General features: G+C 44.0%; 2 protein-coding genes across 3 annotated transcripts; both read left to right on the top strand.

The window, feature by feature from the left end:
* The first annotated feature begins 5746 nt into the window (after positions 1-5746).
* Positions 5747-45842, top strand: prr12a (proline rich 12a). 2 transcript variants are annotated; one of them, XM_063221548.1, is made up of 16 exons: positions 5747-6679; positions 8852-9009; positions 10300-10461; positions 11421-12064; positions 13107-18365; positions 19316-19525; positions 19890-20793; positions 21210-22312; positions 29013-29129; positions 31595-31728; positions 32023-33371; positions 40025-40144; positions 40417-40514; positions 41885-42016; positions 42981-43076; positions 43852-45842. In XM_063221548.1, the coding sequence occupies exons 1-16, from the start codon at positions 6597-6599 to the stop codon at positions 43984-43986; spliced, it is 10704 nt and encodes a 3567-aa protein (XP_063077618.1). In that variant the 5' UTR covers positions 5747-6596; the 3' UTR covers positions 43987-45842. The 2 variants fall into 2 exon arrangements, with proteins under 2 accessions (XP_063077618.1, XP_063077617.1); XM_063221547.1 differs by having other exon boundaries at positions 29013-29135.
* A 4064-nt stretch (positions 45843-49906) lies between these two features.
* On the top strand, positions 49907-58902 carry irf3 (interferon regulatory factor 3). Its single transcript, XM_063221546.1, has 11 exons — positions 49907-50084; positions 51559-51726; positions 52668-52860; positions 53512-53564; positions 54071-54122; positions 54579-54644; positions 55573-55764; positions 56588-56678; positions 57253-57524; positions 58188-58315; positions 58634-58902. Exons 2-11 carry the CDS (start codon positions 51562-51564, stop codon positions 58751-58753), a joined length of 1332 nt encoding a protein of 443 aa, XP_063077616.1. The 5' UTR covers positions 49907-50084; positions 51559-51561; the 3' UTR covers positions 58754-58902.
* Positions 58903-63802: the final 4900 nt, after the last annotated feature.

Genomic DNA, 63802 nt, shown 5'->3' with positions numbered 1-63802 from the left:
ATTTTTTTTTTCAATTTTTTTATCTTCTGACTTTATTTATGATAAGACTGTGAGGGTGGTGACAGGAAGCAAGTGGGGAGAGAGAGACGGAGAAGGGCCCTCAAAGGACCCAGGAATCGAACCCGGGTCAGCCGCATGGTAGACGAGTGACTATTACTATTTGTGTGTGTGTGTGTGTGTGTGTGTGTGTGTGTGTGTGTGTGTGTGTGTGTGTGTGTGTGTGTGTGTGTGTGTGTGTGTATGCGTGTGCGCGCACTCTCACGTGAACCAACACTTGGTGCCTTCTTGGCAGCCTCCAGAGCTGGTGTGGGAATTTGGGAATGTTGAACGCACTTTGAGTCATCTTAGTTGTGATAATGTGCTATATAAATACATTTTGATTGATTGATTGATTGATCGATTGATAGATAATGATCTTCACCATCTCCTACCACTCACTCACCCACCCACTCACTCTCTGTCCTTTTGTAAACTTCACCTGAATTGTGTTGTTAATTACCTGCTCATTATATCATGCTGTGGTGAACAGTGGGGTTGAGCTCACCCATACTGCAAGGAATTTAGTGTTACATTTTGTCTGACTCTGCCCAATCTGTCTGTTCTCATGTATAATTCCTGGTCCTGACGTATCCTTAACCTTATCCTTAATAGCTGATTGGCCACGAGCCCAGGTGTACACAGAGGCTTTTTAAAGGTGACCAGAGAAGATATTGCAACTATGCTACTCATTGAAACTGCCTATAGCCAAATGTAATCCTTTCTTGAATATTTACTGAATAATAAACTAATATTTACTAGTATGACCAAAGTATAGTAAGTTTTGCAGCTAAAAATGTATATTTCTGGTCCAGCTGTGGCTCTACTGGCTGGGCACTGGACTGCTACATGGGCAAACCGGGTCCGATTCCCTGCCCGGGTCATTTCCCGATTCTTCCCCTCTCTCCCATCTCACCTGTCTCCCCTCCAGTGCCCTATCTGAGAATATATATAAATATATTTTTTTGTGTATAAATATATGAAGAGTTCAGATGCAAAACCCCCTAACTCCATTTCTGAAGACCTGCACTTCTATATTTTTAGAGAACCTCCGTTGTCGGTTTGGTTTTCATTGATGTAATTGATAATACATATAAATAGTTATATTACATAAGTAAAATAAAAAAATATGCAATTTTGATAGCTTTGCATTAAATAAAAATGAATTAAGATTATTTTCTGAAAAGGCACTTAGGGGGTTTTGCATCTGAACTCTTCATATAACAAAGCATATTTCTTGAAATTCAAAATGGCAGACCCGAGAAGATCCCCCTTTTCATGTATGAAAAGTGTAATTTTCCAGTCGTAATGAATACTTAGAATTTAATAGTGGTGGTAACCAAGAAAAGGTAACATTTCTGAATGGGCAGCATGAATTCTGGAAATAAGCTGCAAAAATATTACACAGTGCCTGCTTCTGGAAGATTCCTGTAACAGTTGAAGGTTCCTCGAAGAGCCTTCATCTGGATCATGCTGTAAAAGTTCTCTGAAGAACCTAAACTGCCCTACAAAGCAAGAAACAGTAACTGCATAGCTCCGAACTGATCAAAATTATACTTTAAAATCATTCCAGACCAGGGGTTCCAAACTATATCATGACAATGCCCCCAAATACTTATAAGTACTTAGGAGTGCACCTTGACAATAAGCTGGACTGGTCCACAAATTCTGATGCACTTTACAGGAAAGGCCAAAGCAGGCTCTATTTCCTCAGAAGGCTGAGGTCCTTCAATGTCTGCAGCCAACTTCTGCTTATGTTTTACCAGTCTGTCATGGCCAGTGTGCTCTTCTACGCTGTGACTTGCTGGGGTGGAAGCATTAGGAAGAGAGATGCTGGACGCCTTGACAGACTGGTGAGGAAGGCGGGGTCAGTGGTGGGCATGGAGCTGCAGTCACTCACCTCAACAGCTGAGAGCAGAACACTGAGCAGACTGGACTCTATTATGGATAATCATCATCACCCCCTTAATGCCACCTTCACTAACCAACTGAGTCTGTTCAGTCACAGACTCCGTGCTTTCACCTGCAGGACAGACAGGCTAAGGAGGTCCTTTGTCCCTTGGGCCATTCAACTGTTTAACAGTATACAGAAGGACACTAAGAAAGACATCATTATTGGGGATTGGACTGCCTGAGATGCCAGAGCTGGCCCAGATCTGGAACCTCTTGGCATGTGTGTGTGTCTGTGTCTGTGTCTGTGTCTGTGTGTGTCTGTGTCTGTGTCTGTGTTTGTTTTTATGTAGCTACTTGACACCTGAATTTCCCCCTGGGGATCAATAAAGTTTCTCTACTCTACTCTACTCTAAATACCAGCGCAGTAGATTCCAGGCAAGGGCTTCCTTGGTGCCATCTATTGTTTTCCTACGCACACACTTTCACAATCAACCACAGTCTAGGTCTGTCAGTTAGTGCACCACTGGCATATAAAATAACAGGCCTATAATAGGCCTACGCTATTTGGTAATGTTCAGATTATTGACATGAAGCTATTACTTTACTTTATATTCCCACATCCTTTGCAGATCAATAATTTGATTTAACTTCATATTTTTGATATATACGTAGGTAGGCTATGTAATTCAAATAAAAAAACTCATTTTTTTAAACAACAATGCAGTTACTACCATTTTGCTTTGTAAGGCAGTGAAGTTGTGGGGAAAACAACATGGTTCCTCTGAGGACCTCTAGGTCTAGGACCTCCAATCAAAGGTTCCTTAAAGAAGTAACTCCCTATCTTTCTTACATCATAATAGGCTACATAATAAGATGAGATTTTATCAGATTGTAAGCCTATGCTCAATTTTTTTTTGCATGCGCAAAATATATTTATGCTCAAAAACAGTAAACTCTTGCCTTGGATCATAAAGTAGAACATATATAACCTATCTATAACCTATAAAGTGACATTGATAGACCAACTCCTGGACACGTTTTGCACATTTTTCACTTTTTTAAAAACTTTATGACTATTTGTGTATCTCTCTCTCTCTCTCTCTCTCTCTCTCTCTCTCTCTCTCTCTCTCTCTCTCTCTCTCTCTCTCGGATCTGCATTTGGGTAAATGTATGTCAGGCTATTATAACATATGTGAGATTATATGTGTAAGGTCCAGTGTACTCTGTATGTACTGTATCCATGCTAACTGAGCTCAGAGGGATTAGAAAATGATACTTTACTCTACAATTACACTCAGTTATAAGTGAAAGCGTAAGTAAGACTAACCACGAAAAAAACACAGGTATGAGAAGGTTGAGTGGTTAAGGCGATGGACTGCTTATCCATTATGCTTTGTATGTGTGGGTTCGAAGGCCATCCTCATGGGCGAAATAGACCCTTATAAAAGAAATCCACATAAAAGTCAGACGCTTCATTGTGCTGTTCCAAGCACTGAATGCATCAACATAGATGGTAAATCTAGCCTTATCACACACACACACACACACACACACACACACACACACACACACACACACACACACACACACACACACACACACACACACACACACACACACACTTACTTACTTAGGCCTTTAAATTCCCATAGGAACATAGGCCATTGACGAAAGTCTTCCATCCTCTCCTGTCTTGGTCCCTCCGCTCTAGTTGTTGCCACGATAGTCCTTCTTCCTTCATTTCCTGCTCGACAGTTCTTCTCCAGGAGGTTCTTGGTCTGCCTCTTTTTCTTTTACCCTGTGGGTTCCAGGTGAGAGCTTGTTTGGCTATTGCTTCTTTTCGTCTTAGTGTATGTCCTATCCACTTCCATTTTCGCCTACGTATTTGTATTTCTATTGGGTCTTGTTTGGTGAGTTCCCACAGGTTGGCATTAGTGATGGTATTGGGCCAGAAGATTCCCAGGAGGCGTCTGAGGCATGTGTTGATGAATGTTTGCAGTTTATTGATTATGGTGGTGGTGATTCTCCAGGTTTCTGAGCCATAGAGTAAAGTGGTCTTCACATTTGAGTTAAAGATCTGCAGTTTGGTTTTGAGTGACAGTTTTTTTTTTGCCTTCCAGATATTTCTTAGCATGTTGTAGGTTGCCCTTGCCTTTCCAATTCTGGCCTGGACATCCTCCTCTGTGCCGCCTTCCACTGAAATTATGCTGCCAAGGTATGTGAAGGTGTTTACATCCTCTAGTGTCTGGTGGTTCATGGTTATGGGCATTGTGTTTTTGCTGTTGATGTGCATGATTTTGGTCTTTAATGAGTTTATTTTCAGTCCAAGCAGTGCAGCAGTTGTCTCTAGTTTTTTCTGATTTTTCTTGCATTTGTTTGTGGGTGTGTGACAGTAGGGCCAGGTCATCTGCAAAGTCCAGATCTTCGAGTTGTGTAGTCAGACCCCACTGTATGCCGGTTTGACTATTGTGGGTGGTTTCCTTCATCATCCAGTCTATGCAGAGCAGGAAAAGGAAAAGGAACACACACAACCTCTGCACCCTACCTGAACTACCTCAGTCCTCCACTAAGAAGAACTGCCTGGATTCTGCAACATACAAAGCACCAGCGCTGCTTGTTTATCCTTTGCATACAATGTTCAATGTTCAATGTTCATTGTATTTATCATTAATCATTTATTGTTGTCCATCACTGTTACCTGCCCTGTCTTGCACTTTGTCAGTCTGTAAAATGTCAGTCCAGTGTATATCTATGTCTTGGCATGGTATAGCGAGAGAAACATAATTTCATTTTTCTTGTATGACTTGTGCATATGAAGAAAGTGACAATAAAAGCTGACCTGACCTGATCATTAGTTGAGCCCTACTGCTGCATCCCATAGGCTACCCTACATGTTGTAAATTGCAACTAAAAAACAAACAAACAAACAAAAAACTCAATGCATTGGCTGAACAATATATTGTCATAATATTCTGTCATAAGTGTCGGGGCTAATTTAATTTCCTTCGGGATTAATAAAAGTAGGCCTACTCTATCATCACCATCCGTGGGCCAACTATCGCTTTCCCAGCCATTGTCAGCAAATTACCCTTTAAATTATGGGAACATTTGGCAGAGTTTTGGGGCAGGAATATTAGAGATGAATTAATCTTTTTTTCTGCTCTATTTTTAATTGCCTAAAGTTACCCATGCTGAATGGAGTCCTCATAGCAACAGCAGAATTTGTTATTTCATAACCAATTCCCTTTAGTGGCCGCCAGAGGGCAGCAAAGAGACGCACATTTGTCATTTTGTCATGGACATACTGTACCAGATTGTGCAAGGCATCACACACATCATTTCTGCGATCAAATGAACATCGTTCGCACATACAACGCCTCTTTATGCAATAAAATCATGCGTCTCAGCTGCTTCCGACATAAAAAAGTAGCTTGAAAACAAGCTGACAGATAACCAAACTATAGCTCAAGTGAAATTGCTTTCCATGAAACCTTTTATTACATAAGAAAAAACACTTTCCTTGCTTTGATCTATTTTTAGCATGGAAAATGAAAGAATATGCATTTGAGCAATTGCAACCATTCTAGTAGTGAATTCATCGGCAGAGCCCCTAGCTTGCTGTTTAAACTCAAATCAAACGTGCGCCCTGTCGTTTTATCTTTCACATTGTTCCCCCTTCGCCTTTCCTTGTCAATCGTCAGTTTGGACATTTATGTTGAATACAAGGGTGAGATGTATTCTGGGAATTTCTGTCGGCAGAGCTTAGTGAGTGAGTGAGGGGAGAGTGGAGAGAGGTGGAGGGGGCCGACTACGCGTGAGTTCGTGTACAAGAGAGGGGAGGGAGGAGAGAGAAACAGTCGCCTTCAAAAATGGCGTCTTCAAGGGAAAATGACTAATAATATGAAAAAACCGAGGCCGCGATCTCAAATGCTAGTAGTATTAAATCGGATGCATGAAGTTGGTCGTTTGTAGAGTAGCGGATCATCGTCTCTTTCTCAAAACGCGAAAACAAAGGGAGGACGAAAATATGAAAATAGAGCAACACCATCTTAGTCGGATGCGTCGACAGGGCTAGCTCGATGCTAGCTAGCTCACAACAATTTTTTGGGGTGGGATAGAAATGTTGCATGCCATAGCGAAATGCATTATGTTTACACTTACTCCTTAATTCGCGAAAGTGTTTGCTTCAGATTTTAGACTATAATGTATTAACCGTTAATTCAGCCTGTGTGCGTAGCCATTTAGCTTACCTTTCGACTCAAGTAAAGTAAGCGGAGAGACACAGGAGAGGCGGAGGAAAGGACGTGTACGGTCATATGTGTACATCAGTAATTTATTGGCCTCCGAATTGCATTTCAGTATCTTTTTTGCGCCACATCTATGGATTTTTGTAGATAATGGTTTTTCCGTAAAGGTAAGAGAGGGAGAGGCAGACAGGAGGAAGTGTTTATTATTATTATTTGCAGAGGACGGTGAACAGCCCCTCTACTACCCTCTCCTCCATTTCTCTCCCTCTCAATATGCCGTGTTTCCTCTCGCATGGATTTGCTTTTTTAGAGGAGGATAATGTACAGAACCTGACAGTCACGAAGACCTAGTCGTGCAGTCGGGATTATTGGAACCCGCGTTCCGCTGCTTCCATCAGCTCTCTCGCACATATTTCACTAATGGATAGAAATTACCCGGGAGCGGGCTTTGGTGATCTTGGCGCTGGGGCAGGATGGAGCTATGAGCGATCTGCAAAGGCAAGGTAAGAAATTGACCATATGCATTGCATTGTTGTTATGCAAGTCATAAACTGTGTAATAATGTAGAACTTAACATTGCACGATTTCCCCGTCGTCATTTGGACCTTGTCGGGTTTTTTTGTTGTGACCTAACAGTTCACGGGTTAGTGGCGCTGCAAAGGTGTCTACCCTCCATCTGAGCGGTATCAATGGAAGAGAGAGAGCTGCATGTCGGAGGGGGTTGGGGTCTTGCAAAGCCTAGGAATGTGATTGACAAACCTAATGTGGCTTGGAAGGTAGACACAAGGATTTTGGGTGGAGAGGAATGGGAGGGCGGGCTTGTGCTCTTGCCATGCATTTATTTATTTATTTACTTTAAATTACTGAATCGTTTTGCAATAATTCACGCTTCCCATTAAGATGACACTTCGTCTGGGATGCTGTTTTTCATAGTGACGAGAGGACACATGAGATTGATAAATATAATGACGCCTTTTGTTTCAAATGACAAAACATGGCACGATTTCAAATTAGAATCATTATCCGACTGTCTGCTATTATGCACTATTTCAATATGCATTGCCGCGAAAAATATGGCCGAAATAGACAGCAGTTTACATTTTCTTAAATTAAATGTGAGCGAAATTATTATATTTACCAGTGTTGTAAAACCAAGACGTTTACCCGTATTTCATTCTATGTAGGCCACCACATTTCCACAAGTAATTAGCTCTCCTACTGACGCGCGTGACGCCAATATTTAACATGTTTCTTCTTCCATGCCCAAAGTTAATTGCTTAGCACGAGCCACAATTAGCCTCCACCATAAATCCGCGCTTCCCTGTCTGTTGACTCAAATTCTCTCCAGTACACCTGCTAACGCCAAGACCGTGTCGTAAGTGACAACGGGTGTAATGACTACAATACAGACATTTAACAAGAGGCATTTAGTGAAGTAATAGAGCTAGAAAGTGACGTCACTTCCCCCGATTTCATGGGACCTCAACGGCGTTTTTAGCCGAAAATCGTAGCATGTAATCCAATGGCGGTATTAAAATGGCATTTCGATCCCCTTCGAGTTGTGCCACGAGCTCCATATATGTTGTTTCTGATATTTTTGCCTAATTTTTCGTATGAACCCCTAAACTTTTTAGAAAGCTGTGTTTCTTCACATTTTTCATGCCGACGGCCTCGGAACAAAACATTGATACTTCTGCTTGAATAATCTTTATCTATCCTCTTAAACAGCATATTTGGAGCCCAGCGCATATCATGACTGAGATCAGAAGATATTTACTCGCTACCATGTTGTTAGATGGTCAACTGAGGTCCCGTGAAACGCGGAACTAAGGGGCGGGACTTTCGAGCTCTATATGCAAGTTATGACCACTGACCAACAACGCGCTAGCCAGGTCAGCTAGCAAGGCCTTCGGCAGGCCTCTGTGACTGATGGAAACCAAGCTGCAGCCGAGCCGATGCTAACTTGTATAGCGAAAAACGGTGCCTGCAGCGCACATGGAAACTAGCAGTCCATGTGAAAGGTAGACTACCCAAATACATAGCGCCATATCAATAATTTCTAGTATCCAACCAATTGTCCATTAATTTCTAACATGGAGTGAGATGTGTCTAAGAGCTCTGTTTTGTTGAGCAGGTTAGCTAGCCAGGCGGAGTGCACACACAAAACATCTCGAAAGCTGTAGGAAATTGGTTTCGCGTTTGTAAGTCTTTTGCCGTGCAGATTGTCTACTATGCCTGCTGCATGAAATTTGTACTAAACTGCCTCTGCTGCCAACCATCATTGGTGGTACTTGAGCGCTGCAGGATTCTCAAAATTGCTCATGGGGTGAAATTAGTCTGGCTTTAGACACTAGACTAGAAGCTTGTGCAGCTGCGCTTCTGCAAACACTCCGACCTATTTTGTCTCAGGATAGCCCATCCATTTTCCACTTCTGTATTGCAAGTCAAAACGTAGCCTACATATGGTTCTCATCAAGCACCCATATTGCTGTTGTTTTTGTGCCAGACCTTGAATATTCAGTGGAGTAGAATAGAAAAACGTTTGTCAGCCCGTTTGCCAACGATACCTTTTGCATGTTCCTAAGACATGCAGCAGAGAGAGCAGACTATCATTGATTTTGTTTGGTTGTGATTTAATCCCTCTCTCTTTCCCCTCCTCCCTCCCCTCCATCCAGCCTGGTCTATGGCAGCTCCAGGTCGTCCCACCCTGAGTCGGACCTCCTGCATCGGCAGGCCTACGCCTCACCACACCCCTTGCAGGGCTATGCAACCAACCATCATCCAGGTAGCTCTGGTCAGGGCGCAGCGTGGGGCGCCTCTGCCCGGAGTTTGGGTAAGATTTTATGGCCAGTTGGCTGACGTTTGTGTCATGCATGGTGTCTGTAATCCAGCGTGAGACACAGCGTGGGATACTCAAATGTGCTTATACTGCAGTTATGACATGGAAATGTTTTCAGGATTTCAAGCATGGAGATGTTGTTCTTTTGGTTTTATTCCCTGCTGTCTTCTCTCTGTTCCACTCTTGTTCACTTGGTGCTTTTCTGTAGTATGTTGATTTGTATTTTATATTGTGAGTTTGGATGAAAGCATCTGCAGAGTGCAATCCAATGTAATTTATTGTATTGTACAGTCACATCCTCCAGATGGCTATTTACTTTCATGCCCTGCAGATCGCCTTAATGAGATAATGACTGCTGATGTGTGTTTGCAAGATGCTTTAAATGTACAGTTAAATGGTGCACTGTTTGTGCACAACAAAGATACCCAAGCAGCAAGAGCAAAAAATATTATTTTGTTGCGAAGTGTCTTAAAATATAACATGCATGTTATTAAGTGATAATAACTAGGTTACCCAGTTGGCAGTATGAGGGTAGTGAAAAGAGGTATCTTCAAGTGGACTTGGGATTTTGGAGTCGGAAAAACAAAGGGAATCCAGATTCTTATAGCGTAGTTGTTCCTGATACAGTGACCTGAATGACTGAGAATCTTCACTCACATTCAGTTCAGTGCTTTGTGATTCAGTTGCATGAGGCATGGTGCTGATTTTTGGTGTTTGTTTGTGTAACTAATATCAGCTAGCAGGACTTGCCATAGAACGCTACTAAAACACCCCTCTGAAGCCTCATGCAGATATGTTATTTAATTAAAAGCCTTTTTTGTAGCTCACTTGTAGCACGTCTGCCTCCTAAACTGGAGCAGAGCTAATAGAATTCAGGCTCAGTGCCTGACCGAGTTAACAAGAATGAAAACGTTGATAATATTTAGTCAGATTTTAGTTTAGATATTTCTTATTTTAAAAAGTGTCAAAGTTTCCGGTCCAGGGTTCTCTTCTGCTGTCAGGCCTGCTGTTGCTGTGAGGTCGCGGGTTCGAGTCTGGCTCAGGACTGTTACCATGGGGGTTTGCCTGATGAAGATGTCATAGATCAGAAGCGTGCTGCTTCAGATAGCTATTTTTCACTGACCTGAACTGTGTGGATTTTTTCCTTAAACCCCCACCTCATCTTGACTGTCTTTTCTGAGGCTCTGTTGGAATAGCCACACCTGCAAGCAAAAGGCGATCAAGGTGTACAAGCCTCCTTGAGCATTTCTAACCCTGTATCTCACCTTGCCTCTCTGCTCTCAGGCTTGTCGGGGCTGTTTGATGCTGGACTGCACCATGCCAGCCCCTCTGGTGCAGACGCCTCGGTGATGAACCTGATCTCGGCGCTGGAGTCGCGTGGCCCCCAGCCCGGTCCTTCCGCATCCTCCCTCCTCTCCCAGTTCCGCACACCCTCATGGCAGACCGGTAAGCCTGCTGATTCCACTTGTTAGAAGATGATGATGATGATGATGATGATGATGATGATAACAATATAATATAATATCCGAAGTTCGACGACTCCCAGCCTCCCTACTCCGCATCCTCCCTTCTCTCCCAGTTCTGCACTCCTTCCTGGCAGTTCAGTAGAGCTTGCTGATGCCACCACAACTGACCGTCAGATATTAATAACGAACATAATCATTATAATAATAATAATATCTGCAATTTGTATGCCAGAGTTCATACAACATGCAAAAGGCTGCTTATGCAACCATGTCAGCATCTCTGATAATAATATTCATAGTATTATAAATAATAATACTAATGTTGATGGTTTTTACAATAGACAGACAATTCATGGTAAGCATGCATGGCATGGTAAGAGTTTTGTAAGATGACTGTGAAAACCTCTAGTCACCTTAAACGACCGAGTGTATACTCAGTGTATTCACCAACCCTACATACAATGTGCTTTATCATATATTCTGCTACTTAATTCCCTTTGCCGATCCCAGTCTTGCTTTTGACATGAGATGAAGCACAGCGTAGGAGTTTATAGTTGTTTTCTTGGTTGTGCGATTTATCACCTGAGGAATTTATTGCTGTTGCTTTCAAGTCATAAAGTCTGAGCCATCTCATTGGCTGGCCCTTTAGTTGTTATTTATCTGTCGTCTGGATATATGACAAATACTTGTTAACGTAAGATGTTTTAAATGTTCCTTTCCAGTTCTGTGTTCTCCTTCTGTCCTTTGTCCTTTTCTGTGTCCTATCCTCTCTCACACTCGCCCTCTCTCCCTCTCTCTCTCTCTCTCTCTCTCTCTCTCTCTCTCTCTCCTTACCCCCTCCTCTCCCCATCCCTCCATTTCTTCTCTCTCCTTCCTGGTCTCTTACTACATCTCCTCATTTATCCGTCTTCTTCTCTTTTTTTATTCTCCTGTCCTCAGCGATGCACGCCCCGGCCCCTGCTGAGCTCTTCATCTCTGGCGCCATTCCCGGCTCGGGCTCCTTCCCGTCCTCCTCGGCGCTGTCTGCGTACCAGCACCCAGCCTCCTTCTCTGGCCGCTCCTTCCCCGGTGTGTCCCTCCAGGACACCCCCACCTTCAGCCCCACCTCCAACGGCCTGCTGTCCCCCCACGACCCGCTCCTGCACATCAAGACGCAATCGCAGTCCAGTCTGGGCTTCGACCGCCTGCTGTCGTCGCAAGGGGCCGCGGCTGCAGCGGCGGCGTATCGCGGGGGACACGACCCCACAGGGGGCGGCGTGACCTCGGCTCAGGCGTCGGCCTCGGCCCAGGCGCGCCACCTCCAGTCGCATCAGTTCAACCTGCTGTCGTCCCAGCTGCAGGACCAGTCCTCTCAGTTGTATGGCGCCTCTGTGTTCTCCTCCGCGCCTGCACCCCCTCCACCGCCGCAGCCCACGCCCCCACAGGAGCGCACAGTGCCGCGGCAGGACAGCGTCATCAAGCACTACCAGAGGCCCAGCTCTGCACAGGCGGTGGCTGCACCCCCGCCTCCCTCCTCCTCCACGCCGCACCCCCTCCAGCACTACCTGAGCAGCTGTGGGGTGGCAGGATACCCGCAGCAGCAGGTGGGTCAATGTTGTTGTCTTAATAGTAGTAGTTTTCTTAAAGGGGGGCAGCCATGGTTCAATGGCTAGACCGTTGGCCTTAAGATCAGAGGGCTGCAGGTTCACATCCCACCCTTACCAGCACCTTCATCCATGGCTGAAGTGCCCTTGAGCAAACCCTAACCCCATATTGCTCCAGGGACTGTAACCAATACCCTGTACCTAAAGAAAGTCGCTTTGAATAAAAGTGTCAGCGGAGTGTAATATAGTAGTGTAGTACAGTGTTTCTCAACCTTTTTTTAGGCGAGGCACCCTTTCAATTCATGAAAAATTTCAAGGCACCCCAAGCCAACAAGCCGTAACATGGCATCGCATCCGATACCACAAAAGCTTAGAAAAGTAACACATTTGGAGACGTCACACAACCTACGTTCAAAGTTGCAGCTGACTGGGGCGACCTATATTTACTTAATTGTGCTTAAATGGCAGATTAGCTTATCAATTTAGACAAATATGTCTCATATTACATAATTTATTTATCAGCCACGTTTCCGCGGCACCCCTGAGGGGGGCCCGCGGCACACCAGGGTGCCCCGGCACCCCTGTTGAGAAACACTGCTGTAGTAGCAAACGTCAGGTGGTATAACTAAAGCTAAAGCCCATAAATTTAATGAGTAATTGGTAATTAATGTAGACGCTATGAATATCTTTCCAAGATAATCTAGTAAAAACAATGAACCTTTAAGCCATACAATAGTGGCGTTAACTGTGGTTGCACCACTACTACAAAAACAGCATTGACCCAGGAACACACTAATGCACTACTCCTCAGCATACTGGTTTTTATTCATTCTTTTTTAATTGTGTATCTCTATGACAAAACTTCTTTCATTGTTTCTCTTATTTTTATCACTGCTATGTATTATAGTTAAGTGTGGTCTGCATTCATTGCTTACTCTAACTGGTCGTATTGTTTGATTTGCAGTGGCCTTGAGTATTGAAAGGTGCTTTAAAATAAATTGTATTTAGTTATTATTATTATTAATATTATTATTTTTAACAGGCGGCCCCGACGTCTCACTCCCGACACGGCGGAGGAGGAGGAGGAGGAGGCGGTGGGGGAGGGGGAGGGGGTGGAGGAGGTCTCTCCTCCTGCAGCCCCTTGCAGGAGCACAGCCCCTCGGGCTCGGACCATAAGCCCTCCCCCCGCATCGAGCAGTACCGGCCCATCATCCAGCCGTCAACGTACCCCTCCTCTTCCTCCACCGCTTCCTCTGCTGCAGGTGCTGGAGGAGGAGCAGCAGCAGCAGCAGCAGCAGGAGGAGGCAAGGCGACAAAGAGCAACTCCAGCAGTGGCTACTCCTCCTCTAGCTCGGCGGGATCATCCTCCCGCACCCCTCACACTCCTCCGTCGGCTTCCTCCGCATCCTCCTCTTCCTCATCCTCTTCCTCGGCTGCTCGTCCCTCCAACTCCATCCCCACGTCCAATTCCACGCCTGCGCCCTCCAGACAGCAGCCGCCTAGTGCCCAGTCCCAGCAACCCCCGCCGCAGACGCACACCCAGTCCAATGTGCCAACCTCCTCCAACTCCACACAGCAGCAGTCCCTCTCCAAGTCCTCCTGTCTGTCTGGCTATCGCTCCCCAGTGGCCTCGGTCAAGCCCTCTGCTGGCCCCGGCAGCCTGACAGGACAGACGCCCCCCCAGCCTCAATCCCAGCAGCAGTCTTACTCCCCCGGTCAGCCCCCGTCCTCCCACCTCTCCCAGTCCTACGGAGGTTTCAGCTCCCCGCAGGCCCACGACCTGCCCTCCGCCCGGTCCTCTGGCGTCAGCAAGGGCTACGGGACCATGGGGAGCCAGTCGTACTCGTCCGATTCTGTCTATGGGGCGGATTCGGGGTACGGGTCGCTCCCGCCCTCCCTTGGGGGTGCTGGGAGTCCCCAAATGGGATACGGGGCTGCGGGACACTCCCCTGCTCTCCTGCGCTCGGGTGCGGGTGGTGGATCTGGCAGTAACAGTGGAGGGAGTGGAGGGGCTGGGGACGGGAGAAGCGGAGCTGGCGGCGGCGGTGGTAGTGGTGGCAGTAGCTCTTACCACATCCCCGACTCCAGCCCTTCCCCCTCGGGGAATTCCGGAATCATCCGGCCTGGCCTTCACTCTCCGGCGCCGTCCAGGCCTGTCCAGTCGCCTGTTGGCGCCGGCTCCAACAAGTACCTATCCTCAGTCCTGTCCCCTTCCTTCCTACCCTCGCCACAGGGGTACCCTGATACACGGGCGCCCCGTTCCCAATCCTATCACCCCCAGTCCAAGTCCAAGTCAGACGCTGGTATGCTGGGAGTGACCGACAGGGCACCTCCCCCTCCTCCAGATGACGATGATGAGGAGGACTTCCTAATCCAGCACCTCCTGCAGTCCCAAAGCCCTGCGGCTCCACCACAGGCCTCCCATCACCACCAGTCCCAGTCGGCTCAGCAGCAGCAGACACGGCAACCACAGTCCCAGCAGACGGTCGCCTCGAGCCAGGACGCCAACAAAAGCCTCGCCTATGAGAGCGCCAATAAGAGGTCTCTATACGAGAGCGGTAACAAGAGCCTCTCCTACGAGGGTGCTAGTAAGGGGTCGTTATACGGCAGTGCTAGTAAGGAGTCGTTATACGGAAGCGCTAGTAAGGAGTCTCTATACGACAGTGCTAGTAAGGGGTCTTTATACGAGAGCGCTAATAAGGGTTCTCTATACGACAGCGCTAATAAGGGTTCTCTATACGACAGCGCTAATAAGGGATCTCTGTACGAGAGTGGTAATAAGGGTTCTCTATACGACAGTGCTGGTAAGGGGTCTCTATACGACAGCGCTAGTAAGGGGTCTTTATACGACAGCGCTAGTAAGGGGTCTCTATACGACAGCGCTAGTAAGGGGTCTTTATACGAGAGCGCTAGTAAGGGGTCTCTATACGACAGCGCTAGTAAGGGGTCTTTATACGACAGCGCTAGTAAGGGGTCTCTATACGACAGTGCTGGTAAGGGGTCTCTATACGACAGTGCTGGTAAGGGGTCTCTATACGACAGTGCTGATAAGAGTCTTGCTTATGAGATGAGCAAGAGTTCCGAGGAGCGCTACCACCTCCAGAGTGTCATCCGTACTCACAGTGCAACCTCCAACTCGCAAGGAGTCACGGGGGGTGCTGGGTCCGGCGCAGGTCTGGACAGTCAGCTAGAGATGTCGCTGAAGAAGCAACAGCATCATAAGCAGCATCAACAACAACAACAACAACATCATCAACAACAACATCAGCAGCAGCATCAGCAGCACCCTCAACAGAAGAGCAGCAGATCATTGAGTGACGGTCGGGGCGGTAGCACTGAGCAGAGCCACTCGCAGTCCTCACACCACTCACAACACGACGCTCTGGGCTCCGTGGTGCACTATGGCCGAGGAGACCCCTATTCACAGCACGCAGCCATGTCTCAACACACGCCCACGGCGCATCATCAACAACAACAACAACAACATGCGTCGCAGCATAGCTCTCATGGTTCCCAACACACCTCTTCGCACTCTTCCCACAGCTCGCAACACACAGCCTCGCACAACGCCCCGCATACCCCAACGACCCATCCGCACCTGCACGCCTCCCACCCGCATATGTCGGAGATGCAGAAGAAGGAAGCGGCAGACATGTCACCGTATGTCTGCAAGACACCCGAGGTACCTCCGCAGCACCATCACTCACACCAACACTCCCAGCAGCATGTACAGCAACAACAACAACAACAACAGCAGCAATCTCAACACCATCACCATCAACAGACTACATCACAGCATGCCCAACACCTATCCTCACAGCAGTCCCACTCTCACCAAACGCAGTCTCAACTCCATCAATCCCAGTCCCGGCAATCCCAGTCGCAATCCTCCATGTCCATGATGGACTCGCCCACCGACCAGTCCTCGAGACAGCCGCCACACCTGCTGCAGTCTGTCCTGTCTCACACTACGAGAAACAAGATGGAAGCTCAGCAACAGCAACAGCAGCAGCAGCACTCGATGAGTCAGCAGCAGGCCATGATGGAGGCGGCCAGCGGGGTGGTGTCCTCGGACAGTCAGGCCAGGCAGCAGACATCCCAGCTGCAGCTCCAACTCCAGTCCCAGGCTTTGGAGGCCGCAGCAGCAGCAGCTGCACACTATGGACATGGCCGTGCGTCTCAGCAGCCGACGGCGGCTCAGCAGAACCAAGAGTCGTTTGAAAAGAATCACAGGTCCAAGTCGTCCACGGTGTCTTCTCTGGACATGCTGGAGCGTTCCCTTTCGAGAACGTCAAGCACGGAAGGAGGAATGGGGGATGAGACGGTGGGTAGAGGTAGTGGTGCTCGAGGTGGGGGTGGTAGCACATCCAGCATGGACCGGCACAGTACCTCCAGTATGGATCGACACGGTACATCCAGTATGGACCGACACAGAGCCCAGGAGCAACAGCAGAGACTATCGTCCCACCATAGCCAGCAACAACAGCAGCAGCAGCAGCAGCACCATCACGCTTCCGAGCTCCACTCCTACCTGTCGGAGACTGACCTGGGCCTGTCTGCAGCCTCTGCCCATGGTGGGCATGGGCACGCTGGTCACCACATGTCGACCCATCATCAGGGGGCTCCACAGAGCCACCCCAACTCCCACCACCCTCACCCCCACGCCCAGCAGCATCCCGGAGCTCAGAGCCACTCTCACCACATGTCTGCCCAGTCAGCAGCTTCTCATCAGCAGCAATCTCAGCAAGAATCAAGCCACCCCTCCCATCCTTCGCACCCCTCCCATTCGTCACACGCCTCTCAACTCCAGCAGCAGCAGCAAGCGTCTTCTATGGATCAGCAGCAGAACCAATCTGATCACTTCGACACGAGAAGCCCGGCCGTCAAGTCCAGTGCCATGCAGCAGAACCAGACGCACAACCACAACCAGAACCAGAATCAGTCTGCTGCCCAACAGCAGCAGCAGCAGCAGCAGCAGAGTCAGAGGTACGTGCCTCTGCCCTCCATTTGTTTCCCAGACTCCCTGCTGCCCGACGAGGATCGGCCCTTCTTCCCGGGCATGGAGGACATGTTCTGCCCCGAGGAGTACAAGTCCAGCTGCCACGGCGGAGGAGAGGGGCAGGGGCAGGACGGTGTGGTGGGACACGGAGGCCACGGGGGCCAGGACGGCATGGTGGAGGGCATGAAGGTGGGCGGTGGAGCAGGAGCAGCGGGCGGTGGAGGTGGTCGAGGAGACGCTACTGCTGGCGGACAAGACTCAAGTGGGTACGACATGCTCGGTCACCATGCGGACCAGGGCTATGGCCAGTACTGTCCTGACCTATCCGCCGACTCCGACAGTGGAACCATGCACCTTGACCTCGACTCGCTCAAGACACATGAGTTGCCGTCGACGGTCAACACTGAGCAGCTAGGCCTGATCCAGTCCCAGCCACAGGGGCTTGGCATGGCCGGCGCCGGATCCATGAACGATGGAGCAGGTAACAAGATGAGCAACACCCCCGGGTCTGGATTGGGTCCCGGCGGGCTCACCTCACCCATCTTCTGCTCCTCAAGACCCAAGAAGCTCCTCAAGTCCAGCTCCTACCACCTACTGAAGGAGAGACCCGACCCCAACTCGCTGCCCAAGAAGAGCTACGCGCAGGAGTATGAGTTTGAGGACGACGAAGACAAGGCTGACGTTCCGGCCGATATCCGTCTGAACAGCCGGCGCCTTCCAGATCTGATTCCGGACCTCGTCTCCAGCTGTCGGAAGTCCGGTGGTGCTGGTGGTGGTGCAGGAGGAATAAGTGGAAGTGGGGGGATGAACCCTATGATGGATGACCTTGATTTTGGATACCTGGGCCCCCCACCACACCTGCTCCCCCACGACGCCCCCAAGAAACGCGGCCGCAAACCCACCAAACCCAAACGTGAAGGCCCACCTAGACCACGAGGTCGTCCGCGTATACGCCCACTGCCCGAACCACACCTGTCCCGAAGCATGATGGGAGAGATGGGTGCGACGTATGTGCCGCCCGAGCGGGGTAGAGGTCGCGGGCGGGGCAGAGGTCGTGGTGGCAGAAGGGAAGACGCCATGATGGAGATGGAGATGGGGGCACATAAGGAGCACAACCAGTTGTACCCCCCGCAACACATGCAACATCAGCAGAACCATCCCCTTCACCAACAGCAGCAGCAGCAGCAGCATCCACATCAACAACAGCATCCACATCAACATCAACAACACCAGCATCACCAACAGCAACAACAACAGACAATGCCCCCGCATCAGCACCAGGAGCCTATCAAGCCCATTAAGGTAAGACATTGATGTCTTGGGATGTCTCAACAGCATTGTTTGTTGCTAACTAAGTTAATTCAGTTGCTAGCTAAATTAGCAGCTTTTTTAGGTTAGTTCAGTTGCTAAATAAATCAGCAATTTACTTGGTTGCAGCGCAATTTTCCATCGGCAACCTAACCTATAAAGTTGCTAACTGCTTTGCAACCACGATTTCGAGAAACAAGGTCAAGTTAACCTGAAGGTAGTGATAAATCAGCTAATAAGGTAACCTAGAGTCCTCATTTCCTCAATAAAATGATTCCTCCAGGCTATCTATTAACAGGTTTACCACTATTTGTAGCTAAACGCAGCCAGGCTTAAGCTTATCATTCATCCATGCTCTTGGAATACTCCCCAGTTTTATTCTGGCTCTTTAGATTAGCCATCCTTTGGAACCTGTTGAGGTGTTATACACATTAGAAAAAATGTTTGTGACGCTTGGATCCACGATTAGGTACAGTATTGCAAGTAGACCATTTTCAAATTGAGATAGAGATCTTCAGCATGAGGGAGAAGTGCTGATGATATTCACAGTTCAGACCTCTTATCGAAGTCTCTGTTCACACCCTCTTCTGCACACTTGCATGAAGATTGAACTGGAGATTGCATGCTGATGATTTTTATAATACTGGCTTGTAAAACTAAACCTGTTTGAACTTGCCAGACCTTGTGCATAACTACAGTGATGCATTTAACACAAAGTGAATGGAACATGGCAGACTAAACCCACAAGTTTGTTTTTAGCATGTAATTGTGTAGTTCTTGTAACCAGCACTCAGTGCTCGATTGATCAGTGTCTTTTGCATGGCTGAAATAATGAATGAGTTTACGTGAGATTGTGCTAAACGCAGTGTCAATAAATGTGCAATAAATATTCTCTCTTTCTCTCTCTCTCTGTCTTTCTCCTCACCCCTTTCCTGTTTTCTCAGATCAAGTTGCCCATTGGCTCAATGTCGACGTCTGATGCCTTGCTCCGTACGGACTCGCTGTCCGGCACGGACCAGGCGCTGTCAGACGGTTCTGTCGGGTCGGCCCCATCCCTGGGCCTCAGTCCCGGCACCCCTGGGCCCCCTGAGCTGAACCGCACCCAGGAGAACAAGGGCCACAAGGCCAAGACCCAGGAGCTCAGGGAGGAAAATGTAAGCATTGACAACTACAATTACCATGCCTTCAATCATTTCAAAATTGGGGACACAGTTCAGTTCTATCATCAAGGTTGAATTATCGAGTAAGAATGCAGGAATGACAATAACTGCTTGTTCTATTTTCAAATGTTCCATTATACATTTTTGTTTTCAACACTTGCTCAATTTTATCTCTGAATCAAATTCTAATGTATATTATGTTAAAATAACAAGATTTTGTCAGTTTTCACTTCACCATATGGTGCATCAATGTGAAACAAGAGGGTTCACCATGACGGCTAAGTAGGGCTATGTATGTAATGTTAAGAAATGTGTCTATATTCATGTCTGGTGAATGTCTTTTCCCTTCCCTCACCAGGCCGACGACAAAGAGCCTGAGAAGGCCGGCTTCATGGCCTCCTTCCTGGACTTCCTGAAATCGGGCAAGAAGACGCCCGGAATGCCCATGCCCCCTCTCCCTGGCATCTCCCCCGGCAATGGCGACGCCTCCCCTGGCAAGACGGGTGGCGGTGGCATCCGCCCCCTCTCCCCCCAGCCTCCTCCTCCCCCTCCCCCGCCTCCTCCAGCCTCCTCCTCGGGCTTCGGCGAGTCGGAAACGGACGGCGGGCTCTCGCTGGGCAGCTGTCCGAGCCCGTGTAAGCGATTAGACGAAGAGCTGAAGCGCAACCTGGAGACGCTGCCGTCGTTCTCGTCGGATGAGGAGGACTCCGTGGGCAAGAACCAGGACCTGCAGAAGAGCATCTCCTCGGCCATCTCCGCCCTCTACGACACGCCCCAGCTCAGCACCTCCTCTGCCCTGTCTGTTCCCTCCCTCGCACCTCCTCCGCCTCCTCCTCAACCCCAAGCTTTACCTCCTCAGGCCCCGCTCACCCCCACCCAGCAGCCTCCAGCGCTGAGCCCCCAGGCCCCGACACATACGACACACGGGCAGACGACCGCGACGCACGGCCTGGGCCAACATGCAGAGCCAGCCATCTTGGAACGCGAGGAGGCCAGAGAGGAAGAGGAGGAGCAAGATGAGGAAGAGGAGATGGGACAGGAGGTGTCGGAACAGCATTTACAACAGCAACAGCAGGAGCAGCAGCGACGAGAGGAACATCGTCCACAGCAGCAGAAACATCAGGAGGAACGAGAGGAGGAACAGAAGCAGAAAGAAGATGAAGATGAAGGACAAAAACAGGAGGATGAGGATGATAATGAAGATGAGAAGGAGGAGCACAGGGTACCAGAGTTGGAGATGCTGGGAGTTCCCAAAGTCGGAGGTAAGAGTTTGAGGAAATGAGGCGTGTCTGTGTTCTTTTTTTTTTGGTACGAGTATCCGAGAGAGGCCGCATTGACCTACATTAAAGCACCTGATTTTTTAGTGCCGCTGTAGCTATTTTCATCCCCTTTGATTCATAACCGCACACTTTTGTCTGCCCTCCCTCTCTCTGTCTCTTGCACCCTCTCTTTCTCTCTCTGGCTCCCTCTCTCTCTACTCTCTGGCTTTCTCTCTTGCTCTCTATCTCTCGTCTGTTTTTTAAACTTTTTCTCTTGCTCTCTTTCGCTTGCTCTCTGTCTCACTCTATCGCTTGCCCTCTCTCTCTCTTGTTCTCTCTCTCTCTCTCTCTCTCTCTCTCTCTCTCTCTCTCTCTCTCGTACTTTTTTGTTCACTCAACCTCCTTTCCCTCTTCTGCAGACTCTCCTGAACAAACTCCACAGCAGCCAATGCTCCGCGATGGGCCCTCCTCCTCTTCACCTCCTTCCAGACTCTCTCCATCCTCCACTCCTTCGTCTTCTCCCTCTCCTCCGCCACTCCCTCCGCTGTCCCTCCCATCCCCCGTCCCTCACAAGGAGGAGGAGGAGGACGAGAAGGAGAAGGAGAAGGAGAAGCCGAAACGCCTGCAGAAGCCTAAGAGGGAGAAGTCCAAGTCCAAGTCCAACTCCATCGCCTCTTCTCCTCCTCCCCCGAGCCCTCTGGCTCCCTCACTCCCCGTCCTCTCTCCTACGCCAGCACCCCGCCCTTCATCTCCCCCTCCGCAGCCAGACGGCCCCGCAGGAGAAGGAGAGAGGGATGAAGAGGAGAATGAGGAAGAGGAGAAGCCGCAGGAGGACGAGGAACGGCAAGAGAAGAAGAAGGTGGAGAGGAAGAGGAATGCTCGTAGGGTTGCCACTAAGGCGTCCAAGGTTACGAAGGCTACAAAAGCCACCAAATCTCCCACGGCCACCAAAGCCACCAAACCTCCTCCCAAAGCCACCAAACCCCCTCCCACGGCCACCAAAGTCACCAAGCCTCCTCCCACGACCATCAAAGTCACCAAGCCTCCTCCCACGGCCACCAAAGTCACCAAGCCTCCTCCCACGACCATCAAAGTCACCAAGCCTCCTCCCTCGCCCCCACCTCCAGAGCCAGCAGCTCCCCCTAGTCCCGCCGCCTCCTCATCCTCCTCCTCCTCTTCATCATCCTCCTCTTCCTCCTCCTCATCCTCTCCTCCATCTCCCTCCTCACCCGCAACGCAATCCCAGCCCCCATCCCCGTCGCCCCCACCGTCCCCATCCTCGACCCGTGCAGCACCCCTGAAGAGCTACTCGAGGGGGTCGTCTGCGGCCCCCTTGGCACCGCCGGAGTCTCCCGAGGAGCCCCCCACGCCGCAGCTCCTCCCGCTGCACCTGGCCCAGAAACAGAGCGGCGCGGCTATCGCCGGGGAGAGCGAAGAGGACGAGGAGGAGAGCGGCGGAGAGGGCATCTTCCGGGAGAGGGACGAGTTTGTGGTGCGCTGTGAGGACATCAAGCAACTCAAGGTAAGCAGGCGGGGCGGGGCTGGGCTGGGCTGGGCTGGGTCAGGGTGTGTGAGCCACTGAACACCGTGTTGCAAGATATGCAATAGGATGCGGTGTGCGCATGCGTGGGCGGGGCATGAGGGGATGGGAAAGGTGAAATTAGTGGAGAAGTTTGAATGCAGTCAGGGCGGCACCGGAGCAGTTGTGTTACGTTGGGTTGGTGCAAATTAATCGGATAAAACGAAGTACCACTCTACTTTCTTGTAGACAATTCAGAATAGGGGCTAAATGTTAAACACAGTGCACTTATCCTTTATCTCGCATTACTTCCTTTAGCTTGAAGGATTGTATCCATGTGTTTCAGCAAAGACGTATAAATACATTTATTGTCACATTAAGTGATTTGGAATTTGCAAAGAAAGCAGTGTTGCATGTCTCCGTGTTCATCCAGATGTTTTGGTTTTGTCTTCCATGCTTCCTGTTTCATCCTTCTCTGGACATACTCAATGAAGTTTGTGTCTGGTGACTGGCCTGGCCCCTTGGCTTTAGTGTGTTGGGGTCTGTGACTGGGTGTCTGTGTTTGTGTTTGTGTGGGGTTTGCCTGCCAGGTAGGGCTCTAAATTAACACCAACCAACCAACTGGCCAAATGCTGGTGAAATTTCAAATTGGCTGGTAGAAACTACTAGCTTACTAGCCACTAGGGCTGGTAACATTCCCCAGAAATTAAATTCGAATGTGGGTCTTAGAATATGGTCCGAATATCGAATATGTTTGAATATTATTATTAATTAATTAATTAATATATTTTCTCTGGCGGAGAAAATCACGCAAAAAAAAAAAACGAGCACTGGTCGCGGAATAGACACTTAGGTGGGAAAGTACAGAAGACACACGGCACTAGCCAGGGTGTGCCCTCCAAGTGGCGCAACACTTTGAACATCGATGATAATCAGGCAAACACGGTGTGAAAGACTAGGCCTATAGTAGTCCGTAACTGGCGACTGTAGATGTTAGAAGCAATGTTGTTTGGGCGTAAGTAAATGTCACTCTTAATTTAGGGCGTATTCATTCAGACCAGGATTGATAGACTTTCGTTTTGACCAAGCACTGTGTTTCTATCACCTGGAGTCGCCAGTTGGTACAGGGGACCCAGATCGTCTTTCCCAACGGCACTCCCGCGGATGCGCGTGCCCTCTCTCTCACTCACCCACTCACACACGCACGTGCGAACAGACACACACACACACACACACACACACACACACACACACACACACACACACACACACACACACACACACACACACACACTAGCGTCACCCAACCTCTCCAACTAAAATCTGGGCTGTACCTCACTTGATTCCATTGCTGCTTGGACAAACTCCTTGATGCCGCCTGCTTTGGTCTCGTGCATCTTGTGCCCAATTCAAGCAATTCGTGACTGCCTCTTGTCGCCTTAAGCCAGCATTTGTGGCGGACCGGATGGTGCAAAAAATGTGAAGACCAGTTGGTTATCTGTAGCTACATAAAAAGCTATATTGCGACTTCATGGTGCTAACTCACACCTCGCCAGCTTCCATACCACTTTATCACTCGGCTCACTTTTATTCCGTGCGTAGTTTGGGGTGGGGGTGTAGAACTCCACGTTGTCATTCACGAGAGACAACTTCTTACAATGCAGTTCGAACAGCAATAAGAACTCAAACGTTAAAACAATCTGCACGAGGCTACTCTCCATCAACAAAGTAACTCGCAGTCCTTGCTTCCTTGTTGTGACATGTGACTGCAGCAGCTACACACAGGCCAGTAAGGGACGCACCATGGACACTTAACGGAGGAGAAGCAATGCACGCGCTGCCCTGCGCAATATTTTGTAAATTATTCGAATATTCATTTTTGCGTTCGAATATACATATTTGAAATAATATTAGAACTTCGAATATTATTTTACCAGCCCTATTAGCCACTTAGGCCCATTAGTGAGTGTGTGTTTAGCTAGTAAAGTTAACATCAAGCCAGCAACTTACTTGGTTGCGATGCAATTTCCTGTCGGCAACTCACTGAATTGCTTACTCATAAGCAACAATGCATTTGAGAAATGGGGTCTTGGTCTGTCCTGCAGAGAGGAGAACCAGCCTCCCTGTTGTATTTCTGTTTTTTATTTGAGGGGAGGGGTGTGTTTTTTTCCTGAGGGGAGGGGAGGGGAGGGGCTGTGGGCGTTGTTTTGGGACACTCTGAAAGTAACTTAGTTAATTTGACCCTTTAGAAAAGGAGATGGTACTTAAACAAAAGGACTCATTATCACCATAGTAAAAAAAAAAAGAAACACCCAGGCGGTCTCCAAAAGCCTCTCCTCTCGCACAACAAAAGCAAGGGCTGTGGTCACACTTCAAACGTGTGAAGTTTCACGCTTGGCCCTATGAGGTGTGAGTGCGCATGCCGTAAACCTGAGGACACCCGTTTGCTAGCTTGCTTGCTTGCTTGCTTGCTTGTTTGGTTGTTTGCTAGCCCAGTGGTTGTGAACCTTTTTTGAAGAAGCGTCCCCGTGACCTCAAAGCAGACCTTCCAATGACCTCATTGACTTCATCATGAGCCCGCCAATGCCACACTTACTATTAAAAACTAAAATGGACTAATTGCCCAACCCCTCTTCACTGTCTCCTCAGGCTGTAGAGCTCCCGTTGAGAAACATTATGCTAGACAAACCGCTTAAACCCACTCTGCAAAACGCTATTTGTTAGCCTTATGGCTTTGGCTTTAGGAAGTGTTTTCATTAGTCTTTTATTACATCACTGCTACAGGAATGAGATGCATCATTTTTAAAAAGTTAGTGCTGCCACGAAGACGTAAAAAACGGCTGAATAATGAAGCATGTCACTGGCAAGTGGATTGATGTCATGGTTGCTGCTAATATCTATTGGCTGCGTTGTTTTTGTGAGGTCAGCATTGGTAACACACACACACACACACACACACGCACACACACACAAATCCAGTCACATCCAGCGTGTGCCCTCGAAGTAACAGATGGGGCGGATAGCTGGGCACCTCAGTTGGCATCAAACTTGGCAGAGACTCTGCTTGTGATTTAGTCTGACTGGGGCTATGACCCAAAGCTGCCAAAAGGCACAAATTTAGCTGTATTGTTGTTGTGATGGTTGTGGCTCTATGTTGCCAGATAAGACCAGAAAAGCTCTTGCACGACAGAGAGGGCAAATGAGAGATGGATAGAGAGAGAGACTAAGAGAGATAGACCAAGAGCGAGAGAAGGAGAACTGTTATCCTTCTTATCTGATCTCATCTCATCTCTCTCATCACTGGATAGCCTCGTGACAGATGGACGTTTTGATCAGCAGCACCAACGGGATATTGTATTGTTCACGAAGTTGTGATTTGATCTGCGCCATAATGGCCTATAGTTTGAATCAAGGGGGTAAGGCGAGGTCATTGCACTCAGTAGCCCCTGAAAGATAATTGTGTGTCAGCAGTAAGACACTACTGTACATGGCTTTACGCTTCCCTGGTCTTTCAAATGGGTTTTCACGTAGGCATTGTTGTTGGATGGGCTTTGTGGCGTGGAAGTTACGTAACAGGGATTTACTTGTTGTGGATGTGAATATGTATGTATGTATCAGTGTTTCCCCCAGAAAATTGGTTAGTCAAGGTGGTGAGGCTTCGAGTCTGTCCCTGGGGGGCGGGCGGCGTGGCGGGGGGGGGGGGGGGGGGGGGGGGGACGGGGGGGGTGGTCGGCGTCACTCGCGATGTCACGCGGGGGGAGGTGTTGGCGGGGTTTGATGTCACGCACGGCACGGGGTTTGGGGGGGGGGGGGTTTGAATAATAACAAAGCTGTGTAGAACTGGAAAATATGTATTTATTGACCTGCCATATCCAGAGGTGGAACGGAACTAAGTATTTTTACTTCGTTACTGTACTTAAGTAGTTTTTTCTGGAATTTGTACTTACTTGAGTAAAAATAAAAATGCAGACTTTTACTTTTACTCAATTACATTTTTTGACAATTACTTGTACTTTCTACTCCTTACATTTCTAGGAGAAGACTTTGTTACTAGTTACATTTATCCTAGGTTTTCCTGTTGTGTTTCGTGGATATTTCAGTAGCCTCAGCTGCGGGCAGGGAGGCGGGACCAAGCCCCTCTTCCAAATTGACACCCAGACAGAAAATATACTTTTAAAAACATTAACAGGACTCCATAGTCATGTTCAAATAGAACCGAAAACCGTTGCAGACACTTTTTCCTATTGGATCAAGTAGGTAGACATGGAGAAAGACAGCCATTGCGTGAGTAGGCCTACTTGTACTTTTGTACTGAAAAGTACATTTAAAAGTTAGTACTTAGGACTTTTACTTAAGTACGTTTTTGGGAAACAACTTTTACTTTCACTTGAGTAATTTTTTCGCAGGGTACTTCTACTTTTACTTAAGTACACAACTTCAGTACTTCTTCCACCTCTGTCCATATCAAAACTATTTACAGAAGCTGAAAAGAAAAATGTAACAAAAAGTGCAGTGCAGGTTGTTTACATTAACGAAAAAGAGAAACCAAATGGAGTGCAAAATTGACTGGCTACCTATGACTACCTATGGCACATTTTGCAAGTCTTGTCCTTGCAGGCCATCCTTCTCGGTTTTTCAAAAAAGAGTTCCAGTGCCCTGTTGTAATTAAACTGCCCTACTGGTGGCCCATTTATGCTAATTCTTGGGTTGCTGCTGACGTCATAGTGCTGCCCCCTGGTGGTGATCTACCGCTGCTGGTGGACAACCTGGGCTTGAAACCCATTCAAAACTTCATTTTTTCGATCTGACACAGAATATTTTTAATTATACCTAAAGACACACCATTGGACTTGTTTAAAAGCTGAGAACCTCAGCTTTCCATAACTGAAAGCGGTATTTTCCTAGCATCTACCAATCCGAAGGTAGCCCACTTTAAGTGCGGAATTACTTTTCTAAAGATAGCGTTTTGTTTCCTTGGAAACGGACGCGGTATGTGTTACGCATACGCTATTTGACTCGGTTTTGCACTATTATGGATGAATTTCTAATCTTGACATGTTAATGGACAATCTATGCGAATTTCATAATGTGTTTTTATGTGATATGGGAGTAAATGTGTTTACATCCCGTCTGGGATTTGTTAAACTAGCTGGCCCGCTAGTTAGCTAGCAAGTGCTAGGTCTCTACACTACATCATGTCAAAAGTGGAAAGATTTGCCGACACTCAAGGCTGTGGATATAATGAACTGGTTCTGTGAATGTTCTCAGAATGTTTTGCTTTGACAAATTGCTGATATTATAGCATTACATCCAAATCCTGGTGTTTCTTTGTTTATGCTTGGGCCATTGAGACAGATCGATTCTAATATCTATTACCAGAGAGAGTTTATTTCTGCTACTTACTTGCTAGCTAACTAGCGAACTAGCTAACAAATCCCAGACGGGCGTACTGTTAACACATTTTACTCCCATGTTACATAAAAACGCATTTTGAAACTCGCACAGATTGTCCATTAGAATGTCAAGATTAGAAATTCATCCATAATAATGCAAACCCGAGTCAAATAGCGTATGCGTAACACATAAACCGCGTCCGTTTCCAAGGAAACAAAACGCTATCTTTAGAAAAGTAATTCTGCACTTAAAGTAGGCTACCTTCGGATTGGTAGATGCTAGGAAAATACCGTTTTCAGGTATGGAAAGCTGAGGTTCTCAGCTTTTAAACAAGACCCATGGTGTGTCTTAAGGTCTAATTAAAAATATTCTGTCGAACATCGAAAAAATATACTTTTGAATGGGTTTCAATGGCTCCAAGCCAGGGTTGTCCACCATTTCAAATTCGCGCGCTCCAGTGAAGGGGCATTCTGACGTAACTGCAACCCAAGAAAATTAAAATTGTTTCAAAATATGGCCTCGAGGATGGACACACATGGCGTAGTAATAAATCCGACCACTAGGTGTCACAATTTAGTCCAACCGATGTTGTCCTAGTGCCTGCGCTTGAACATGCATTACAACTTTTTTTTTTTACAAGTTTTTTTTTTTTTTTTTTTTTCCCTCGGACGTTTTTTTTTTTTTTTTTTTTTTTTTTTTTTTTTTAGGGAACGTAGCCAAGGCGGGGGTGGGGTTTAGTCAAGGCGGCCGCCTTGATAAGAAAGCGCTGGGGGAAAGCCTGATGTATGGATGGATGCGTATTTTGCTCCGCAATGTACTTGTTTTATTTAATGATAGTGTTGTGAAAGCAGCTTTTGAAGATGTTTTGTCAGTTGGCTTATCTCCCTACTCTGCAAAAGAAAATGCACACATGCCTTCAATCAGTCCATTTACCTTTTTTTTCTGATATCTTGAAGTAAAATATCTGTACACTTTGCAAATGTCACTCTGCACACATTCCAATTTCCCCTCTGACTGTTCCAAATGTTATCTTCACATCTATATTATGTATATTATATGTTCCTGTTTTTAATTTTCTTATGTAATCTAAGGTTTAGTCTATAATTATTATGGAAACAAAATGGAAAACAGGAGTGAGTTGTGCACACCACTAACTCTTAACCTTTTCATTCAAATCTATAATTATATATATATTCAATATCTATAATTATGACCTTCTTCTCTGCGTCTTCTTTGTGTGTGTTTGTGTGTGTGTGTGTGTTTGTCTTCTTTGTGTGTGTGAATGTTTCTTTGTTTCTTTGTTTACCAGGTTGCGCTGCAGACGGGTCGCGAGCCGCCCCCCATCTGGCGTGTGCAGAAGGCCCTGCTGCAGAAGTTTGCGCCCGAGATCAAGGATGGCCAGAGGCAATTCTGTGCCACCAGCAATGTAAGTGTATGTGCCAAACCCTTACTACTACAATACTCACCCACCCAATCAACCGCCACCTCATTCATTCATCCAGCCAGCCATCTTGGTGTTGATGTTATAAACTCACCAGCAGTGTTAAGTGTACGTGGGTCAATGACGGTTTAGTAGTAGCAGACTTCAGGGTTGTGCAACCACTGGTAATGCCACCAATGTGGATTATTATTATTTTCCTTTTATTGGAGTATCTAAGAAGCATATTCATTGCAGTACAATAATTACCAATTACTAATTCATTTAGGGGCATTAGCTGTGGTTGTACCACCTGGCGTCTGAGCGCAAAAAAAAAACAGTTATTGACTCACTTACCAATCACTACTCATCGTATATCCATCCATCCACCTTCACCTTATTCATGTATCCTTCTTGGTCTTTCTTGACCAGGGCAGTTGTGCTGTTAGTCTGTTGGCACTAGGCCTGCCCATGTATACAGATTCGAGAAGATAAAAGGAAGACTTACTGTAAAGAGGTGATTGGAGGCCATATTTCATGGCAGCCATGACTACCCCCTAATGTGCATAGCTAGACCAACCCCTCAGGCCAAAAATCATATTTCTTGCTGCTGTGGTGGGTCTTGTCTTAATAGGCTATCCTCCTCCACTACCAACCCTTCATGCCTTTTCACATCTTAGTGTGTGTTGGACGGGATAGGATCAGCTTTAATTGTATCTTCCAGAAAGAAATTTCTGTCTGAAACTTATAAACACAATGTACAACACAAAAAAACACTATAAACATGCAAGACTGGACCCAACACAAAGCATGTAAACATCTACTATAATAGCCTACCTCTCACCGGTCACACGGCCACACACACACAACAGCATTCATAATCATTTTACACATAGCCCACACACACACACACACAACACTACTTCCTATTGAGTAATTTAATAGATCAGTGTGCCAGCCCTTGCTAGGCTACTTACTACTCACTAACCTGCTCCTCCACCTCATTCAGTTCTGCTTCTCCTGATGTATATCTGTATGCATTTGCAAGTTCATGCAAAAAGACTATATTTCCAATCCATCTCACCTCATTTGTGCATCTTGATGTATGTGAATGTATTGCTGTACTTTTAACTTTGCTGTGCTTTAATATGCCTTATGGCGCATGGTTTTAAGACATGCATACTAAGTCCTCCACACTCACAGGTCTACTCAAGCATACTTGTAGATTTATAAATGATGATGGTAGATAGGCAATGACCATAGAAATAATATGCTAACCGTTCAGCCTTTCTACTAGCGACAGTTTTTTTGTGCCAGTGTTTTCTACTTTTTCAGAAAATGAAGCGATTAAAAGATGATCAGTGCTGTGTGTTAAGTGAAACTGCCTACACTACAATGTGTCAGGCAAACAGAATCTGAATGATCTTTATTGAACCTAAATATAACACCAGGGGCAAAAACGGTATATATGCTGCTGAGATTTGTCATTCCCAAGAATAAGTGACCTGGCAAAGTGGCTAGTGAGACTAAAATTATGATTAGCCACGGTGAGGTTTTACCCAGTTTTGGCCGATTGGCAGGTGCTAACGTCAGGCCCTGACGCTAACCCTTTGAGATAGTAACACACATACGGTTACTCCCAGGTAGTGTAAGTGTACAGTATGGGCTTGCCCTCATTTTACTTTACACATCTTGTTGTAGTTCTCTGCTTCGCTTCAGTGGCTCATACATTTATGCATTTTGGCGTAGAAGGTGATCCCATCTGATCCCGTCTCTTGATGAGCGGAGCAGGGCTGTCGCCTGCTGCTAAGGTGTCCTCAACGGCCCGAGGGATCTCCACCACTTTACATAACATTACTCCTCTTTTCTCTTCTCTGCTTCATGCCCTTATGGTGAGAGAAAAACACACACACACAGGTACAGACAGATGCAAGCACACAGGTGAACTCCCAAACACAGGCAGGGGATATCCACTTTTACATTACATTGCTCTCTTCTGCTTTATCATGCCCTTACAATAGAGAGAGATGGGTGCATACGAACGGAGGCAAGCACACAGACTGATCCCAATCAAATCTCACGCACATCCAGAAGACTGGTTTCGGGTGCAGGTTCAAAAAAGTTAATCCATAGGCAGTGAAGAAAACCGCACACCGATGAGCTCCCATTTAAGCCATTTTATTTTGTGACGTTTCGGGCCGAAACTTCACGAAATAAAATGGCTTAAATGGGAGCTCATCGGTGTGTGGTTTTTTTCTTCACTGCCTTAGCACACAGACTGATCCATAAACAGGCTGAAGATCTAAGTCAACAACAATTTTGGGGCATTGGCAAACCACCTGCAATTTACGGGGGCTAAATGAAATGAAATTGTATAAGTTTGAGTTAAACTTAAGCACACAACCGCCTGTTGTTCTTCCCATTGAACACTGTGCTAATTACATTTGGCTTTGTTTTTTTGTGTTTGTCTTTAGTATTTGGGCTACTTTGGTGACGCGAAGAAACGGTACCAGCGGCTATACGTGAAGTTTCTGGAAAATGTCAACAAGAAGGACTACGTGAGGGTGTGCTCCCGCAAGCCATGGCACAGACCCTCTGGCTCACTCAGGTAACATAGTCAATATACTCCTGTCTTAACAAAAAAGTTACTACATAAAGCTCTAATATAGATAAATAGTTTCATATCATTATGAGAATTTGTAGTCTAATTATAATATTGATCCTTACTTTTGTAATATGAATAATATTACATTAAGTATTGGAAGATTAAATTGTCAGGTAATGTATCATTGCTGAGTAAAGAACGAAAGCATACGGCGCCATTTTTCACTCTCAAAGAGTAGTTAACGCAGTCGATATAACATAAATCCTCTCTGTCCAACTGTGTGTCGTATCTGTTCAGGCGCCAATCTCTCCACCGGATGGCCTCTCCTCCCAACAACCAGACGGCCCCTCTGCCAGAGATGGAGAGAGAGGAAGAGAAAGACAAGGAGAGGGACAAGAAGGAGGAGCAGGAGGAGGAGGAGGAGGAGGAGAAGGAGAAAGAGAGAGAGACGAGGTCGAGAGATAACAGCAGAGAGACGCGGGAGACCAGTAGGGAGACACGAGAGAAGAGCAACACCAAGGACAAGGAGCGCGAGCAGAGAGAACAGCGCGAGCAGCGGGCGGCCGAACGGGTGGAGAGGATAAAGGAGAGGGAGAGAGGGAAAGAAAAGGAAAGAGTGGAGAAGGAGAGAGAGAAGGAGAAGGAGCGAGGAGAGAAGGAACGAGAGAACCGGGAACCGAGAGAGACCAGGGAAAGAAGATCGCAACCGGCAGCTGAGAAGAGGTGCGCACAGCCAGCGGCGGAAGAGAGCGGTGCGCTGCCGGTTCCCGAGAAGAAGAGCGCGCCAACGGCCACGGAAAAAAGGAACGCACAGCCTGCTGCCGAGAAGAGGAGTGCACAACTCGCCGCAGAGAAGAGTGCACCACCTGTTGCGGAAAAGAAGAGTTCGCCATCTGCCGCAGAGAAGAAGAGTGCGCAAACGGTTTCAGAAAAGAAGAGCGCAGAAAAGGTTCCGGAGAAGAAGAGTCCGCAGGTAACTCAAGAAAAGAAGAGTGCGCAAACGGTTTCGGAAAAGAGAAGCGCACAGGCAGTCTCGGACAAAAAGAGTGCACAGGCAAACGCTGATAAGAAGACCGCACAGGCAAATGCCGATAAGAAGAGTGCACAGCCTCCTGCTGAAAAGAAGAGCTCCCCAACGGTTACGGAAAAGAAGAGTACAGCACAGGCAGCTCCGGAGAAAAGGACTGCACAGTCTGGTCCAGAGAGGAAGACGGCACAGCCTGTTGCGGAGAAAAGGAGTGCACAGCCTGCCGCGGAGAAGAGGAGTGCAGCACAGGCCCTCTCGGAAAAGAAGAGTTCACCTGCCGTTCCTGAAAAGAGAAGTGCACCATCCATCCCGGAGAAGAAGAGTGCAACAGCCGTCCCGGAGAAAAAGAGTGCACAGCAGCCCGTCACGGAGAAGAGAGGCGCCCCGGCCGACAGGTCGAAAGCCAAGGAGGACAAGAGAGGAGGTGGTGGAGTGGGTGGTGGTGGTGTAGGAGGAGTAGAGAGGAGATCGGAGCGTCCCTCCAAGCCTGCCCCAGTGAAGTCTCCCAAGGCTGCCGAGCCGCCCCCCAAGGCTGCTGAGCCGCCCCCCAAGAAGAGGAAGTGGGTGAAGGAGGTCCCCTCCTCATCCTCGTCAGACTCATCCGCCAGTGAAGACGAAGGTGAGTGGCCTGGGCTGCAAATCATTTCATTGCATTTCATCACATTACATTACATTTCATTACATTACATTACACCTAGCTGACACTTTTTTATGAATAAGATGAAAACCCATCTGGGAAACTCCCATTGTCATTGGGACACAGTGATCACTGCTCACAGCAAAATTGCATCTATCCCTCAACCATGCAGCCCCAAACGGCGCCTCAAGGGAGTAGTGTGGCGGAATTGTACCATGCTCAGGGTACCTCAGTCATGGAGGATGATTCCCTGAAGGGAAGGGAATTAAACTGACAATGTTTGGGCTACAAGTCTGCCACCCTTACTTGCTTACCCATGACTGCCCAATCCAAAGCGACTTAATGTTATTTACAGGGTATTGGTTACAGTCCCTGAAGCTATCTGGGGATTAGATACCTTGCTCAAGGGCACTTCACCCATGAATGGAGTTCTAGGGAGAGGTAATAGGTGAGATACAAACCTGCAACCCTCTGATCTTAAGACCACTTCCCTAACCATTGGGCCGTGGTCCAGTTCAAAAAGTACACAAAAAAGATCACTGACACAGGGTTGGTTGGAGATCAGGAAAGGCAAAGCAAGGCACATTTATTTATATAGCAACACCAGGGCAATTCAAATTGCTTTAAATAAAAATAAGAACATACATATGATATGTACTCTACACAAATTGAGTTAAAATGTATGTTTAAAAATGGCATATATATACATTATAAAAAGGTATTTCAGTAAACAAGGAAGACAAACATATTTTATTAAAAATGAAACAACTATGCAAAAAGCTTTTCAATTGAGAGAAGTGCAGACATTTCAACATGAGGTTCTCTTCAGTGCTCTCTAAATTGTTTAGGTGGGTGTGTGTGCGTGCGTGTGCGTGCGTGCGTGTGTGTGTGTGTGTGTGTGTGTGTGTGTGTGTGTGTGAGAGAGATTCTGTGATTCTCTCTCTCTCTGTTTCTCTCTCTCTGTTTCTCTGTCACGGTATGTCTTGTGTGTATGTGTGGTTGATTTGAAATGCCTCTGCCAATTTGCTTTGTTGTCTCTGCCCTTTAGTTTTGTATTCATACTTTGCCCTCCCTAGTCAAATTATATGGAAAAAAATAAAATTACATTTGCCTCCATTGAAATAACCTGGCAGCAGGACAAGGTTTTTTGGCAGCTGCCTGCACATATCTTTGTTGCATACACAAATTATGACTGTAATAACAAAGCTGTATTTACTTTGTTACACTAATTCCAAACAAATAGCCAGGTGCAAGATGTGGGAAAGAGATGAAAGTTTTTGCTTTAGGTGGTGAAATCAAGCTAAATATTTCTGTGCTGTTTGAGCTGCACAGAGGGTCAGGACAACAGTTTTAGTTACAAGACCCACAAGAACAAGTCCTGTTGCTTATAGCTTAGCTCGATTGACTACCACTATTGGTGAACTTAAAATATGGTGCTGTGTGTTAAGTTGTGAACTAATTGGGCTTACGAGCTAGCTAAAATGGTTTACAGTGGTAACACAACCCTGGATGAAAAGAAATATTCACACAAGTGTTTCAGCACACATTACATCACCCTTTGCCGATGCGTTAATTCAAGGCGATTTTCAGTTATTTAGGTACAGCGTATTGGTTACAATCCAAGTGGTCCTGCCGTGGCGCAAGTGGTGGGGTGTTTGAGGTACGGCCGACCCAGGTTCGACTCCTGGCCCGGGTCCTTTGCCTGCCCTTCCCCTTCTCTCTCTGCCAGCTCGCTTCCTGTCGCTGCCTTCACTGTCCTGTTGGAAGGAGGCAATAAAAAGCCCCCAAAAAATATATATTTAAAAAAACAATCCCAGCGTACTGGTTACAATCCCAAGAAGAAATGTAGGGTTAGGTTGTGCCTTTCTGCAAGGCACATCTTCCATTAAGGGGATTTGAACCTTTGCAACCTTCAAATTCAATAGCTGTGTATTCATTGAATTGTACCTCACCTCTAGTGCTCTGCTTCTGTTGTGTAACATTACTAAAAAGTCAAGATCTCTTAAATTCCCATGGCCCCCACTCAACATCCTTCCTCTTCACACTTGACTTCATGCTGCATTAGAGTCGAGCGTGTTCAGTTCACACCAGCTCATCTGCAGGGAAGTCGACCACAGCCGTTCCCGTGCTCAAGATGTTTTTGTAGAAGACTAAGACACAGTGTTGCCAGATTGGGCGATTTCCTGCCCAATTGGGCTCTTTAGGATGGCCATCTATTGGTATGAAAAGATATTGGGGTGGGGTTTTCTGTAGAGTTATGGTCATATAAATCAGTAGAACTTGGTTCAAATTGGGTGGGATTTGGTGCCTCCAGGCGGTTTTGGGGTTGGAAATTAGTCACATCTGGCAACCCTGTTCAGAGACACACTCTCAGTATCTCAGTACAGCACGGCAGTTCTCCTAATCTCCTCCGCCGCCTCCCTGAGAACAGAATTAGACGCATCAATAATGAAGCAATCGTGATTAAATGTCTGCTGAAATGTTTCACTGCGGCGTGGTGCAGATGTGCTTCTTGTGCTTACTTGTGTTTCTGAAGGAAGCGCAAAAAAAAAAAGTTGTGAGTGCATGGTCTAGACTATTATGGTCATTTATGTAATGTATGAAAATAGCAAGGTAGTGTATTTATTATTTTATTTATGAATAATACAGGGATTAAAGTTTTCCGTCGCTATGACGGATTTCCGTCAACTGGATTTTCGTTTGGACGGATTTCCGTCTTTATAATTCATGTCAATTAATTTACAATTTTTACTTTCCAACTGAACTCAAATCGAGAGCACTCCTGGTCATGAGAAGGGAAGGAGAGGTGTGTTTGGTGTACGGATTTAGTTATACACGCGCCATCACCGGTGGTGTCATACAACAGATTATCTCAGTAGTTTTGAGCCATCCCCTTTTCATCCGTGTTCCAAAAAAAAAAAAAGTACACGAGCGGTCAGCAATTCGGTTGCGGCGCAGCGCGAGAGATTAAAAAACAAATAGCCAACATTGTTGCTGATGGCAGAAAAGAAAATAAGTGCAATACTATGTTTAAAGTGCCATGAAATGACAATCATTAAATGAGTTGGACTGATATTCCAATATGGGCTAATAATGCATATGCATGGAATGCATAGCTTGAAGAAGGTAGGACACGTATGTTTCCATTATCATTGCACCTGCCGTGGCGGATAGTTAGAAAAAAAATGAATAGTTTACTTCGACTGCGCATGATGTCCTTTTCATGAAGGGGTTGCATTTTAAGCATTGTGACTTTTACTAACATTATTCATAGCTCTAATGGGACGGCTATCATTGGCAGCTAGCTAGGATATGCCATGCGTAATACCATGCCTTTCATCCTCAAAGTTTAGCGCGTTTGACTGGCTACGTGTAGAACTAGCTCTAGTTGTCTTTCTGACAACGGATAATGTACAGTCTCATTTGTAATCATAGCATATTAACTTTGTTGTTGCCGATATATATTTAAGAAATAAGTTAAAAATGGGTTGCATTTTACAGGGGTCACGGAGGATATCCCTGGCAGAGCCAATATTTTATGCCACGTCTTGCTCTGGGAAACAGTGTTCTGATGGGTGGACTCATGGTCAATAAATGCCGTTTCGGTGTTTCTTTCACTTTCAAGGCTTGTTGTAGGCTACTGTGTGATGCTATTTTTGCTAACTGGAGTAGTGTGCAGCAACAGTTGTGTGTGTGCTTGTTTTTGAGTGGCTAAACGTCTGTGCCCATCTTCTCGGACTATACGCTTCGTTTCAGTTCAGTTATTTGCGCACTGCGCACTCAGGACTGATGGGTGGGTGGTTTGTCTTGATTCGAGTGGAAAGTTGCGCGACAAGCTTGGGAAAGTGTGTTACTTTTGTTAAACGATAGACGTATGTCTGTGACTGTGTCGTGTCCGCTTGTAGGAGAGAACACGAGTGCGTGTAGGAGTCGGGAACGTTTTTTAAATCAATGGTAAGCGTGTGCCTGGCACCGCACATCGAGAAGCAAAAAAGTACCGGTAGCCATAGGTTTTCAAATCGGTAGAACACAAGAGGTAGACTACAGGACGAATAGTGAAAAACATACAAAATAACCAACAACTAGTTTTCTCCCTCTGATTGCTATGACCAGTGCATTATTTTTTTAAATGTCAGAAATACTGCAAGCAATGCGCACCAGTGCTTTCACCAGAACAGTGTTTGCCCATTCTGATGGGAAAGAAAAATATAGCCTACTACTAAAAAAAAACCATAATGGGATCACTGTATCAACGCATTGCAATTCCAAATCAATAATTCTATGATATCAGCTAGACCATTTTGAAGCAACACTCATTGTGAATCCATTCTGCATAATGTTGTGAACAATTCATAAATAATGGGTAGATATAAGAGGAAATAACCAAAACATGAACCAAATTGCAGTTCAATGTTTGCAGTCTGATATAGTATCCATTATCCCTCCATTCTCGGCCATTTCTAGTCAATCTGGTGGCCTAGGCCTGCCCCTTTCCCTCTTTCCTTTTTCTTGTATTTAGAAATTGGCATCTGTAAACATAGCATTGTAGGCCTACATCTGATTGAGCACATCTGATCTAGTACCTACAGGTACATTCATACTGAGTGTGTATATAGGCCTACTGAGTGTATAATGAATATTCATTGTTAATGTGAAGTGTAAAGTTTTATGTTGGTTGAAGTTCTGATTTTGTGGCACTTTTTGGTTTTACTGGCGCCCTCAAGATATATTCTGCTCTAGGCGACTGCCCTGTCTGCCTATGCCTAGTGTTGGCTCTGGCACCGTTCCTTGCATAAAACCAGTGTATGTTTCGTTATGAGGGCAGAGCCTGGCTACATTGGTTTTCGTTGGGTTACGGAGTGATACTCGATCGGGTGCCTAACCGGTAAAAAAAGTTCAGTCAGATGACTTTTTTTTGCTTTAATCCCTGATAATATGGGAAGATGAATGCATGCTCACTAAAGAAAAGACTCACATGCAGCCCCAAAGCGCATGCATATCATACACCCATGCACTAACTTGCATGCACACACATACACACAGCCCCACAATTCACACACACAGCCAGCCAGTCCACACAGTACACCAGCAGACAGATCCGCATTTCAGGAAGTGAGTCGTTGAGCAGCAGACACGCCTCTTCACTGGCCAGTAGGTGCCGAAACGAGAAAGAAAAAAAAGGTGTCCATAGTGACTGCTGCTACAGTACCTACCACCTTGCACATTCAGCAAAAGCATGCGGTGCGCTACGGAACTGAGCTGCAGCAGGCAAGGCCATTTTATTTGTGTAGCATGTCATACACAACTGCAAAAATGAAAATATACAGATACAAGCTCAAGAAATAGCATGGCAAGTGAAATAAAAAAATAAAGGCGTAAAATGGCAAGAAAACGTGAAAGCAATAAAAGTGGGAAATAAAGAGATATTAAGTAATTGCAATTTAAGACAACTAAAAATGTCAATCATAAGTCAATAATCTGGATTACTAAAAGTCTAAGAAAACATTTTGTTAACAGCAGGGGCGAAAGTAGACGTCCCTCTCCTCTCCTCCTCTGCAGACCTGCTGCATTGTTCTAACGCTATCTAAAAAAGAACAACCCACAGCATTTGCATTGACCACGAAACCCCCCCTCAGAAAAACCACAGGACGTTGCTGTAGTTTGGTGACTGAAAGTGAACATCTGCAGTGTATCTAAGTGTACTTGGCATAGATTTTTCAAAGAGCATGCACAATTTGAATTGCATTTTACTCCTTGAATTGCATCTTACAAAGAAATCCGATCAGAAGAAGCCTGACTACTTCTGTGTTGGACCATGATATGCACTAACTGTACCGTGAACTAACTTGCTGCTCGCTTGAAGATGTCCAGTCAGATTCATTACGAGGGTTTTTGCATCGTTACAAAAAAAAACTTCTCAAACTTTTCAGTTTCATAAGTTTTCAGCAGCTCCACAAGCCCAACATGTCTCACATTGCATCAAGTTCAAAATGGCTAGGTGTCTGGCCGACATAGACGTTCTCTTTTCAAACTCTGTTGAAAACATATCATTAGAGAGTGAAATAAGAAATTTATATATTTAAAAAGAAGCTCCAATTCCTAGCCTAGCTGATGCTCTCTAATGTGTATTATCGATCGGTTGTGAGATGCTGCAATGATCTTCCAGGATAAATCCATAGCAGCACGTCTGATTAAGATCTGAAACCGCAGTGGAGTAGAGTCTCTGGCATAGCTGACAGCACCTCAGACGTGCATCGATTCAGGTGTTGGGTTTTTTTTATTATTGAGGCTTGTGGCTTCCTGTAAGCACATATAGGTTTAGAAAGCGTGCACAGTTATGAGTGAAAAGGTAAAATCATACTTACACCGCTCTGTCTTTCTCTCTCTCTGCCTTTCTGTTTTTATATCCCTCCCTTCATCTCCCTTTCTTCTACTCTCAAACCCTCTTTCTCTCTGACTCGACCTTCTCTCTGATCACTTGCACTCTCTCTCCCTCTCTCTCTTATCTTGCTTTCACTCTTCCCTTCTCCTTTTTTTCTCTCTCTCTCTCTCTCTCTCTCTCTCTCTCTCTCTCTCTCTCTCTCTCTCTCTCTCTCTCTCTCCCCTCTTTTCTTCTGTCTATCCCTCTATCTCAGTCTCGGTGCGGGGAGGTTTGAATACGCGTGCCATGCGGGAGATGTTCCGCAGCTATGTGGAGATGCTGGTGAGCACGGCACTGGACCCAGACATGATCCAGGCCCTGGAGGACACCGAAGGTAACATGCGCACACACACACACACACACACACACACACACACACACACACACACACACACACACACACACACACACACACACACACACACACACACACATTGATCCATTCAAAACACACATGCTACTGCAGGCACACAAACAGCCTTTGACTCGGACAAGATGCACACACTATGCCCATGAACACACATTGATCCCAGATTAAATGCATCATGGATCGTGTTTGGTTTCTGAATTGCAAGAACTGATGTGTCTGTTCTCTCACTTGTTCAGATGAGCTGTACCTCCCGCCCATGCGGAAGATTGACGGCATCCTCAGCGAACAGAAGCGGAAGCTCCTAAGAAGAGTCAACATGAGCTCCCAACATCAGGTGCGCAATTATATTATATTTATTTATATCATATATTTGTTTTTAAAAAATGATTATACGCTTTAAAAAGGAAACGCTGGGCCTCAATTCAAATGTGAACATGCCCTTAGTATTAAAATAAAATAAAATAGACTAATGCCCCTCCATTTCAACTAATCATCTCCCCCCGTTGTCTCAACGACCCCCTAGGGCTCCCTAATGCCCCCTGGGTTGTCTATAGTGCCCGGCTTGAGAAACACTAATTTAGCAGTAGCAACTGCAACCAAAATAGTAATGGCGACACTCTAGTAACCGTGGATAATACGGTGGTCAGGGCTGCTGGAAAGTAAAAACTAATCAGTGTTGCTTTAAAGCAGTTTAATATGAATCAGTTTCACTCCCATGGTGATTACTGGAGAGGTACCGTGCCGATATATGAAGTGTAGCTTGTGACCTTGAAGAGTGTTATGCTTTATGATGTAATTTATATGCATTAACCGCAGAGATAAATTGATTTGCAACTTCATAACCCCATTAAGAGGAGCGTGAAATAGTCATTAAAACCATTAGCTTGACTAGTACAGTTGCCATGGTTACCATTTACAGACACGTTGATATTTGGATTTGATTTGGGGGAAGAAATGGTATGATGATTGAAATTTCTCAGATCTACTTCAAAGATAACAAATTACATACAGAGTTAGCTACTCCCACCTTGTCGGCTAATCAGAAAATAAGAATGGCATTGTTGACTTGATGGAGATGAGAATGCCTACTGTAATTAATTCCCCCTCGTTAATGATCAGCCATTTTGTGCCTTTGATCTCCGTCCATTTTAAAAATCCATTAAACTGGATGCTTGCTTGGTGCTTTGGCAGGCTTATTTTACATGCGTTGTGCTTGCAGTCACAGGGATGGCTACCATCAACGTGCATATTATTACATCCCAACCAGCATCGCCTGATGCTTGCCGTCTCTCCCTTAAAAATAATGAATGATTTAATCACCCCTCAAAAATGGTTCACTAATAGATGTTCTGCTGGTGCTTCGGTGCAACACTACAAAACCTGTGGTTGGTTTTTCATACAAGGCTGCCTGTATGACCCAAGATTTAATGCACCCTGCTAGTCCTTTGCCTGCAGAGCAATGGACTGAAGCCAAGGGCACATTTTAAGCAACCACCACAGTGAAAGCACAAACCTATATAGAAAGGGGACATGCCTGATAATTGAATTTGTTACATTGTGTCTTAAGTTTAATGAATCTTTGCATTGTGATTCCATAGTAGTGTTATATTAGTTCTGATCATTACCATGTCTCTGTGTGTGCACGTTTTAAGGGAATGTTTGTGAATTCGGCTACAGCTGTGATGTCATTTCCTCTGCCAACAGGAAGTCCTTCACAGCTTCCCTCAGATCTCGGCGGACACGCTGGGCTCGGGGTCGGTGCGGGTCCGTCTGGGAGGGGAGGGTTACAATCGCAAAACCCTCAACCGCATCAAGAAGACTCTGCCCAAGCCACAGGTACTAAATACTGCAGACAAGAGCCAAGGAATTCAGATTCGTGACAACCGGGGTAGAGGAAGTCGGTTGGTGACGTGATTCACGTAGATTCAAATAAATATAGGCAGCAGCTTTCTGTTTGAGACTAACAAAGACCCACTACATGACAAGCAATGACTAAGTAGAAACGTAGTACATTGACCTTTACCACACTTTGAGTGTTCTACGCCCACTTCCTGGAACTGTAGTGGAACTATATCAATGGCGGCATACAGATCCTAGCCATATAATTAGAATATCATGAAAAAGTTTATTTATTTCCATAATACTATCAATAATGTTTAACTTTCATGGATTGTAGATGCATTGCCCACATTTTGAACTATTCCAATCATTCATTTGGTTTATTTTTCACATATTTTGGCCTTCCAGCTCCAAAAAAAACATGAATTGAGAAATTTACATTATTAGAATATAGTTATAAAATCTAGCCTGATAAATCAGAATAAATGTTTAATGTTTGTTAGATTAAATGAGCAATAATTAATCTTTTTCATGATATTCTAATTATATGGCTAAGATCTGTATGTAAAAGGCTCCTTGAGCCGCCATTGCGGTGAAAAAAATGGAACATCATGGTCAATGGGATCGGCCTAACTCTTACTTCCATGTCTCTGCCGCCTACCACCACTACGGGGGGACATTATTCATTAACAAACGTATGCTATAAATACATCAAGTTTCAAATGATGTTTTCTTCTTCTCTGAAAGACGCAATGTTGTTTAGAATAATATGTGAACTGGAAAGGAAAAACGAGCTGTTGCGAAGAAGAAAATGACGAGTAATTGGACAGTTTTGTTTATTTCTTTTATGTTATTTTGTATTTCTTGTCCTATGATATCAGGTATCAGTTGTGTTTATTGTTCATTAGATGTGTTGTCTGATCTGTTTTTTTTTTTTATTTATTTTTTTTACTTTTTGCAGGACCTTAAACTGTCGACGGACACGTGTCGTATCTACAGCCTATATCATTCTCTCCATCATTATAAATACCACACATTCCTACATTGTAAAAAAGAGGTGAGCAAAAATATCATAATACAATGATTTCCTTCTTTTGGCATTCTGGTGAGAATATGAACAGTGTCATGTAATATTGAGGAATATATGTAGTGTATTGGGAATCAACAGTAGGATTACATTGCGTTCATTGGTTTACAGCAGGGGTGAGGAACCTATGTCTCCAGGGCCGTTTACGGCCTGTAAAGACGTATCCGGCCCCCGACATAATTTTAATGTTACATAGTTTGACATGACGTATAACACGTTCTGTAAAGAAATGTTAGAAATTTCATTTGAAATGCGATTAAGGTATATTTTCAGGGAATCTAGTGATGATGGGGTCAGTTGTAAAGGTGGCTGCCTTTAATATAGGTCTTAAGTGCAGGGGGATATCCTGGTTTGTGTTCATAGGATGGCCCTTTGAAGACTTAATAAAATTTGAAGTGGCCCTTCGAATGAAAAAGGCTTCCCACCTCTGGTTTACAGCGAATGAATATGACAAAAGAGCCTAGTTCTCTCCCTCTCTCTCTCTCTCTCTCTCTCTCTCTCTCTCTCTCTCTCTCTCTCTCTCTCTCTTTCTCTCCCTCTCTCTCTCTCTCTCTCTCTGTCGCTCTATCTCTCTTTCTGTCTTTCTCTCTCTCAAGATTCAAGGTTATTCAAAGTGCTTTATTGGCGAGGCAAAAGCAGTACAACTCTAACTCAATTTGTGTAATTTCTGGAATTTTTTTTCTGATGGAAAATGTCAATATTTATTTTGATCTCCCTTCTCTGTCTGCCCCACCCCCCTCTCCAGACTGACAGTATAGAGCAGGCGTCTGAGGACCCTGGCCAGGAGGAGGTGGTGCAGCAGTGTATGGCCAACCAGAGCTGGCTAGAGACGCTCTTCAACTCCTTCATCGAGCTGATGGCCCTCAGCACTAAGGCCTGATGCAGAGAGAGAGCGAGGAGGAGGAGGACGCCAGAACACTGAGCCCCAGTGCTGCCCTCTACTGGTCTGGGCGAAACAGTGCAGGGACTCTCGCACAAAAAGGACTTCCGAGGACAAGGAGGAGGCTTTGAAGTAAATCATGAACAGAAGATAAAATAAGACAAAAGAACAAAATCAAACGGTTGAGAGATTAGGAAGCTGCTGCCATGCCTTGAAATGGAATACAATATTCAAAAGAATTCATCAACTTGACTTCAAGACAAACATCAGAACAACATAACAATGGGTCGTAAAATATATGCTTTTTGCGTTGGCTTTTTTAACGGATTCTTACTGCTTCAGCACCTGACAAGAAAATGGCAGGGGGGAGTGACAGTGGAATGGTTAATGAAGATTATGGTATCTCCTCCCTCCCCCCTCCCTTTCCACATTGGTACACACCTGGAGACTCGAATACTGACAGGAGAGGAAGAGACCAATGTTGAAAACAGGAGCCGACGCATTCAAAAAGATATCCAACTCAGAATAGGACATGGAGAACAAAAACAAGGATGAATGGAGGAGCGATTGGTGTTTTTTTTAATGGCATGTTGCAAAAAAAGGAGGAAAAAGAAAATAAAAACAATGATGCAAATAGACTTGAGAAATGATAAAGGCACTGTGAACCAGGATAGTCAAGGAATCACATTTTTTGATGATGCAACAGGAGACCTGTTTTCTGTTAATCTTTCATTTTGTTGTTTTCGTTTTTGCTTTTGTGGGCCACTGTGAGTCGAGTTTGATTCACTATGCGTTCTATTACTGACAAAAAAAAAAGAGTGAAATGGTTCCGATCAACGGCTAGAGTGTGAGTCTGTTACTGTTTTACACAGAATTATTTTTTAAAAATAATAATAATAATAATGTTTTTTCCTGCTCAACGAGTGACACTATGAATTAGAGCAGGTGAAACTGGTAGTGTTTCTAATGACGAGTGACGTGAGGAGAGGATGCAGTGAGATTTTGAATATGAAACTTGGAGTGGACTTTGTGCTGGGGTGTCGGGGTGGGAGAGGGGGAGGGCCGGGGATGAATATGTATGGACATTCAAAGCTTCAGGCAATGTGAGTGCTGTGTATGATGTAGTATAATACTGTACACGCATTTTTATTATTTATACCGAAAACAAAAAGACGTTTTTAACAGGAACTCACAGAGAATCACATTCATTAGCGTTTTGAAGTAACGTTTCTTTTTGTTTTGTTTGTTTTGTTTTGTTTTCGTTTGGTTATTTTGTTTGTCTCCAAAGGTTACAAATGAAATGCTTTTATTTTGCCACGTTTCCTAGCTTTTTGCCTTTCCGCTCTGCACGAAGGATTCGCATACAAGGAGGACTTAAAAAGTGGCATCCGTTATGAGTGTTTTTTGTTTCCTTTTTTAAAAAAAATGAAATAATATGAGGTTATATGGAGAAAGAGAGGAAAACAACTTAAATATATTTGAAAACTAAACAGCATTGTAGGCTATAATTTTCAGTCTCTCATTCATCCATTCATTCATTTAAATCAAAAAATGAAATAAAAATTATGGTTGTAAGAGAGCTTTGAAAAGCATTCTGCTCCCACTAGGGATGGTTTTATGTACGCATAATATTTAAGGACATTTTCATTTTATTCTGCTTGTTGTTTGTTGGTATCATGAGTATTATTTTGGAACAATCTTAATATTTCTGTTCTTTGTTTTTTTTCCCCTGATAAAAAGCCTTGTGTAAATATTGTACAGCTTCTGCCACAGCCCTCCTGCTTCTCCTGTACATGGACTATTCCTTGTAATTTGACAAACAAATAAAAAAAAAAACATTCAAAGTGGAGAAAACATCACTGACATTGGTTCTGTTTCTTTTTAGGCAAGTGTATGTTCCCTAACCAGGGTTGGGCAGTAATTCATTACAAAAGTAATTAACTACTGTAGTGTGGTAATGTAAGGCATTACAGGGCAAAAACATTTTACTTAGTTTTTAAGGGCAGTCATGGGTAAGCGGTTAGAGTGTCTGGCTTGAAACCCAAAGGTTGCCAGTTTGACTCCCGACTCGCCAGGTTGGTTGGGGGGGAGTAATCAACTAGTGCTCTCCCCCATCCTCCTCCATGACTGAGGTACCCTGAGTATGGTACCGTTCCCGCCGCACTGCTGAGGTAAAGTTATGACTCGCAAGCTTGATTTACACTGTAATAAATTGCCAGATCCATATTTAGGCCTACAGTTCTTTTGGCAAAAGTAACTAAAGTAATGCATAAGTGTAATGCCTTACATTTTAAATATAGTAATATTGTAGTGTAAGTGATTATTTTGAAAAGACTGTAACATGTAATACGTAATGCATTACAGTTTTTGAGTAACGTGCCCAACACTGTCCCTAACTAACTAATGTTATAACACTAGCTCATGACTTTAACTTGTGCTTTTTAGGCAAGTGCCTCAAGCTCTTAAGCTTTCTTGATTACCGTACTGTATGCTATTGGCATGCAACTCCAGTTTACTCTGTGTGTGAGAGTGCGTGTGTGTGAGAGAGAGTGACATCAGGGACATCAAGAAATGCCATGAGACTCATGGGAGTGGTGGTGGTCGGATAAACGTCAGATTTCCGTTTTCCTTAGTAGGCGAGTACATCTATGCAAAAAAAAGACCTAACCCCAAAAAAATTGATACAAAAGGTTTTTCAACTGATTTTGTTACCTCTAAGTGTCCTTAATAACATACTAAAAATCTAGGAAAATCTGACTTCAGGAAAGGTGTCATTTTCAAGATCAACGTTTTTTTAAATAAAGGTTACTACATGATAATTACATTGGCATGAACTAACATGTTTTCAGGATCTGTTTGTTTGGAGTGCTGTTTGGGTGGATAAAGACACTACTGCTATGATAATATCCATGTGCTGTTTGTCAGGGCACATCATCAGTGATGAATCATGGTGTCACTAGGTATTTTGGGTCTTTCAGCAGCTGAACTGAATAGACAGGAGCCACTACATGTGTAAGTAGAGGGCAAGGTGAAACGGTTGGTACTGGAGACAGACAATGTCCTGAAAGGACATAGGGCTTTAGCATAGCTTTCGGGTAAGCCAGAGTAGGGCCTGTTGTAGCTTCATAGGCAAGGGTCAGGGCCTTGTATTCAATTAGGGCATGAAAAAGAGGACATGACTGGGAAACTGAGGGTATGTGGTCAGAGAATGATAGATGGTCATCAACAATGACACCTAGATTTCTTGTGGCCTTATTTGAGGCAACAGTAGCAGAATCCATATTGAGCTCGATATCATGGCAACCTAAATCTTTGGCTGGGATCACCAGCAGTGCATTTGGGTGAGGCTCAACTGAAGGTTGCATTCCTTCATACTTGTGGATAGTTCAGAGAGGCAAGCGGGAATGTGTGTGACCGTGGAGTCATCTGGCACAAAGTAACTGTTCATCGTTGTAACAGTAGTATGAGAAGCTGTGAGAACAGATAACATGGCCCAGTGATGTGGTGTACATGGCAAATAGGAGTCCCAGCACCAGCCCTTAGGACACCTCTGTGGAGAGGCTATGATTTGAGGACAGCTGACCTTGCCCTTGATACATGCTAAGAATGATACCACCAGACTCAAAGAATGTCTGGAAGAACTTGAGACACATAAAACCCAATTATTTATCTAAGAGAGATGTTAAATAATCATGTTTTGAAAAAAAAATGCTAGCTGGTGTGTCTGCACAAAGATTTTTAGATTTACTACAAAACAAAAAGAGATGTCCATAATCTCTCCTGAAGATATCTTCTGGCTTACTAGACACAAAATAAAAGAGTGATTTTGAGCTTGGCTTTTTCAGATTTTGAGTTTTTGCATTTTGAAATTTAATGCATATTTAATTAGATATAGTCCAATTACCATATTAAAACATAACATTTCAGAAAACTTGCAATACATTTTTTTCTCACAAATATGTGAGTAATCACCGGATTAAGTTTCATGGTGATATCGGCAAGCTACATTTTTTGGCCTATTCACCTGGAGTGTCTCTCTGCCTTTATAATAAGCCTATGGCAGCCATGTTGAAAAAACTAATTTCCCAAAGTCAGATTTTACTAGATTTTTAGTATGTCATTTAGCAGGTCCAATAGTAATAGAATCCATAAAAAAACCTTTTGTATCAATTTTTTTGGGGTTAAACCCTAAATGTACTCGCCTATAGAAAGTAATTGGCAAGGTAATTTAGCCTCCCATTTAATGTTTCTCAATTGGGGCTCTACAGCAAATGATCACTTTCTGCTCCCTGTTCCATGGGTACACACAGAGCAAGGAAAACAAGCCCTTTGTGTACTCTGCCCCCACCACATGGACCAATTTCAAAAGGACCTAAGGATAAAATAACCTATTCCACTGAGTGATTTTAATTCCATACTGAGAGCACTTAAAGGACCAGTTCAGTCAATTTCAACATGCAGTTGTAATGCTCACACTACCCTGAACTTGTCAGTACCTGAGTTTTTTTTTTCTTCTTCAGCCTTGGTCATTGTAATGGGGGCAGCGCTTTGTTAACATTTCAAAAAAACATTTTTATTTATTCCCAAAAAGGTTATACAACATCAGCAGACAACTAGCAAACAGCAGTACAGTTTGGGGAAATATTTGGAGAAGGCATATGTTAATTAAAAAAAAAAAATGTAAACAAACGCTGCCCCCATTAGAATAGCTCATATCTCGGAAAGGGCTTAGCCGAAAAATGTGGCATCACAGGGTACTTACAGGGTAGCGTGAGCACAACCGCATATTGAAATTGACTGAACTGGTCCTTTAAGATGGTATCTCTGATTTGTAACTGCTTTAAATGATTTTCATTTATTTGTTTTGTTTTATTTATTGTACTGCAGGCTATTGCATTTTATTTTATTTTAAATTTGACATTTTCATTTTGTAATCTTGTGCTGCCTCTTGGCCAGCACGCCTTTGCAAACGTGATTATTAATCTCAATGGGTCTTTTCTCCTAAAGGTAAAATTAAAAAAAGAACTCCACAGTAGATCATCGGCCTGACTTCCTTTAACTCTACCACTAGTGATGACTACCAGTTCTTTGAGGATGCATTGCAAGCAAGCAAATGTCTTCTTGACAAGAAACAGATGTATCTGTTTAGCTTGTATGATCTTTCTTTTCTTTCTTTTTCAGTTTCCAGTTGCCATGTTCATTCCATGTCCTCTGGAAACTCCCCCAGCTGTTCAGAAACTTTTCTTCTTGACATCTTTCTATTTGCTCTTTCCTTTCTGTTTCTGTCTTTGTTGGTCTGCATTCCCCAGATCATACTGCTCTATAATTCTATAATTCTCTCTCTCTCTCTCTCTCTCTCTCTCTCTCTCTCTCTCTCTCTCTCTCTCTCTCTCTCTCTCTCACTCACTCACTCACTCACTCACTCACTCACTCACTCACACACACACACACACACACACACACACACACACACACACACACACACACATAATTACTGGTCGTGGTGTTATTGTGCTCTATGTTGCCCTTTGCATTATTCTCTCTGGTACAGAAATTGCAGTGGAATTCCTGGGCAAGTCTTTAATAGACAATTGGGTGACTTCTGTTGGGCTGTTACTAATATGAAAACTGATTGTCTACAGTCCTCTTCTGTCTGTCTGTCTGTCGTGCCAAATTTGGGAAAGCACCTATCTCTTCTATTCCCACACACCCCCAAAGAAGCGCAAGAGTGCAAGGTGAACGCATGGAATTTTAGGGATTTTTCCTTGGCGCGCCTCTCTTTGCTTACAGTATCATGAGTCCTCGACGCGCCCTCAAGTGGACATCGGCAACATATTCTTTGCACAGACTTGGGAAAGGGGAGTGTTACTTCGAGCATGACGTTGCAAATCGAAAACGAAACCAGAGGGGTTTCCAGAGAAATCGTCTGTACAACACCCGGCTTTACCCAGCAGTTTTCAGTTTTGTATAATACACAGAACATATTTCAACTCCCAGTGCCGTGTCAGTTGTCTTGTGATCTTCGGACCTTCTACAGAACAGAAACTGAAAAGTACAAGCTCTTCGAAGATTAACAGCTGATTTTTTGGAACTGACAGGTAAGTTGTTTATGGCATGCTGTTGGTATTAACGACAGTGTTATCAAACATTGCGACAGCTGTATTGAATTAAAACACATTTCCTTTTACGCACAAAACATTCGACTAGACCTATGTAAAAGGCAACCTGTAGCTTTGTTCACTCATAATGGTATAATATTCACACATCAATGCTACTCAGTGTTCCTGTTATGCCTTAATGTCAGGATTTGAACAAGTTGAGTGGACATTTACCTTCCAAGCATAGCAGATCTCTTACTTAGAATAGATGTAGACTGCAAGTCTACAGGGATTCATCTGTCTACCACATACATTGCATATGTTAATGTTTTATTAATGAAGAACATATTGTCTGTCTGTCTGTCGCTTTTTTGTGTGGTATCAGTTGTCAACAGAAAGTTGAGTCAGCCAGCCAGCTGCACATGCATCCAACTACCACCCTGTTTCATATTGCACTGAGTAACAGACTATTGCCCATACTACATGTTAACATTTGCATATGTGAGCCACCATCTACCCCCCAGTCAATATTTTTCTTTCCCAGTAAACCTGATTATTATTCTGGTTCCGAGGTAGGCTACAGTACAAACTCTGACACATTCAGATACATGTCAAATGTGGATACAACTTAGACCTAGATTCCTAGACTTAGATTCTGGTTTATCCTTCTTTCACAGTCAAATTAGTATCTTCTACAGTGATGGATGCAGTAGGCATAGAAGTACTCTTACTGATGTAATTAGAACATGATCTTACATGATCTCATATATACTATATATATATATATATATATATATATATATATATATATATATTTATATATATATATATAATCAGTGGTTCTCAAACTTTTTGTGTGAAGTACCACCCGAGAAAATATTGAGCTCTCCGAGTACCACCTTGACAACCAACATTAGAATATCGCAGCAAAAGCCTTCCATATTCACTTTTGCCAGTCAATACAGGAGAAGTTCATAACGGCATCAACAGCTACGGTCACATTCAGTGCAAGTTGTTTTTAAATGTCTTGCTTGTCTAGTACTATTCTGCATTATGTTTTCAGATTCATACAGTTCAATATTACAAAATGTGAGACCAAAGAGACATTTTCGACTGCAACAACTTGATCAGCCTTCAAATCAATGCACAAAAAATGAATTCTTCCAAGTACCACCAGAAATTTCTCAAGTACCACCAGTGGTACACGTACCAGAGTTTGAGCACCACTGATATATATATATATATATATATATATATATATATATATATATATATATATATATATATATATATATATATTACACAATTTATTCTACTGTGCCTAATGAGGTACATCTACAGTACACTCAGAAGAATACTTCTACCTTTACTTTTTACACCTCTGACCTGTTATTTCTTCAGTATTATGTTCTGTTGTACTGTTGGATTGTATTTCAGTATTCCATTCTAATTGGTTGTTAATTGCTTTTTGTAGATAATGGCCGTGGCTAAACCTCTCCTCATCCCATGGCTACGAGAGCAGATCAACAGCGGGCGTTACCCAGGAGTGCACTGGACCAACGAGGAGAGGACAGAGTTCTCCGTCCCCTGGAAGCACGCTCTGAGGCAGGACAGAAACAGAGATGACGTCCTTATTTTTAGGGTGAGTTTTCTTCTCTATTTTCTAGGTGGCAAGACGGTTTTATCAATTACCTGGTCTTCTAATTGATAAAACCACCCAAGGCAATGGCCCTAGGGTCTCAAACTCGTTAGAACCACTGCAGGTGTAAGCCCACCTGGAAAAGTCCCATTGTTATTGTGACACAGAACTCCACAGCAGCACACAGTGCTCTCTGCACACAACAAAATTATATTGATGCCTCACCTGTGAGGGGGCAGCCCAAATGGAGTACCTCAGTTATGGAGGAGGAAGGGGGAGAGACAACTTGGTGATAACTTACAACAAAAGACACAGACAATGTAATTCACATGTCAGCTTTATTTTCTCTCGTCTCAACCCATACTTCCTGTGATTAGGGTTGCTTGGATAACATTTATTGTATTTTAATGTGTCTTTCCTATGTGGTGTGCAAAATGTTGTGTGACTTGAGTTCAGTGTTTTGCGTTATCGGAATAAATCTCTTGAATTAGGAGTGAAATGTCTTCACGCCCCCCAAAAAAGCAGCTGCTTTCATCAAAATTGTTGACCAACATGACCTGTATGAATGAAGGTCGTCACAGACATTATGTTCCGTTTCAATGTGATTGATGTTGTCAGGCATGAACAGAGGCAAAGACGATTCTTTCTCAATTTACTGTGCTCAACTCCAAATAATTAAGTCTAGCGTTAAACCTTGTGCACACTGTTGAGCAGATATTGTAGCATTCCATCTTTCAGAATCTTTATTTATGTTGAAGACTGAAGCTGGATCACACGGCATCTTAAAGTTTTAACCATTTTTAGGGTGCAAACACCCGATTAACTTTTCAAAGTGTGCTCCAGCAACTGTCTTCAATTGATCGTTGTCCCACTGTGATGCACCTGCAAGCTGAGGGATGAGGGAAGAGTCCCAATTTAGCTTTATGTATTGTTGTTGTTGGCAGGCGTGGGCAGAGACGGGGTTGGGCAGGCAGCCGGACGGCAGTGTCACAGGAGACCCGTCAGTGTGGAAGAGAAACTTCAGAAGTGCCCTGAGGGCGCGTAAGTTCACCATGTTGGATGACAACAAGAACGACTCCGCCAATCCACACAAGCTCTTCCGCTTCCCCGATCCCAAAGACGAATCCCAGTCTGGAGGTAGGCATCGGTTTTACTGATGTAGTTTTGGATTGGAATTATGGTCATAATAGACTTAAGTAGAATATGTAGAATATAATAGAATAGAATAGAAAGTCTCAAGTAATTGGATTCTCGTTCTGGACACACATTGTAAAGATCTGAATGTCTGAAAATTACTGAGAAGCTGTGAAGCAGAGCACATCTTTGAATTCTGCTGCTGTCTTATATGACGATGCATTTTAAGGGTAGAGTATGTGGTTTTAGTTGATTATGTATGCTACCCATTAACAAATGTGTTGTTTTCATGAGTAATAAACTGATATTTACTGGTCTGACCAAAGAACAGTAAATTTTGCAGCTAAAAATGTCTATTACTGCATTCTACATGGCAGTCATGGAGAAGATCCAACTTTTCATTTACAAAGTATGGAAAGTGTAATCTTCCCAATCATGAATACTGAAAAATTGATGGTGGTGGAAAATTCTCATGAAAAAGATTTTTCAGTGGACAGCATACATTCTGGAAATAAGCTACTAAGAACATGCATACTTTCCAGCAAAGGGGGAATGTGAGGGCAGCGAGATATGACACTGAAAAAATGTCTGTGTGGTTGAAATGTCTGCATCTTAAAACCAATATCTCATCTCCTCCTCTTTTGCCTCTGGAAGCATCCTGTGAACCATCGCCTGTGACGGACAGTCCAATTGATCCAATTGAAATGGTATGTGTTTTGTTTGTTTGTTTTGAACACTTACATTCAGATCCTCTATTATAAGCCTGTTGTTACCAAAATGGCGGAACAAATATGCGGCAGTAGGACTTTTATTTTCTCAACCCAGGAATGCCACTGTGCATACTGTATTTGTACAGTGTAATTCCTCGCATAGAATTTATATTTTGGGCAGCCGAGACCCAATGGTTAGGGAGGTGGTTTTAAGATCAGAGGGTTGCAGGTTTGAATCCCCACCCTTTCCTCTCTCTACACCTCCATGTATGGCTGAAGTGCCCTTGAGCAAGGCACTTAACCCTACATTGCCCCAGGCACTGGAACCAATACCCTCTACTATAATTGCTTTGTTTAAAAGCCTCTGCTAAGTGGAATGTAATGTAATATTTTTTAACATTATTTCCCAAAAAACAGTAACTGATAAACACCCGATGAATTTTCGGAAGTGCCACTTTACTATCGTTTTGTATAAAATGTGACTCGTCATGTGTCTATTTTAGGCTCCTTTGTCTGTATTGGAGAACATCTACTTAGATGAGGACATCTACCAGAGTAAGACTTCTTCATCTATGATCAGACTGATTTTTATTTTTCAACAATGACCCCATTTTAGCCTAAATGTCTGCTGAATGCATAAGCTCTTTTTAGGTGCCCTCTGCCTATTAAAACCTAAATATCTCAGCCTCCAAAGCACATAAAAACATGAAATAAGTTGCATTTAAAAGCTAGGACCCTCATTTTGCTTTAGAATGTGTTCATTCAGCTCTAACGTACCCACATTTTTTATTTTTAAAAAGTCAAATCTCAAGAGCCTGAATGCAGCATATATGTCGCTCCAGGCGCCAAAGGTCAAACAATGTACAAGGTACTATACACATCGGGATAGAATGGGTTAATATGTAAAGAAGTAAAATAGTACAAAGAATGTTACTTGATATGTAATTTTTAATTCAATTTTTTTATTATTATTATTTGATCTTTCACTTCACACATCTTTCTCCTTGCCAGATGAAATCAGTCATGATATTTTGCCACAGTGTATGGATGGACTAAACCTACACCAAACAGCAGCAGGTACTGACTGTTCAAACTTTGTCACCTCCTCCTGTGCACAGCGTCACTGTTTTTAGGGAAGAGGCCACAGAATAAAGAAACATTTTCAAGCGTTCACATAAATGTTTTTCTTTATCAGTAAAATAGTTGTTTCACTATTCCTTTTACAAGTTTTTTTGTCACCAAAGATTACAGTGGTAAAATATGGGTCCCTTAAAGTGATACTGTCACATTTTTTAGAAATAAGCTCATATTAAACATCTCCTTGAGTTAAATGATTGGGGTTTACCTTTCTCCTATACTTTCAACCGTTCTCTGAGTATGGCAGTGCAAATTTTACCTCCAAGCAGTTGGCGGCTAGCTGGTCTCATAGGACTCAATCAAAAATACTGAATCTGATCAAGATATCGCAAAACACGCCCACTCAATACAAAAGCTTGTGCTCAAGTTGGGTCTCCTAAGGGGGCGTTGTCCCCTACTTCTTCTTCTCTTTTTGAGGTGTTTGCGCAAGACGTCTACAGCGCTAAGGGGACTTCATTGATTTTCAACCTCAGGACTCCGAAGGTCTCCTAACCGAAGGTCTCCTAAAGGGGCGTTCACCCGACATAAAGTGGATACCGGAAAAGAAACAAAATGACGCTTCTTGTTAGATCCACCGTCTTTGACTCAATGTTAAAGTCTTGCTTGGAGTCAAAAATTGCACTGCCGTACTCAGAGAAGGGTAGGGAGTACAGGAGAAAGGTACAACCCAATCATTTAACTTAAGTGGAGGTTTAATATGAGCTTATTTCTAAAAAATGGGACAGTATCACTTTAAGAAAAGGGGCTGGGATACACAATTCAACATCAGCAAAGAAGTTACTTTACAACATGTGTCAACAATATTGATAGTCTCTGATGACAACTGATAACAATCTTGCGAAATGTAATGTAATGTTATCCTTCCCAGAATGCATTGTGCCGGGAGCCGAGATGGGCGGAGTTGTGTTTGTGGAGGCGTTCCCCATCCAGGAGACTATGGGAGTGCTCCACCAACCACTGGGCTTTGCAGAAGAGGTTGTCCAATCAGCAGCCAGCGTTGAGCAGGTCCAGGCGGCGGGCGTCCAATCAGGGGGGCAGACAGCAGAAGGCCAGGCCACCAGTGAGTGACAGAAGCAACGACATTGATATGCATCCATAGAAACTCTTTTTAGACATTTCTTTTTAACTATTGGCTTGAGATTGCAGTGTGTAGGATTGTGGCCAGAGTAGGTATTGCAACTATGCCGCTCATTGCACCTGTGCTGCCTATGGTAAACAAACCTCCTGGTTCGGCATATGCTCTGCTGCGATGACACACAACCCGTCAACCTATTAACAAATTTGATCTTGTCATGAATATTTACTAACCAATAAACTAGTATTTACTTGCATGACCAAAGTACAGTAAGTTCTGTAGCTAAAAATGTCTATTACTCTAAATTCAAAATAGCGGACATGGAGTAGATCCACATTTTAATGTATGAAAAGTTTAAGTTTCACAGTCTTAATGAATACTTACAATTTGATGGTAGTGGTAAGTATTTGTGAAAATGTAACATTTGTGAATGGGCAGCATGAATTCTGGAAATAAACAACTAAAATATTACATACTCTACCTTTAAAGGTACAACAAGTACAACTTGTTTGAGTTAATCACTAGTGAGGCAATGCAATTAAGTCAACTGAAAATTCTCATCCTCTTCTATGTACAGTATATGGGTAGACAACCCCACTTGCAAAATCCTGCCTATTGTCATAGAGCATTGAGTCTTTCATATTCATATATTATATAGAATATAGTACATAGAATAGTATATTTAAAGAGATATTCTATGGGGCCCCTCCCCCAGAATAGAATATTTAGAATATATATTTATATTGCACTCTTTCTCTAACTTGTTGTATTATTTCTGTGCTTGTTTCCCCTTTTCCCCTTGCTGCAGAGACCTTTTTTAATGTGGTGGTCCACTACGGAGGCAGAAAGGTGTGGGAGCAGCTTGTAACCAATGAGAATGGGTTCAGGTTGGCCTACAGGTACACAGGCTCATTTGGCCTCGCCAATACTTTCCATCTTACATACATTATCATTGGAACTTTTAAGAGCTTTTAAGAGCGCACTGTAATGTTAAAGAAGGTATTCAAGTGTTTTTTAAAAATTCGGAATTCCAATATTACGCCGATTACATAATAAGGCAAGTTTAATGTGGAGCTGAAATGTTAATCCAAACGGTCTAAACCTCCAGTTTGCCTTATAGAGAATGGCGATTACCACATTACAACATGTAGGCCTACGTATATCTTTTGTTTCAAGAATAACTGTAATATCACTAGTTTACATACAACTTTTTTTTTTACTGGAGGTCACCAAACTTCATTTGAGCTAATCACTGAGGTAATGTAGTCACAAATTGTAAAAAATAAGTACCTCCTGGGGTCTGTGGATCAGTGTTAAGCAGTAAATTAAAGGAACCCTCCTACTTAATTTTGGCCATTTTGTGTACAACTGCTTTAATAAGGTCAAATTCATCCATTTAGCTAACAAATAGCCAGCCTATATCCCACAAATGCACAAGTAATTAATTGTGTTTTTTTCTGCACATTTTTATAGTCAACCAGATTGCGATGCGGCTCTCGACACCGTCCTCCTCCCACCTCCGGACAACATTCTTGACCACAGGAGGAGAGAGAAGACGGCAGAGATTCTCGACAGCGTTGGAGGGGGTCTGGAGATAATAACACTCGACCATATAGTGTACGGCAGTCGGCATGGCGACACCAAAGTGTTCTGGAGTGCAGACAAGCATGAGCGTAGCGGAGTACCAAGAGAGCTGTCCAAACAACAGCTGGAGCCCATCTTTTCCTTCAAAAGCTACATCGAAGGTGGGATGTTATGACCAGACCATTGATGGATTACTCAATGGCTATGTTTACATGAGACATTTAATTCTGAATTAACTGTCTTTAATTCTGTATAAAGCTAAATTCCACTTTGAAAACGTCATGTAAACGCCTTACAATTCGCAAATGAAAGATCAAAGTAAGATCGAAGGACCTGAATTATTACTTCGGAATTAAAAATGTCATGTAAACATAGTGATTATATCCCTATATGCAAGTTGATTAAGTAGGTCAATTACAAATGAAATGTAGACTAACTGTAACGAATTACATTTTTCAAGAAAATTTTAGCAATGACAGCCCATGTATTAATTCAATATTAGCGTCCTTTTCACAATCTGTATTGTCTTTCTGTACATATTGTGGAGTCAAAGGGAGAATAGGCAACACTTTCAAGTTCATTAATTGCCTTCACGAGTCATCTGATGCTAAGATGAGTCATTAATAGGTGAATGATGATCTTAAGACGGTCCTGTTTCGAGACTATTATATGCTCTAACTGATGCCTGTCCTCGATTGTAAGTTGCTCTGGATAAAAGTGTCTGCCAAATGTTATCTTATGTCATGCAATGTAAAGTAATGAGTGTAAACGGACGGTAATGATGCTGATGTTATAATTCAATAACAGTATGTTTCATCTCCCAGCCCTCATCAGTTTCATGAATAAGGAAGAAGGGTCAAAGTGCCCTCACACATCCCTCTTCTTCTGTCTTGGGGAGAAGTGGCCTGACCCTAAGCACAAGCCATGGGACAACAAACTCGTATTCGTGGAGGTATGTGTGAACTGTTGTACGCATGTTTGTTTGTGTAACATTACAATACAAAATGTTACAGCAGTCTTTGATACATTATGTAAGTTACAAGCACAAAATACAAATGAGGTCATTTGGGTGAGTACATTAGGTGGCAGTGTTTTATTATACCAGGACTACTGTCCAAATGTAAAGAGGAAAAAAAACGGTTTTGCCCTTTAACCATAGTTTTATCATACAGATGAACTTGGTGGCCATGGAACAACTGAGCACTGTGTATTGCAAGGTCAGTAGGCTAATGTCTTCTTGTTATTTTTATTTCATTATTTTGTCATTCAGGTAAACTTTGTTGCCATGGAGAAATTGAAAACTATGGCACTGGATGGTGGGGCTACCTCTATGCAGTCATCGGTGGAGCTACAGATCTCTCTGGAACAGATGATGATGGACATGTCTTAGCGAGGGACGTCGTGGTGTTCAGGGGCTCAGTGAGGACACATGTGAACTTCGATTTTTTGGAAGTGCACCAAACTCCAGTTTTTAAAATTATTTTTTTTAAAGTTCTTTGCTTGTGATAAACTGAATCAGTAAATTTGTTGTAGATTATCCACATTCTCCACAGCTCTTGTTCTTTTTTTAATGCAGTGTGTTAGCGTGACACACAGGCAGATGAAGGCTTAATCCTGTCTGTGTTTCATGCTAACGCACTGAATAAAAAATCAAGAATTGCAGTCTAGAGTGGCTTTTCTGCAACAAATGTGCGATAACAATTAGCAAAAAAATATTTTTTTACTTTTAACTTTTTATATTACGCAGCATTCCACTTGCACTATTTTCAGTGGAGTTTCAGATCTCATTGGTGATGAGATGATGGTATGTGGCATGGAGTTTTACTTTCTGGACCTGGGATGTCCACCTCAGGAAAGGGTATCTGTTTGGATCAACTCTTTAAAGAGCCAGTGTAGTAATTCCAAGTTAATTTCCAAAATAACTGCTGCCCATTTACAAATTTGGCCCTTTTCATGAATATTTGTTTTAACCCCTTAGCGCAGAGCCTATGTTATAACCTTTCTGTCACCAAAATTGTAATGGCTATGTCTTAATCTGTTACTTAAGGCTCTCGATACTGTCATAGAAATGTTGTAATGAAGAAGTTTAGTATTTTCAGCAAATAGTGAATTGGCCCGCCAGCGACCCCATCTGCAGTAAGGGGCTACGTAAATAAACTACTGTTTGCTGGACCAGAATAGGTTTTGCAGCCAAAGATGTCTTTGACAGCCATTCAAATAGGCAGATTCATACATGTAGAAGATCCACCTATTCATGTATCAAAAGTACATTTTCAGGCCAAATAATGAATACTTATTAATTGATGGTAGTCCTGAATATTCATGGAAAAACATTTGTGAATGGGCAGCATACATTTGGGAAACAAAATATTAAAACAAGAACACTGGACTGCACTGGACTTTTAAACATTTGTTTACTAACCAAAAGGTGCTGCTCCAATACCGTGCCTTTCTCATACGATGGCCATTGTCCAACTCGCGGGGCACATGATCATGAAATACCGGTATTTGGTATTTTCAGTTTGGTGGTGCACACATATCCCTTATTTATACCGTTTTGTCCCTTGCTTTCCCAGTGGTAGTAAAATACAAATGTGAATAACTAGCATTCCTATGCTAAAGCTTACTACCGTATCTGTATATATATATATATATATAAAAAAAAAACGTACAAAGTGATTAATATGTGGACTATACGATTCTTATATGGCCAACACTATAAAAGTGGCCAATTCCTTATATAAGATTTTAATATATTTGTATTGTTATGCAAGTGTGTTTATATATTTTCCCTATAGGTTTACCCTCTCAATGTTATAGACAGGAATGTGACCTGCAGTAGACTATGTACTGTATTTGACAATATGACTAAAGGGTGCATGCATAGGGTTGTCAACTGTCAATGAAAATTAAGCATTTCTTAGATGTAATTTCCTGCCTTTTAACGTCCCGTGTCCAATTTCAGTTCCATACGGAACCCGTACTTTTATCTCTAAATACAGGACGATTCCGTATTTCAAGGGACGGTTGGCAACCCTTATGCATGCTATGGCACCTTTCGCTGAGATGATTGTTTCAGTTATTAAACAGGTACAATAAAGATGCTCAGATCAATGGCCAATCACATCACACACATTCTCTGTTTGTTCCTGAGGGTGTGTGTTGATTGGCTGGCAAGGTGTATGGATCTGTTTGCACTGCTGTCGGCCATTTTTAGATACAAAGGAATGAATTAATGAATGAATCAATCAATCATTCAATCGAAGTGTTGAGGGAATCTAAAACTTTGAGACTTGATGGAATCTAAAACTCTAGAGGATGATGTGTTGCCATGATGTGTGTAGAATCATGTAAAAATGTTAATGGAACTGTTTTCAAAGTGTGAAATACACAAGTGTGTACTACTGTACTACTGTATAGGTAATGTAGATTGGTATGGGGTACTCTGTTTTTTCATCTTATTGTGGAACAAGGAATAAAAGTACAAATAAATGTCAACTCAGTGTTAGTATTTAATTGAAAAAAAAATCGTAAAGGTGCACTATGTAATATTTTTTGCAATTTCTTTCCAGAAGTCATGCTGCCCATTCACAAATGTTACGTTTTTCACAAAATATTTACCACCACTATCAAATTTTAAGTATGCATTATATGACTGGGAAAATTGCACTTTTCATACATGAAAAGATGGATCTTCTCCATGTCCACCATTATGAATGTCCAGAAATAGACATTTTTAGCTGCAATGTAGTTTAGTTTGGTCATACTCGTAAATATTAGTTAACTATTTACTAAATATTCATGAAAAGATCGAATTTGGCAATAGGCAGCACAGTTTCAATGAGCAGCATAGTTGCAATGGCCACCTACACAGTGCACATTTAATACACTTTTATTTGCCTACTGTGTTTGTACAACACTGATTATGCCAAGGCTTAAAATACAGCATTGCATCTATGTTTTCTGTACATGGTAATATGTCCACATACTATGTAAAGTGCACAATTAATCCACGGAACATTTTTTTTAAATTACCATAGATTAATGTAGTATACAATGCAACATATTGCATTGATACAGTGTATGTCATCAACCTATCTATAACGGTGTTGAACATTTGACATTTGACAGCAATATATGACATTTTGACAACAATATTCACTTACAGTAAGCTGCTTGTTTCAATTCAACCGAAAAATGTGACACACACTACACAAAATCTCCACCAGTGCCAGACACTGTCGGTGAGCACTATACAGTGAAACTGAAATGAAATGTTTCATAGTGGAAAAGAGAAGTAGGTACTCCACTCTAAGATTCCCAAAATAGGCCTACTGTAGAAACAAAGCATCATAGCAGTGGTGGGAACGGTGTTCTGTTCTGGCGAAATGAGCTACGAGCAGGCTGGTAAGGGGCACACAATGAATTTCAGTGTAAACTGTCAATAAAGTACTATTGCATCGTATCGTATTGTATCGTATCGTAATATAACACCAACCCAAATGCTAACCCTCACCCTCACCCAGGCGTGTCGAGCTCAAATTCACAGTAGGCCAAAACCAAAATCGGGGACAAAGTCATGATCCAAACTCAATATTTATGTAAAATGTTGATTAATGATGTATGTGTGACCACTGTAATACACAACTAAAATGATTTTGTAGGCCACATACAATTTGTAAAAACAAATAAAAAAGATTTGGTCCCCGGGCCTGAGTTTGACATCCCTGCTCTAACCCCTACTGTTGTTGCATGTTGTACTGTGCTGCAAAAGATGAAATCTAAGCAAGCTTATTCTTTCTAGTTTCAAGTAGAAGCATCTTGTCAATCTTAATTTAAGAAAAAAGTCACCTAATAGCTAGTACTTTTGAATTAGAATTTAGAGTTAGAAATTGCTTGTGACATTTTAAAAAATCTGAAAAGAAAGAAAAAAGAAAACATTATTTGCCCCGAAGTTCTTAGTTCTTGTTCAAAAGTATTAGTTGTTAGGTGATTTTTACTGAAATTAAGATTGACTAGATACTTAAAACTAGAAAAAATAACCTTTTTAATTTTGTTTGCAGTGTGGTTTACTTCAGTTTGATGACTAGTCCGATCGACCGCACAAATCAGAAAAACACTCATCTGTTTCCTTGGATCCCACTATGGTAAGCGATTAATAAGGAACTTCACGCTTCACTCATGTGGTGTATTTCCCCTCTGTTGTATCAGTAGAGCTGACATCAGGGAAGCCGACAGGGCTTACAAGGGCCGACAAATGGGCCAGTTGTCCCTGGCCCAAGGAGGAGAGGGGGTTGGGGGCAGAATTGGGTTCTCATTACATTGTATTTATTGGGTGGGGGTGCATTTTATATGACATTGTCCTGGGCCTGGCCAAAGTTGTCAGTGGCCCTGGCTGGCATACACACAAAAAACATCAGTTCGATTCATGCCTTCTTCTTTGTCAAGCTCAGTTCTCTTTCTGGTTCCTGAAAATGAAAGTGGATGGGGCCCTGGGGGCTGTGTGTGTGTGAGCAGGGAAGCTGTGAGGGGAACAAAGGGGTCTTTTGTTCCGGCCCCAGGGGTAGAGGGGGCCCAGTATTGAGTCCTCATTACATTGTCTGTATTGGTTGGATGGGGTGGGGGGGAAGCTTTCAGATGACTTCGTTCCAGGCCCAGCACAAGCTGTCAGCGGCCCTGTGTGTGTGAGTGTGTGAGTGTGTGAGTGTGTGTGTGTGTGTGTGTGTGTGTGTGTGTGTGTGTGTGAGTGTGTGTGAGTGAGTGAGTGTGTGTGTGTTCCCCCGGTGTGTGTGCTAGTACATGTGCGTGTGTGCTCCCTCTAAAGGGCACATTGCAAGGTGACTAGACAGAGAATAATGCTATTACATCCACAAGCATGTCAAGATACGGGGCAGAAGCAGACATCTGATCTTACAAGATGCATGAAGATTATAATGGCCATTACTACCAGGTTGTGTGGTTGGGTTGTTTCATTCCAGGAGGTTGAATACAATTTGGCCAGAGAGCGAGAGAGCAGTTGCCAGAACTACAGTATGATGTCCATGATAGGGAGGACCAGGGTCCAGGTTCCTCCTTTGCTCTACGACACCTCCTCTACCTCTCCCTATTCCTCCAGCCCGTGTCCTCTCCTCCTCCAGGTATCTCTCCTGCTCCGCTTTTCTCTCCACCTCCACCTCTTCTAGATATTTTCCCAACCCTCTCTCTATTTCACCACCTCAAGATGCTTGAATCTGAACTGCACTGAGCTGAACTCTTCTCCACCTTCTCTCATTCATCCTTCTTCTCCTCCACCCGCTCTCCTCCTCATCCTCCATCTTCTCCACCTTCTCTCTCCCTCCTCCACCTCCTTCAGGTATCTTTTCTCCGCCCCCTTTCTACTCCTCCTCTCTCTCTACTCCACCTTCTCTCTCCTCCTCCAGGTCGTCTCCTCCTGCTCCTC

The sequence above is a fragment of the Engraulis encrasicolus genome, chromosome 17 (genome assembly GCF_034702125.1).
Source record: "Engraulis encrasicolus isolate BLACKSEA-1 chromosome 17, IST_EnEncr_1.0, whole genome shotgun sequence".
NCBI classification, from domain to species: domain Eukaryota; kingdom Metazoa; phylum Chordata; class Actinopteri; order Clupeiformes; family Engraulidae; genus Engraulis; species Engraulis encrasicolus.
The sequence above is the reverse complement of the archived record's forward strand: the minus strand, read 5'-3'. Positions and strand labels throughout refer to the sequence as shown.

Excerpts from the sequence above, each read along its gene's own strand:
- prr12a (XM_063221547.1), top strand. The coding sequence starts at position 6,597 with ATGGATAGAAATTACCCGGGAGCGGGCTTTGGTGATCTTGGCGCTGGG. Across the intron at positions 9,010-10,299 it reads CGCCTCTGCCCGGAGTTTGG|GCTTGTCGGGGCTGTTTGAT; the intron begins GTAAGATTTTAT and ends CTCTGCTCTCAG. Across the intron at positions 22,313-29,012 it reads AGGACATCAAGCAACTCAAG|GTTGCGCTGCAGACGGGTCG; the intron begins GTAAGCAGGCGG and ends TTTGTTTACCAG.
- irf3 (XM_063221546.1), top strand. The coding sequence starts at position 51,562 with ATGGCCGTGGCTAAACCTCTCCTCATCCCATGGCTACGAGAGCAGATC. Across the intron at positions 51,727-52,667 it reads ATGACGTCCTTATTTTTAGG|GCGTGGGCAGAGACGGGGTT; the intron begins GTGAGTTTTCTT and ends TGTTGTTGGCAG. Across the intron at positions 55,765-56,587 it reads AGCAGAAGGCCAGGCCACCA|AGACCTTTTTTAATGTGGTG; the intron begins GTGAGTGACAGA and ends CCCTTGCTGCAG.